At 42.9% G+C, this 65,288-nt stretch overlaps 3 protein-coding genes across 4 annotated transcripts; 2 read left to right on the top strand and 1 right to left on the bottom strand.

Moving 5' to 3' along the window:
• The first annotated feature begins 28,262 nt into the window (after positions 1–28,262).
• LECT2 (leukocyte cell derived chemotaxin 2) lies at positions 28,263–31,375 on the top strand. Its single transcript, XM_009464879.1, has 3 exons — positions 28,263–28,318; positions 30,531–30,676; positions 31,209–31,375. Exons 1-3 carry the CDS (start codon positions 28,263–28,265, stop codon positions 31,373–31,375), a joined length of 369 nt encoding a protein of 122 aa, XP_009463154.1.
• Positions 31,376–37,333: 5,958 nt separating this feature from the next.
• Positions 37,334–42,959, top strand: LOC104012493 (myeloid protein 1-like). Its single transcript, XM_009464873.2, has 7 exons — positions 37,334–38,249; positions 38,746–38,878; positions 39,733–39,884; positions 40,447–40,617; positions 41,392–41,509; positions 42,081–42,232; positions 42,669–42,959. Exons 1-7 carry the CDS (start codon positions 38,204–38,206, stop codon positions 42,857–42,859), a joined length of 963 nt encoding a protein of 320 aa, XP_009463148.1. The 5' UTR covers positions 37,334–38,203; the 3' UTR covers positions 42,860–42,959.
• A 1,591-nt stretch (positions 42,960–44,550) lies between these two features.
• On the bottom strand, positions 44,551–60,291 carry FBXL21 (Putative F-box/LRR-repeat protein 21). 2 transcript variants are annotated; one of them, XM_087753934.1, is made up of 8 exons: positions 60,143–60,291; positions 57,291–57,413; positions 56,386–56,481; positions 54,794–54,934; positions 51,823–52,274; positions 50,693–50,815; positions 49,822–49,993; positions 44,551–48,060 (listed from the first exon to the last, which is right to left on the bottom strand). In XM_087753934.1, exons 5-8 carry the CDS (start codon positions 52,192–52,194, stop codon positions 47,417–47,419), a joined length of 1,311 nt encoding a protein of 436 aa, XP_087610060.1. In that variant the 5' UTR covers positions 52,195–52,274; positions 54,794–54,934; positions 56,386–56,481; positions 57,291–57,413; positions 60,143–60,291; the 3' UTR covers positions 44,551–47,416. The 2 variants fall into 2 exon arrangements, with proteins under 2 accessions (XP_087610060.1, XP_087610059.1); XM_087753933.1 differs by lacking the exon at positions 57,291–57,413.
• Positions 60,292–65,288: the final 4,997 nt, after the last annotated feature.

Genomic DNA, 65,288 nt, shown 5'->3' with positions numbered 1-65,288 from the left:
AGTAATAATAAACACTTGGTATTTACAAAGATTTTTTTCCCCACAGTAAATAAATCTGATTAGTGTAAACAGCATTAACGCTTCTTGGATAAAATACACAAAACCATTCCTCAGTCGGGTTTCCTCTCCCCGGGGAGTGCCTCACTGCTGCCTCCATCTCGGTAGATAAATCATGAAGTCTTACCTGCAAAGGCTCATGACTCCAGCCTAAAAAACAAGAAATAAAGGTTTCAGGTCTTCCTGAGAAAAAGCTGAGGTTTTGAACCCTCTTAGGTATTGCCTAACCTGAGCCTTTCTCAGCTGCACCTCTGTAAAATGGAGGTATTTTATGAGTGCCTCCAGCACTCTCTTTAAAAGGGAGAAGTGATCTACACTCTCCCCAGAAAGGGGTGACTTGGTTCCCTGGCTCTGGGAAAAGATTTAAGGCTGTGAAGCCTCAACTGATGGATGTGCATTTTTCCAGGCCAGAGTTACACCCCGTGGCCCCAGAAGGGAACAAGCCTTAAAATTCACTCCTCCTCTACCAGCTATAGTAATTCATTGCCAGGGAAAGGCTTAAAGCTCCTAAAAAGTGAAATAAAAAGAGGAGGGAGATCACAACAAAGGCATTACCAACCGCCGAGTCCCCTGAAAACAGCAGCTGGTTTGCAATTTCTCTGTGAAGAAGAACAGCGAAGCTCCCATGTGGTGGCAGGGCCAAGCACCTGGACATAAGCTCCTGCCTTGTCTCCCCCGTGCTCGACGGCCATTTTGGGAATGGCAAGGTTCTTCTCATTCTCACAGCTGGTTTATAGACCTGAGCTCCTCTCCTGGGCACCCCCAAGGAGCAGGAACCCCAGATCCTCAGAAGAGCATCTTCCCCCAGGAGCACAGGGCTGCCTGTCCTGGGATGAGCTCACCAGGATCACCATGTTCCTGTTATGACCTTCCAAAACGAGGGCTGATGTCCTCAAGACACCAAAGCCTACACTGTAGTCAGCAGAAGTTTGTTGAACCCAGAATATTGGAAATTAATTTGGCAAAGATTTTTCCCAGTGAAGTGTTTTCCTGGAAACTAAGCAAACAGTGGGTGAGGAGGGACAAGCGGCTGCGAGGGGTCAGGGCTGAGCGTGGGGAGGGATGGGGCAGCCTCGCTGCCTTCCTGCGCCCAGCACGGGCACACACCCTGGGTCCCCTGAGTGCCATGCTGCTTTTCCTGCCCCAAAAAGCCTGGATTGGTTATGCTGGGGTATAGAGAGGAAGGCAAAGGCAGGATGGGAAAACACTCGGTGTGGAGGCAGGTGGGCAGAGCCGGTGCATTTGCCATTTGGGCAGCAGAGAGCTTAGGTGGAAAAGCATCTCCCGCAAACCCCACGGGCAAATTCACTGTTTTTATCTACCACTACTGGTTTCCTCTCTCCCCATCCCTCCCTCCTGGTCCTGCCGCCTCCTCGTTCTTCTCCAGTGCATCCTTATTCATTATTCCTCTCCAGCAGGACTCTCTGTACTGACTAAGCCCTCAATTAGCTTCTGTGAATCTGTTTGAGAGCGGTTCAACTGTTGCAAAGAAGTATTCAAATATACTAGGCTATCAGACTGTGACGAACCTATTTGTGAATGACCATTGCTTTGGTTTGCACTTGTTTTAACCTCTGCTTTCAGACAGATGTTTAGTTTGAAATGAAATCCATGTGCAGTGGACTCTCTGCGCACTCATACAAATACTCTAAAATCAATCATGTAGAAAATAGCACTTACACAAATAGACTCTTCTATACACATTTCAGAGTAAGCAATAAGCAGAAATAACAGCTGCTCCACCAAAAGGGAGGAATTGCAAGATGTACCCTAAGCGAAAATGAAGAAATCTTCAGCAATAATAAACATCTATTATTTAAAAAGCTTTTCCTGTATAAACAAATCTGAAGGCTGAAATTACTGAATCATTAAGAGAGTAAATATTTTTTACTTTGTTCTGTGAACTGCACAGAAAGGCCGGAAGGAGAGCTTGTAAAGAAAAACCACCTTTCCACCTCTCGCTCTAGTAATAGTTTTAGGATAAATTATCAACAGCATAGAATTAAAAGGGTTTTTGTATTTGCCTGCCATGTTAAATTTCTACTATCCTCATAATAGTATAAGCAATAATTCCCATAATAAAAAGTTATACTGACATTTGGTAAAACCCACGTCCCTGCAACAAGCTGAATCTCCATTTCATTTTGATCCCTGGTTAATGGTGATTTCAGGTTGGATTTTTTTCTTCCCAGACTAGCCTCCACTCTTGTTTTCACAGACTCTGAGCAAAAGCGCTGGAAACAGCTCTGAGCATGTTTGTTGTGCTTTTGTTTTAAACTCAGCAGAATTTATTCAGAAGAATAAATAGATGATCGTTCATTCATTTCACTCTCAGGGCATTTGTGAAATACCCGGTGGACAGATCACTGCTGTGGCTGGAGGTGCGGCCCTGTGCAGGACGCAGCAGGACCCAAGCGGATCCGGCACAAAAGGGGCTGAAACAAAGAAAAAAATGATCCAGACTGATGGAATCAGAATATCACAGAAAAATATTCCCTGGCAATAGTGGCACTGACGGCCAGCGGTTTGTGCCTGGCTTGGGTCGGGAGATTCAGTGGAGGGGTTGGTTAACTGGTGGGAAATGACATTAACCATGAGCCTGTTAATATATTGCTATAAAATACATCTCATCTCATCCCACACTCCCACTTTGTTATCTGTTTTCACTATCAGTACTAATATTGAGGGAAAATATTTCCCTTCTGTGTCTTTTTAGGTCTTTTTTGAACAACTTCTTTGCCCCAAATGCTCCTGCACTCGCCTTTTGGGTCTTCTTTCTACGTCCCATGTGTTAACGACGTGGCAGATGCTCCTTCATGCCATGCTCTTGCTTTCACACATCAGTCTTGTAAAGAGATCCCGATAAAGATCACATAATCCTCTTCGTTTCCCTTTGTAGACAGCTCCATTTGATGTGTCCAGAGCCTGCTGAAAAAGGAAGAGAACTAATCCCGCTTGCCTCCGCCGTACATGGTAGGGAATTCATGGGATTTATGTTTCAGCTCCGCTCAAAACTGTGTCCAAAAGGTCCTCTGTATGTGTAAAGTGTTATTATAATGTACAGTAACATCTAGGTCAGCAATTGGAATAGCGGCAGGCAGCATGAGCTGGCTTTGAACCCTCAGAAGAGCCTGTCTGTCCCTTTAGAGATGTGACATATGGTGGAAATGCAGAATGAAATAAAAATCAGAGTAGTGTTTGGGGAAGGAAGAGTGGGGAAGAACAGAAAGAAGCAAAAATGAAACATGCTTTGGGTATCAAATCTAGTGCGAGGGACCAGAGCTTTGTTAGCACCTGAGAAAGTGAAAGCCTCCTGCTTGCTGCTGTGGTGGCACAGCCAACTTATCCCTGTCAAAAGGCATGAAACTCTGCCAGTTCCTGAGTCTACAGCATCCACACAGGGCCTTCATTGCGAGCTACAGACAATTTGGGTACCCAGCAGTTCCCAGACCATGCATTTGCCTGGGAGGAGCCGCGATGCTCCGTGGCGAAGGCAGGGCAAGCCCAATTTTGACGCATCCCCCAAAAAGCTGCTTGAAGGAAATTGGGGACAGTTACTGTTTGTTTTCTCTCCTTTCTGATTAAGGGCGAAGTTACCACTGAATGTCTTGTTAGGTCTGGCCAAATTACTCTACTCTGAGCAACGCTAAACTGCCTCCCCACAAGCATTTAAGCAGGGTAGCTGCCCTGAGTTAGCTCGCGAGCTTTAAAAGGCGCCCCGTCATCCTGTCCTTAGGGGCCTCAGGGAGCGCAAGCCAAAAAGCCAATTACACACAATATTCTGCTTTCTTTTAATATATCACTGTGATGGAAGAAATACGTGCTTTATCTTTTCTGGTATAAACAAAACGATTCTCTTACCTCATCGTATAAGCTTGTAATTGTCTTCCCACATTAGATAGTTGGAGATAAATCTTTTTAAGAACGCCTCTCTGTTGCTGTCTCTCTCTCGTATGCCGACAGGCACACACACAAAATAAACCCATTGAAGCTCATGAGTAGTGCTATGGGGCCAAGCTGATATCCCCTCATCTGTTTCCTATTTTCCCCTCCTTCCCCCTGCCCCATATTGCAGATACACGATACAGTAAAATTATAGAGCAGGAAGTCACAAGAAGCAGCAATTCAACTTTCAGGGAATAATTCAGTGTCACTTAGTCATATTGTCCATATATGAAAAAGAAAAAAAGAGAGAGAGAAAACAGCTCCCACAAGGCATTTCTAGCTCTCACATGTTCTCATTTTATTCCTTATCCCGCAATTTATCTTCTTGTTTTCAGCAAGCCAGCAATGAAGTAGAAAAACCCTAAGAAATCTTAGTCTAAGATATCTTTCTGGGGAGTATTCATTTCCATGCATAGCTGCATAAGCCATGGAAAAGCCTGTGCCATCACTGGAGAGCAAACCACTTGATGAGCAGAGTCTACAGATCTTAAAATGGATAAAAGCAAGTTTTTTCTGGCCTGCTTCAACTGATTTAAAGGTCTGATAGACGCCCAATGTCAGTGCAGTAATCTGCTGAGGTTGGCTGTAGGCCATTTTGTAATGCAGGAAGAGAGCAAATGTTTGAGCATCCTGAGCCAAATTACAACAGACTGTTATTTTGGGATGCTAAGCTTTGAAATCTGAATTCATTTAGTTTATTATGATATATTGGAACTTCCTAAAAAAAAAAAAAAAAAAAAAAAAGAAAGATACTCATTAACTTCAGTTAAATAGAACAGGCAGAAGAAACCATTCCCTGCCAAAAAGATACACAAACTACATTATGTCAATAGGCCATCTCAGGCTGCTCCTGTTAGCCTATAGACTTTCGATGAAATTCAGCTCACTGAAAGCACGGCAAAACTCTGACTTCAAGACCAACCTCAAAACATCCCTCCGTAGCCCAGTACAATAATTTCTTCAGCAAGATTTAAGGAGCCATTTTCTTCTGTATCTTCTCTCTATCATAACAATATGCTACACCCAACATAACCCGGTGGTCATTACCTACTGATCACAGGGCCTCTGCACAATCATCTCTCAATACTTTTCATATGGTGTTAATGAAGCAAAGGAAAAGAGACATTAGAGCATGAAAAGTGCAAGCATGTTCCTTACTGTACATTTTCCAACACGCTATCCATATTTCTGAAGTAAATCCGAGGGTTTATACAAACCCTGTGGGCTCTTGCAGTTAGGACCATATTACAAATATTTAGAATCACAAAGTGCTGGGAAGTCAAGAAACTTTGGAGAACAGCAGAGTATTTCTCAAGGTTGCAATGCCTTGTTTGATTTACACCCTCATCAGCAGGAAGATGCTGCATCTAAGAGAAGAAAGAGAGAGAGCCAATAATAATAACAACAATAATAAAAAATCAGTAGCTGTTTCACGTAGCATTTGCACATCACTGATATCCCAGTTCTGCAAAGTTATACAAGTAGTGGGTGTTTTTTTCTGGTTACTCCATTCTTCAAACAGCCTCCTCAAGCACCAAGGTGAAGCAGGTACATAACAAAGCACAGGACAGAAAACCAAGTGATCAGTAATAAACTTTACGAAAACTAGGTCCTAATGAAGAAAAGTCTCCCTTTTTAATGAAGAAAGAACAAACTTCATTGACACTAGAGGGACATCTCACAACACACCCAGTCATCTCGTGCCAGGCCACCACCAAGGAGGCACAGCCCTCTCCCACCGTGCATCAGACCAAGTGCTCAGAGCCAGCAACCTCCCTCCTTCTGCGTGATCACAGACCTGACATCAGAGAGGGCCTGTACAGCTGGGTAGGAGGAAGCTGAGTAACCTCCCCTCTTGCTTCCAGTAACAGCTCGGACAGACATCTACTGGGAGGGGAAAGCTAGTGCCAAGCCAACCTTTAGATGGGGAGATGGACTAGATGACCGGAGCTGTCAGTGCGGATTAGATCTACTTACACACTCTTGGACCAGTTTCTGCTGGGTAAAGTTCGACATTACGGCTGACTTGCTCCAAAAAGGATGTTTCTCCCTCTCCCACACGCCAGCTCTTCTCCTGCCCCCATCAGCCCAGCATGGCGGTCACAGGCAGCTCCTTTCCCCCAGCACAGTGGGACCTACTTTGCACGTCCAGCTTCCTGCTGGATTTGTGGGCTGAACCAGCTCCCCAGCAGTAAGACCCTTTCTGGAGGCAGCAGGCAGGATGGGCAGGAGCAGGCACTGGAAGTGAGTGATACCAGCCATAGCAGGGACTCGTGAACGGGCTCTGCCTGTACCAGCTTTCCCGCACTGGCCACCTCCACACCCAGCCGCATGGGGCTGGACCGTGGTAGGTACAAGAGCAAAGCAATCCCACTTGACATGTCCTCCTGCCTAGCATCACTCCAGCAGCGGCAAAAGACCTTCTCAGGCTTTCCTTCAGCTTTGAAACTGCGGACTGAAGGTGATTATATACCTCATCAGCTCCTTCATGTCTGGATTTTACCTTTTCCTTTTGCTTCCTCATAGCTAGAAAACTCAGACAGAAGCTTCCCATTCACCACTGTCTGCTTTGGAGGGCTGTATGCCAAGCAGAGCTTCACCCAAGCCTGTGATTCTGGAGCATTTCTGTCTGCATACATGCGCACATATAAACACAAAAACCATACGGACACATACTTCTGTATTAGGTATTGCGAGTTCACTAGGAGGAATTATAGGGGACATATGGCTTAATTTAGTTGCAGTGGTTTTGTAGTTACAGCTGAGTAGATAACATGACAAGGCTAGTAATCATTTCTAAGAGGGATGATGTAGTGATATAATCTACAGCACTTGTAAAGGCTCCTTGATAAAGGGCCAGGCAGAGCTGGAACAGTTTGGATCCATTTCCTCACCGCTGCTGAGAACGAATGTTGCAATATGTGTTAGGAGGGTTGAATGGAAAATTATTGCCTTCATTATGTAAGTTCAATGTACAGACATATGTTCCTGGATAAACCACTTCTACAACTAGCCAGGTCCACGTAGCTTATTTTCCATAAAATATAAGGAGTAGAATTTTCTACAGGTTTCAGTCAAGTATCTGAAACAGGCATGCGCTGGTTTATGCAGCAAAGCATACGCACATTTCTGAGGTTCACATGCACGTAGGTTTATTGCTTTTTACAAGAGATGCAGGTGTGGGAACAGGTCTTGTAGAGGATGTTTGAACATGCACCAGGACTTTGGTATATCCAAAGCAGAGAGAAAGTGGAGACATGGATTTTTATAGGAGACATAGCACATTGTAAAGCAAGATATCTTGGGCCAAATCCCGTTCCTGTTGTTTGGGCAAACTGACTTCTTGATTTCAGTGGTGCTTCTCACTCAGGCAAGGTAAGCAGAAAGTCACCTTTGGGCATTTATGGGAAGAATCAGAGAAGTGTTTTCTTTAGTGTTGTACAACAGGACTTTGTATTAGCATTAGCCCCAAGTGCCTGGAAATCTGGAATTCAAATGAAGCAAAACCTCAATAGAAATAAAGAGCATCTTAAAACCAAAGTTGTTTCCACCACTACTTTTAAAAAGCAGAGTTGCCAGCTACTGAGAAAGTGAGTAAGTGATGCTCTGGCCTGGAAGGATTCCAGTAGGATTAGTCTGGCAGCTGTAGCACAATCAAGACAGACTAATTTCTTCATTATTAGTTTTTCATTCTTCTAAGTCTGCTTTTCACAATGGTTTGGCACCGTCCGCCCTCATCACTCTCCGACTCCGAAGCTGGCAAGCGGACCCATTTACTTTCTTTTTTATTATAGCGGAGGGATGGGCTAATTTACACCAGGAGTCCAGCGTGCCTGCGAAGCTCCTGCGGAGCCCTGGGAGAACCGGGAAGGCAACACTCCCTCGCTCCAGCTGCTGCAGGGGAGACATTTCGTCCATGAGCAGGAACAAATATTTATCAGACAGGCTTTCCAGTCATATGGTCCTAATCCTCGCAGCAATGTGAAACTCCCAGGATGAGGTCATGGTTGTTTAAACCCAAACTGTACTTTTTTTCTAGAGGCCAGATCAGGTAGGTAGGAGATGGAGCACTCTTCTCCCTGCCTGGGGCTCTCTGAGAGCAAACCCCAGGGTTCAAGGGACACAGTGATGTGCAAATACACACCCGCAAACATGCACAAAGACTTGCTTCAGAGCACAACAGGGCTGCCAGGGTGCAACATTAAATTTCCAGCACTGCCTACCTGTTGCTCTGAGTTTTCAGAACTTGTCAAAATCCAATTGTCAGACTCCCTGAAAGCTCCTTTAAACAAAAGACATTCTCAAAAGTGAAAAAAAAGAATAAGATAAAACATTTTTTTAAAGGTCATCAGAAGATTCTCCCAGCTGACTGCTGCTGGGAATACTTTTTTAGGTGGTTTGCATCTTTGGTTTGCTCTTTAGCCTTTCACTGGACTTTGATGATTTACACTTTAAACTGAAGAACCAGGGAATTCCCTGGCCATTTTCCTACAGGGACTGTTTGGATCAGGAATTATCCAAATTAGGAATTGTATCTGAATCCTGCAGAGCTAACAGACTGGCTCATGACTCCCGGACAGACCCTTATTATTTTAGCCCAGATGGTACTAAAAAAAGCCCATCTGAAAAACACGAGACACCCAACAGCATGTTTTAGGACTGCAAGTTAAACACACAGACCAGCTATATTCCTTCAGTTTTCTCCTCACATTAAGAGAGGCGTGCCATGCATATGATAATATTTCAAATATTGTGTGACATTAAGTAAAACAACTCAAAATATGTCACTCATCAGTACACAATGTATAGCAGCACTGTGTCTAGGGACAAGGTTATCTTGAGCAGGACTGAACCAATGGAAAGAGCACAACCAACGTATTCTGTGTTGCATTTACAGCTGGAAGGTTTCCCAAACCTTGGACAAGATGAAATTTGGGTCACTCCCAGAAAAACCTGACAGCCAAGTAATCAAGGAGGTTGGAAAGTCAGGTCGTGTCTCTTATTTTGAACCAGCCTTTGGCTCTGCAATTTCATGTAAGATTGAGTAATTTCTGAGTGTGACTAACTCAGAGCAGCCTGTTTACCTGCAGCCAAGCACTTCCAGAGAGCGGAGCTCGGGTCTCCCACAGTCCAGGTGAGCCCCAACCACCAAGCACCAGATTTGGCTTCGGAAAATGTGTCTCTTTCTCTGCACAGTCTTTTCCAGAAATCTTGGGGTTCATGTCACACCAAAAGAAAAACAACAATTAAACCCACCAGATTTCCATGTCTCTCCCCCACATCTGCAGCAGGACTCCCACGTTCATCTCTGATCAGCAATGGGGTCTAATTGGGTCATGCCATTGAGCACAAGGTTGCTGGGCCAAAGGCAGGCTCACAGGTTGAGCCTCAAACGTACTCAAAATCTGGATGAGAGTTTGCACCAGGTGGTGGTTTGGGGTTTAGTTAAAGCTCTGCTCACCACCTCCCCAGGATGAGCATCACTGAGCTCCAAATGCTCTGTCCAAGAGGGGAAGGTGGCGGGGCAGCCAGCACCGAGCCCCCGCTACGCTGCAGAAACCCGGACCCTGTGGGGCTGAGCACATTTTGCTTTCAGTGCATTATAGTCAGCTCTGATAAATAACAGCAGAAGGGAAAAGCAAGAGAAGGCGGTTGATGCTGCAGAGCTGGGTTGTTTACCCTCTTTCCTGAGCAGGTCCTTTATTTATTTCACACGTGGCAAGAATCAGCCCTTCGATCTTCAGTTTTCTTTTCTCCTTCTACCTCATTGCTTTTGAATCCATCAGCCAGGGATATTAGAGGTGTCACAGGAACCAGACCTTTCTGCTAAATCCCTTCCAGATGTGCAGAGCCACAAACATGTCAGTCATTGACAAGAGCCTAATGACAAGTTGCTCCCTGTTCGTTAGCGATGGCTACTGTTTCCTGGCAGAAAAGCTTTTTCTTCGCCTTCCAGAAAGCTCTGAAAGCAGTTCTTGCTTTCTTCTTCCTTCCCCAGGAACAAGGCTTCAGTCTGATGGCTCACGAGGAGCTCGCTGGCCCGAATGCCATCGAGAGCTGCTCTCAGCTCCCCCAGCACTGCCACTGGAAAACCAGGCACGAGGCACTTCATCGCGGAGGCATTTTAGGATCTGCTGAGAAGAAACAAGTGCCAGACCTGGATGCAGCCAGTGTGGTTTGACAAGCCCCAGGCTGTTAAGTTCTCCAAAAGCTTGGTAGAATTAGACAATGCTTTTTTTGTGTTGGCATTGCCAGCCCCAAGGAGCCAGGTATGAAGTCGAGCAGACACCAAGGTCAGGGTGGCTTTGGAAAAGCCAGGCAGGTAGGAGGGCTTTCTGGGAGCAGTTCAGGATAGGAGAGGGAAATCATCTGACTATTTCTTTCTCCTAAGCAAGGAGATTCAAGTGGTGATGTTCCTGTCTTGCTAAAGGAGAAGGCCAGGAGCTGTGTGTTAAGGGGCTCTCTCAAGAACACGATGCAACAGGATTTTGGCCCCAAGCCTCAAAGCCAGGTCTTCCTTTCTGCTTGCCCAAAGACAAGTCATGGTTTTCTCAACCTGTTGCAATACTCACATTAAATTTCACACCCTTCTTCAAGTGCATTTTGATCTATGTTGGATATGTCTTATACCCACAGCTCCTCACAAGCTCAGGAGGTACTTTTCCAGGCTAAAAGTAACCTCAGAAAAATCAATACTATCATTGTGGAGATTCCTGATGTTGGCATTTTCCCCTCCTTTCATCTCAGTTGATGCATAGAATTAAAAAGGTGCAGCTGGCCAGGAAAGGCTGTTTCTTCCATGGAAAGTGCCAGTCTCGTTGCTGGGATGGGCAGGCAGGATGGACTGATGCAACATCCTTTGCCGTGTTTGCAACCACACCACCGCAAGGAAATGATATTCAGCAGCTCATCCCACCTTGGCACAGAGGCTGCAGTGAGATGCCAAACCAAAACTTGTGCTGAAGTCTGAGAACTGCTCTTTTAATGTAGCTGCTTATTAACATGACCCTGGTTGGGAAGATTTCTTCCTTTTCCTTTGAATTACAAAAACCATTTCAAAACTCGATCCCCATGAAGGCTGGGCATTGTGTCAGCTTTAAGAAGCTGAAAATAGTGATGGGTTCTTTGCAGTGAGCAAAAAAACCCACTTGGAGTCTGTCATTTGGATTTATGAATGTAAAGTCTGCTCTTTTGACATAATCTTCTTGATTTAAGCTTGTGGTTTCTGCACACAGTTTCCATTAAAATTAATGTAAGTCATCTGGGCAAATCTCTCCCAGGTTGACAGGACGAAAGGTTCAACTCCTGGAGCTTTATTCCTCATTTATGGGTTTAATGCTGACCTGTGACAGGATCCAGCCCACAGCCTGGGTCAGAGCCTCCTGTCCGCAAGTCAGCGGGACCCTCTGTGATGGAGTACGAGGTGCCTGACCTGGACATCCAAAGCACTGGGGAAGGTTAGCAAACATCTCTGGAAACTGTGCTCCTGAGCACAGCCTCAGAACAAGCACCAGATATTTGCTAGATAAACCAGAAAGTCAGACCTTGCTCACCTCTTTATGCTGCAGAGCCCTTTGTTGAGATGTTCTGCCTGATGTGAAATCCACTTCAGCATCAACGTTGCTCCTGCAGCAATGTACCGTAAATGGGTGAAGCAGAAAACAGAGCAACTCAGAAAAATCCCAAACCAGGAGGTTTGTTTGCAAAACAATACAAATATACGCTGTGAAGGAACATACAGATACTCCTCAAAGACATTAGCACCTCATTAAGTCAAACCCACCAGTTTTGCAGAGGATTGCTCACATCAGACCCATTTGAAAAGCAGCAGGAGGCTGAATCCTTCCCAGATTCAGGTCATCCACTTAAGCCCACCACGGCCAGCGCAGGAGAGCATTTTTTGAGAAGCAGTCCTCCCAATTTCGCTAGATAAAACCACTAGAAGATGCAGCTCTGTTTGATGGTGAGCCCACCAGTGCTGACGCAGCTCATTGCCTCTCACACAGTTCCCGGTGATGATTTATTTCCTTTTTTCTGCTCTACAATCACATCCCTGAACCCAGGAAAGGAGCACTAGCTCTCTCCAAACCAAGACCTGTCTGTCCTTCCCAGCACTCATTAACACACATTTACTGGGCACTCAGAAGTAGGGTGCTTTGTGTTTTCCCTAAGGAAATTTGGAGAAACCCATCTCCCAAAGCCCTCTTTCTCCTTTCCCCCCCGGGAGGTAAGTTCATTTCTCCATCCCACAGCCCCCAGCCCTGCCCCACTGCTCCTCGGTCCCTTCCCTAGTGCCCTGGGGTGATGCCTCTCACGAAAATTTTTTCTTAAAGCAGATGGACATGAAGAAAGTCTCACCAAAACCCCACAAACCTGCAATATTGGGATCACCCTGTGCTAATGTGACAGTACTTCTCCTTTCCCTTGAGCCCTGTGCATCCCCAAGCCTGCACCCACCCAGACTTGCCACAAAACGCCTCCCAGTAGCTCCCTCCTGTACTCCTCAGGCTGCCGCCTCCTCCTATTTCTCCCACAGCTTGTCTCAGTGATGGAGAGCAAATATCTCAGAGCCGGACCACAACTCAATTTTCTCCTGAGTTGCAGGCAAGTATGGCAGAAAACACAAATGTAACCTTATTCCTCCCCGTGAAGGACAAAACCATGCAATTTTTTCCAGTAAGTGATACAGCTGATCCAGAAAACGCAGCACCCTCCAGGCATTGGCTCCAGTTTGGGGATCGAGGTGGGATGGAAGGACAGAAAACCAGAGTGAAAAATGAGATAGGTGAAACCAGGGAGCAGAGCTCTCTGCAAATGTTTTGCTTTGACACTTGTAACAGCGGTTATTCATTTTCCAGTAACTTTATACTGCTTTTAACCAAAATAGTCAGTGCAAAAAAATGGCATTATGAGCACTTGAGGATTTACATGAAGTGTTTATATCAGAGCACCTGTGTGTGGGGAGAGTCGTGTGGCGATTCCTCCATGGCCTGGGGACAACGTGCAAGCAGGGACTACTCATCACCAGGAGTAGCAGCCCTGGGGGAGGTCCTGGCCACAGCCCCCCAGATTTGCACCACATCTCAGCACGTGCCCGGGACTGAAAACAGGGCTAATAACCTCCACCAAGTAAATCTTTTGTATTCCTTGGTTGTAGCAGCAAGAACCTGATATGTGCATATATTCTGATTAATGGGTTAATGAACTCCATTACATAATTACCAATCATTATTTTTAAGAATGATTAATTAAATAATTGGTTTTTTCCTAACCATTGAAAGGCTCTAAGTAGCCTAAAGGAAGAAAGGGGGATGTGTGCCAATACTGATTTTACTAGGAGGATAAGTCCAATAGCATTTAAGTGATTGAATTTAAAATAAAAATTAGGAAAGGAAGCAGAGTCCCTACCTACCATGGGCTATTTATTTCTTGTTGCTCTGGCTTCCCCACTATCCTTCAGCTCTCTTGCCTTTTACATAGCATACACTGCACTATTGTCTCATAAAGGCCTTAGTTCAACAAATGAGAAACATATTGCAGAGTCTGACATAATTGTAGGCCATGATTCATCCGCATTCCGGTACCTACAGTAGACTCCTTGCTGCTGTCGAGGGCTGCTTCTCATTCCCAGCCGCTGGCGGAGGCGTGGAGGGGACCCGAGGCTGCGGCTCTGGGTATTACGTGTGGGAGGATGAAATCATCACGGTTAGCAGGAACGGTGAGAGGAGAGAGAGGGGGAAATATCACAACTGCTTATTGCCATGCAATATCTGGAATTAACATGTTACATCAAATTGTCACCTGCAAGCATAGGCCAAGCCTGTGCTCTCCACTATGAGCAGGTTCACCAGACTATAAACCTCAGTGTAATACCAACACTAACGAACCAGCAGCACCGTGAAATGGAGAAGCCTCACTGGTGCTTACCAATCCATACGCACTGATGGTAGCGGAGTACCTGGCACAAGCACTGCCTTAGACCCTTGAGCATCTTCACTGAGGTTTTTTCATTTTTTTCAGTTAGAATTTGACTTCCCCATTTTGTTTGCCCACTGGGAAAAGTCTGGCACTAACATTAGTCCCTAGTGCTATTGCCTCATGTTCTGCTTAGACTATAAAAAGCAGAAAAGGAGAAAGAAACAGTGCTTCCCATTTAAAGGAAAAAAGAAAAGAAAGGTATAGTGAGAAGTAAACTCAAAAGCATAGAAATTGTGAAATCTAGTCTAAGACACTCATCAAGAAAATTTCCTGCTAAGTCATAGCTCAGATTTCTCTTTATCTAGAAAAAACATTTCCTTTTCTTCCAAGGGCTATCACATTTTTCAGAATAAAAAGCAAATGAAGAGCCAAACATGAGGAAATTGAGCTAATGTTGTAAACCCTGTAAGCTCTTAAATAATTAGAGACCTTCGTTGGTATTACATGAAGATAAATGATTCCATATAGTCCAAAGCTGATCTGTACTCCTGCTAAGTACCTTAGTCTTGGGTAACTATAGGAACAAAGAAATATTTTAGATAAATCTCTCCATGAACTTTTCATATAGAAAAATAAAGTGCAGTTGGTTTTGAAGAAGATCAACAGAGTTACTGTTTTCTTCTTATTTTATTATGCAAGTATGCCATGTAAGAATTTGGGTGACAAATTGTTTGTGAAATGTAAGAAATACATTTGTTGGCTTTGGAGTAATAAGCAGGATTTTTGATTGGTGCTAATGTATTATTCTTTCATATGTATATATACACACACATATGCATGTATGTTTGCAACATGTTACCATAAATCATGTGAAAACGTAGAGCAGATGTTCTGTAGCAGGCAGGATGATCGTGCCTTGGTTGTGCTTTCATGGGAACCGCCCCACAGCAGGCTCAGCAGAACATGCCATATGCATATAGTAATGGGGCGACTTGAAAAGAATATTTGTACATAGGGCTAACCTAGTTTTTTTTAAACATGAGAGGTGACTTGTCTTCTTAGTCTGCTTTTAGATGAGTCAGACTGTATACAGATGGTTTCATTAGAAGAATATTTTCCAGTAATTGGTCATCTGTAATTGTCTGCACATCCAGAGGACAGGTTTTCTCAGCCATTTCCCCAGCTCATGCACAGGGATGCAGTGAGTCAAACCTTGGCCGCATTTGAAACACTGCTGGACCCAAAAGAGAAAAAGCCAGAACAGATTGAGTTAAAAATGACTGGTCAGAAAGAGGTTTACAAAAGCTCCTGAGGTTTACATCTTTGTTTCTGGTGCAGAACTGCACATCAGGTGGAAACTGGTCCTATTTATCCCCACTGGTCCTATTTATCGCCACTGCATCCAAGCCAAGGGATTTGTATACCTGCATCCTGAAAAAACAGCCTGAGGGAAGATCAAAATATCTGTTCTTCTGAATAAACTGCTTGAATTATGCTTGGTTGGCTGCCCATATTTCTAAGGACAATACAGTGACTGCAGCAGAGATGTATTACTTTGCCATCCGTGTTTCTCTATAGCAGAGCTTATAGGGACTGAAATCATAATTCTCTCTATATACGTATAGCAATTTATAAGGAACTAAGGATTAATACAGCAAAATCCTCAGCAGTACCAAATAAAATACAGAAACAAATGCACCTTTAAGCAGCATCAGAGAGAATACAGCACAAAATTTCAGAAACACCCCTATCTCTTATAATCCACATTTCTTAGATTTTGCTGGTGTAGAGTTAATCTGCCATTGCAGCTCCCACATTTGAAAAATGATCAAAACACCATAGCTGGACATTAGCAAGGAACTGGGAACAACAGGAGACCAACAGAGAAGTCAAATACAAAGATTTATGTATAGAAGGAGAGGTCCCAGCTGTGATGGGCAAAGGGGTCACACACCCTCAGCCCCTCTGCATGCCTATTTGGCCCTTGGTAGCATTTCCCACAACTTTTCCCCCATATTTGGGGGTCTTCCTTCAGAGCATGTGAATTTGGGGCTGCCAAGAGCACATTTCTGTGAGAGAGAGGTGGCGAGGGACACCTCTCCAGAGTGGTGCCCACGGTGCAAGGAGAGGCCATCTCGGTGAGGCGGGACCTCAAGCAAAATGTGGGAGACATTGCAATGCCCCTGCAAATATTTTCCATGTCTCAGAGCAGACAGTCAGCAATGAATGAAAAATTAGAAATTTCACATGTGTACGTGGTTTGTTTTGTTTTTTTTTAAAAAAAAAAGAAACAAACCACCAGTTTCTATGCCGTGCTTGCCAAGGGGCAGCTCTAATTCATCTCCTTGGCCATCTCTGTTGAGTTTTCCTCTCTACAATTTGCTAAACAGCCGGATTTCCATGGTTACCACAGCTCACTACTGATACGCCTCAAACATACTGTACATTTTTGCTGGGGAAACACAGACACAAAGTTGTTCCTGCAAGACAGCCCGGAGCAGCAGGCTGTAGCCAAGCCCTGCACCGGCCACTGCTGGGCTCTGCCGGGAGCACAAAGGTGATGGCAGGGACTAACCGAGGTGAGGGGTGATGGGAAAGATGATGCTTCATCCTTGCTTCTCCTTGCTCTGGGGAAGAGACATCACATAGCCACCCCACACAGCTTTAAATGTTTGGCAAGGGCCACAGGATCGTGCCGCGGGAGCCCCTGGATCCTCTCTTCTGGCCTTACCACCTCTACATGCACCAGCACCTCTGGCTAAGGAATCAGCATGGCTTGGTGTGGCCAACTCCCAAATCTTTTCCCCATTTCGTTTTTGGCACACGTGCATAAACATGCACACACATATTGGATCAGTGGTGGGTTCATAGGAGAGAATTGCTATGTTAAATTCAGCTTTTTAAAAAAAAAACAAACCAACAAAAAACAATGCAATAATTTCCACCAAGAGATCATACATTTTCCTACTTTTGATGTCTAATAAGCTAATTTCAATCAAGAGGTTGTATAATTTCCTGCTTTTGAAGTTTAATGAGTAAATTGCATGGAAACCTCCATAAAGCACAGAACTCATTAATAAATGTATAGTCCCTTTGTCCAAGACTTCCAACTTTAAATCAAACGCACAACAACCAGATGTTTTTCACATTACTGCATTTCAAGATTTTACTGGAAGTGATCTCATCATACATACTTAATGTAGGTGTCCAACTGTGCATGTTATTCGTATCACGAATCAGACCTTGAAGCTTTAGGACACTGTGTGGCAAACAACGATTGTTTTAAGTGGATAAAATTTATGCTAAGCTTGCCACAGGGATATGAAGGAGACCAAATTGGATACAATATGCTGATTTTGATGAGTGTCAGAAGTGAGGAAATTATATCATTCAAACATTTGAACTTATTGTTAGGAAACACTGAGCCACTGTTTCTGGGAAAGATATTGAATTTAGCCAATCTAGTAAATCAAAGACTTTTCCCTTTTTCTTTGAAGTAGGAAATTAACTGCAAATGCAAAAGATTGAGACCAGGACAGAGAGAGAGCTGAAACGAGATGTACATCTTTCAAAGAGAATGAAAATGAAGGCTCACTTGCAGGGAGGGGTGGAATAACATTTCAGTAGGAAAACATTGCTTCATCATTTTTGAAGAAAATATATACAGTTAAGTTAGGATTTGAACCTTTTGCTAGGAAGCATGGCGAGCCAGTGGAACGAGGCTTCCTTCCCTGAAGGGATGGAGACAGCAGGATGTAAATCAGTCGGCACACTTGCACACCACGGCTTCTGCTTGCTTTGATCATTAGGGAAATACCCACTATGGACTCCAACCTATGAGTACTAATTAGTCACCTATTAATTACCAGCAAGAGCTGGCTGAAGGTTATTCAGGACTGCTTATCATCAGAGCTGAGCAGTGGGCAACCTTTTGCCAGAGGCAAGCTCACACGTCTGGTTCATTGCAGAAGAGCCCTAGCAACTCCCCTCCTCTTCCCCCCATATCTGAAAAAGATTGAGTTTCCTCAAGACTGTAAGAAATCCTACAGGTAGGTTTCTCAGGGGCCTTCATACTCCTTTTGGTTCCTTCTATCAGAAACACCATCGAGCTCAAATCATGCAGAGCATCCCAGGGAGCATTTGCTGAAACAGAGTTCCTGAGGCACTCACCCACCATGGCTCCACTCTGAACAAAGGGGCCATGGGAGGCAAGGAAGAAGGAAAACAAGTGTTTAATTTGTGAAATGGGTGAAATTATTTCGTCTTGCCCTCCTCATCAATTTATCCCAACCTGCTTTGATGCCATCTTCCTACAGAGATCAGGTTCCTCCACACTGCTCTGCCACAGCTTTCTGGGACATCCTCAACAGCAAAGGGAGGGCTCACAGCCTTTCTACAGAGAAATGACCAAAAATTAAAATACTGCCACTTCCTATTGGTCAGCTTTGACTCATGGCACAAATAATGGGGAAGCAGGAATACTGACCAGCATCTGGCTGGTTTCCTCTTTCGGAGATGTGGGAAGTTCACCCAATGTCTCAGCCCATTCATTGGGAAGGAAAGGAGGAAGCAGAAATGACTCATTTTCTCTTTCTACCAGGAGAACAGCGTCAAGGAGCTGAATTTGTGCCTGTTACTTGCAGCCAGATCATCTGAGCCCAACACATCTGAGCAGGTTCAGTGGAAGTCATCTGAGCCCTGGCGTAACAACAAGGATCATGTTGGCACATATAAACACAAAGAAGTGTCACATTCAAATGAGGGAATTTTCTCCTTTTAGAGAAATAATAGGCTTTTCAAACACACTAGCAAGCCCTTTAGTGATGTCTAGAGACAGCTTAAAATAAATAGATAAATCACACAGCCACAAGCAGGAGAGCATGTGGTCCCAGGCTGTACCCAGACCTGAGGTCCTTGGCATGGCCTTAAGATGTCAGTGGGTGCAGCGGGTCTGAATATGGGAGGTGAATTGCTCAGTGGAGTTCCTGCAGGAATTAGATCACTTTTTGGCCCTCATTAGATTAATGCACACGGCTGTTAGAGCAGCCAAGGCAATGAGGGGTGCTCTGCCTGGGTGCAGACAGCACACAGCATTGCCAAGGTCTTGGCTCTCCCTTCCTTTGCAAGAGGAATAAATTTGGCTCATTGCTCACAACACACTCACCGATATCCCGTCAATAATCTTTGCAAGATCTGTAGCTCACTATGAAGAGAATATAGACTTGAATTAGGAGGCTGAATCCAATTAGGCTGCACTGAGTTGCAATGTTCCAGGTCTTAAAGAGACCATGAAAGCCCGATGCCATTTGAGATGTACAGTTTACATGCTGGATGTTTGCAAAGAGCAGAGTTTGCAAACTCTCAGATCGTTTTTGCAGCAGTCCTCATTATCCCCATGCCAATTTCTGTCAATCATAACTGGCACTATAAAATAAATAAATGCCCATACTGCTAAAAAGGGGTTGGGAACCTTCTGGAGACTTGGCACTCGTGTTGCACTGCTCGCCAGTGGGTGAACTCAGCACAAAAGCCCACTGCTATGAGAATAACAAGGCCTTCATCAACTCAGCCTTCAGCATCAAGTTCTGGTCTGTAATCTAGTGAAATTATCCTTTGCCACTTCTTACCGGGTGCTGGTGTACAAAGGCAGCAGTGTGTCTGGGCAAGCACGCCGCAAGGCTGCCCAACTCACACACCAGTACTGCTCCTGCCCAAGCAGGGGCAAAATGCCTGCTGGCTTTTTGCAGGACCAGTGTTTGGTTTTTCTTCTTTGTTACTGTTGTTGATTTTTTAAAAAAAAGCTGTCAAAACAGACTTTGCTGGCCAAAGCAACTGCTTGATCCCTGGCAATTCTCCGGTGCTGTTTGGCTGATCCTTGGTGGCAGAGAAATTATCCATGACGGGTTGATATAAGGATCATAACGAAGCAACTTATGAACCCAGTCCTACAAAGGAGTGCTTCATAATTGTGGTATCAAGTTCCTCTTTCCCAACTGCGCATATTGCATGGGCAGTTTTTAAAGCCTGTTATTCCAGGGGAAAAAGCTCATGTCAGTCCATACAGACACTGGAAGGAGCAGCCGTTGAGCACTGGGAGATGTTTCGTACTTGATTGGAAGAGGAGCTAATTTTGCGCAGTATTTGCATTTTGAAAGCAAGATTATAAAGATTGAAATGATCTGCCAGGTAATGCTCTCCTGTGGCATCTGTAACACTGAGAACTCGTAACACAGGGAAAGCAATATCCTGCCCTTGCTACAAACACTGGGAACAGCACACCCCAAAAAGCATTACAAACTTTTAACAACTCCAACACAACTTGATACATAAAGGCTTCATAAAAGCATATAAAATTAAATATAAAAGGACACTTATAAACTTCCCGTGTGTTGCCTATTGACAAATGTTTCACATAGTTGAATATCTGCTATACTTTTCTCTAAAATTAAGCAGATATTGTTTTCGAGATGGGCATTAAATAATTTCAGTTTTTAGACAGCAAAAGGGCCCTGCAGCCTCTTTTTCCCTTTTTTTTTTTTTAAAAAAAAAACAAACCAAACAAACAACAAAAAAAAAACAAACAAAAGTGAGGGATGAAGGCCCCCTTTCCCCGGACACCAGCCGTGCCGACGCGAAAAGCCACTGCACCCTCTGCCGGAGACCGCCGAGAGGAGTCCTTCAGACAAGCTGCAGACATTATGTGCTCTCCTGCACGCAAGAAATTAATTTTTCCTGATGATGTCTTTCCAATTGTACAGCACAGATGAAACCACAACATGGCTCAAAGTAGCCCTCACCCCAGTTAGAGATGACCAGTGCTGCAAACTGTGCCCTGGGTACCAGGAATGATAAATCCGGCAGCAGCCATGATTAGGAGTGGGTGGGCAGCTGACAAGTTTGCTTCCAGCAATAATTAAAATGAAGCATCTTTTAGCCTAAATATCATTGAGAGTGTCTCAGGGGACAGCCTTGCAGCAGCATCCAGGAGCAAACAGGGGAGATGCATCCAGTGCTCCTGGGCTGGGCACGACAGGGTCAGAAACACCAGAGAGGGGCCAAGCACCCTTCGCTGCTCGAGGAGCACCCACCAGCCAACCAAAACGGCCCAGGGCATCCTCTCCTTTGCACCAGGTTTTGGGGATCGACAGCCCTGTGTGAGCTGGATTCACCCCACAGATCCTAGTGGGACATGCTTCTGAGGGGCAATGGGGCCAAACTGAGAGGCATCATCCAGCTCCTGAGCTGGATAACCATGGCCTGAGATAAAATGCTCTGGGCTTTCCATAACAAACCATTAGTCTGTGAGGTTTTCCAGAACCACGTCTCCCCCATTTCACATTATGAGCAACTAAACCAAAGCTGTGTGTCCAAGAAGGACCTTGCAAACAAGTAGGAATTTCTTATCATCAGAGCTGCAGGAGCATGCAGACTGCCTGCAGACACTTGATTGTTTCTTAAAAGGAAAAAAAAGCTTCCCTAGCCCTCTTTGCATCAAAGCAACAAAGCCTAGCGAGGTTTTAATTAACCCTCATGCGCCAACAGAAGGAAATGCATAGCAGGAAAGACTGTTTTCTGAGAGAAGCCATACAGAAAAGTTATCAGCAACCCAAGTGATAAAATGCAAGGGCAGGGAATGAACTGTGGATTTAATGGTGCAAGAAGAAGTTATTTACAAACCCTCTCTTAATGGTGCAGCACAGTTATCTGACCTGAAGTACGCATTCAGCAGCAGGGAGCTGATACTGCTGGGAGCGGCATTCAAGGTATTGCAAAACAGCTACATCATATGCAAATGCAGCAAGGGGGACCCTGGGTGTGCTCATGTCCTCGAGCCTGAGGTTAGTTGCCCAGTAGAAAGAGCTACTGCTGGATACTCATTGGCATTGTTTAAATTAAATGGGATGATTTTTCTAGTTTAAACTAGAATTAATTTGCATGACTTCAACAGCCCACTCTGGCTTCAGTGTTTCTGGCTCCAGGGTGGGATGTCTCCTCAATCAGGAGCCTGGGCTCATTTTCTGGCTTGTCAATGTAACCACATCACTTCTTTCCATGGCTCCCTCTCTGTCACATCAAAGATGCCAATTCATCTCCATCTCAAGGCTCCTCACAGCACATCCCCACACGGGCCATCTCCCACATGCTATCAAGCCATCAGCACCAACCTCCAATCTGCCAACACCACTCCCCTCCGCTGCCAACGGCAAACTCTCCAGCCGGTCCCCTGCCCTGTCCCCTGCTTGGCTGCATGCAGAAGACCTCTTCTCCATCACCCAACAACCCTCCTCAGATGTCCCCCGGAAGTTTGCTCCTCCATGACACCTATGAAAAAGCAAGCTAAGCCCTTCGCCCATGGTGCTGGCCAACGTGTTCTCCTGTCTGCTTTCACCCTCCTGCGGGTCCAGCCCACCAGACTGTTCATCCTGTACACAGATCTCCTTCAGGGGGCTTCCACACAGCCCTGAGCACAAGGGACCAGGGCAGTGTGATGGGGACCATCAGCCATGACCATGGAGCAATAAATCATCAAACACACAAACAGGATAACAAATACCACACAAACTTCCAGCTTCTGGCTTTTTTCTTTGCCGGGTGAGCGACAGTTTAACGATGCCTTCCTATTATTACCAAGAGACTTGTGTTAAATGCAAACAAATCAAAACTCTTGAGCCAGCTCTGCTGCACAGCTGGATTCATGAGCCACGAACAGCCTTGGCCAAGGCACTGCCTAGGGAAGCAGCTCCTTTGCTGCTTGCCTCCACTCTGGCAAAAGCAGGTATGTGCAATGGAAGTACGTAAGAGAAATGATATTTAGACAGATATCTACATTTTAGCAGCACCAGACTTTTCTCCTTTGAATGCTAATGCAAGCCGGTCTTCTTTCTCCGTATCTTTTACTCCAGGCCCAATCCTCTTCCATGGAAAGGCTTGGGCAGAGGAAGGCAGAGAGGCTTCATCTCATAACAAACATTTAAGCAAATGGTTAATTTTCCTGAATCAGGACCATAGACTTTAGGAGGGATTACTTGACCTAGAGTCAGCAACTTTTTCCACCAACACTAAAAATACCCTTGAATGAGCTGTGGAAATATGATAGCTTAAACACTTAGCAGTACTTTAGGCTAGACAGTGGTTTATAATTATATGGTTTCCGTTCAGAGACCTGCCAAGGGCCCATTCTCACACAGTCTTTATTTTTGAGAGGGCAGGGCTCTGCCAGCCCAAAGGTAAGGGGGATAGGCGGTATCTGCCTTTGCCTATCAGCAAAACCAGTCTCAACTCCTGCACCACATTTTCTGTCTGCAGCTTTTTAAAGTCCAACAACAGTTCCTCTTAAAGTGTAAAAGAAAATCTGCTGAACTTGAAAGAGCAGCAATCACCGCAACGGCTGTATCACTTATTTTTACAGTAATCACCAGGTCAGCATTTAATGTCAGATAAAGGGCACGTCCCCAGAGGGGGCAGGGGACTCATTCTGCACTACGCACCCCTGCCTCAGCACATGGGCATGGGAGGGATTGCAAATGCAAAGCAGAAAAAGAAAGAAAAAAGGATCATGGGGCATCTGAGCAGCCAGTGGCTGCACACACCAGTTCATCCCAGTCCCAGTGGGCAGATGCTGGTGAGCATCCCCATAAACCCCAGCACTAGGGCTGGGCTTCCCTTAATCAGAGAAGGAGCAGTACAGGCAGCAAATATATACACACATGAACATTTTGTCTCAATCTATATATGCAGATATAAAGATCCAGGGAGATAAGGAAGGCTGCTCAGCAGGACTGTGTTTGCCTGCTTTCCATCAGAGGGCAGTGGCAGCCCAACCATTTTTACCATCCCCTGCACAGTCCAGTTCATCTCATGAACATCTTCATGCTCTGGAGGATGAGTGCTGCTCTTCCCTGTTTCTCAGGTGTCCGAAGCCAAGACCTGGCTGGGACCAGGTTTCCACAGGCTTCTCCTGCATGAGCCCAGCTGTGCCAAGATGAACTCTTGCTCAATAGGTTTTTTGGAAGGAAAAAAATACCAAAATACTCCCAAACCCAGCAACAGGACAAGAGCAGAGACAAGGGTGCTGATGGAGAATACACAGAGGGTGACCATTACCCTGGGACACAAGGGGCATTTTTGGGGCTGATGCACTGCAGAGGGGAGGAAGGGACATGGGGCTGTGCAGCTCGTCCCATTGCACCCTGCCACACTGATGAGGACACGGGACCCCAAAGAAAATTCTTTCTGCAAGAGCCGACAGGCAGCTGCATACAGTTAACGGCAGGGTTTAAAGCTAACAATGGACTAAATTAAATACTGGGTTCAAAGCCTGACAAACTGCACCTCGCCTGGACTCAGAGGGGCATCTCAGGGGACAGCCCGGAGGCAGCTCTCCGGCGGCTAGGGAAGCGCTGGAGAGACAAGTGCGTTTTTATGATTGCACACAGCATCTTCAGTTGCTCACATTAACTAATAAAAAACCACTATGTGTTTCTACAGATTGAAGCAAGGCTTTTTGAGGAACCACAAAACCCTTCTTTTCCACAGGCTGAATGTTTCTAAACTAGTTCCTGTGAAACTCTGCAATAAAGTCTCTCTCTAAATTACACTCATTAGTCAAATTGGGTTTCATTACCATCCTTTCCCTCAGTGCCCATTACACCAGCTGGATGCTGCATTTCAGGAATCCATTACATGCTAACAACAAAAATGTTGCCTCTTAAAAAAATAAATAATAATTAAAAAAAAGACTTTCTGGTGAAAAAGTAGTTCCTATTTCTTTAAAGGTCCAAGATGTTATCAGCGAAGGGGAGGAAGATGAAACAGCTGCTTTTGGACACCAGAGTGCTCTTTACAATGCCCTGTTCTTCCAATTTTTTCTTTTATAAGCATAATTAACAGATGCAATAAGTTGTTATCCACATAGACAGCTTTTTGACTAATTCAGGCCCTCTTTTATGCACTTGGCAGTCTTTAGGAAACTTGGACAACACAACCCAGCACAGCAAGAGTAAAGTGTGCTGGCATATGGGATCACAGCTTGTCACCTCCTTGAGCAGCTCATATGTGGCATTTGCCACCATCAAAAAAAAAGAGAAGAAAAAGAAGACATTGATAACAGACATCTCTAGTACCATGCCTTGGGGCTTACTTCCTTAGAAATTAAACTAGAATCTTGCAAAATCTGGATATTTCAAAAACCTGACATTTAGATAACCAAACTGCCCTCCCTCCTTTGCTGCAATCTACCCATACCCAGGGATTTCACTCTATTTTAATCTGAAGGTCTTTTAAGTGTATTTAGGTATTTCAGGTTGTACTAAGTGATGAACAGCAGAAAATGAGAAGGTTCCTGCCTGTTGGGTTTATATGTTGGGTAATTCCAGTAAAACAAAAACCAGAGCAGGCTGTGAGCTTCAGCACACCCGTGTTACCAAAAGCTCAAAATTGAAGGGGCGGGAGGAAGGAACAGAGGGCATTTTTAGCGTATTAGTTGGGCTGAGAATTCACAGCCTTTAGAGAATTGCCAACAAACTCAGTCATGCCTTGTACTTGGTAAAACAGAAAGGAAACTATTACAGCTATTTGCATCCCTTCCATAACAGAGGAAAAAAAACCCCTCATATTGCTAAGTGACAGGCTTAGTCAAACACTTCCTCTTTAATGAAAACTTTATTAGATCCCAGCATGGTTACAATTTTAGAAATTGCTTTTAGTGAGTTTGATGGGTTTTGGAGCTAGGCTTTAATGTCATTGTCTTTTAAATTTGATCTTATTCGAACTACATTTAATTTGATTGCGCTGTGGTGATTGCTTTCATATGAGCATTTTACTATTTTGCTACTTATTTGCTCCTTTGCGAGCAAGGCACCCACCTCCCCTGGTGTTACCCCCAAACACGGCACAGTGGGTATTCAGAAACCACAGGGTGCCCCGCAAAGCCACAGCGTTTGGGGTTTTTTTTTCCTCTCCAGACATACATGCTACCTAGGCTCTGCAGCTACTGCTAAAGAGGATTGCCTTTCCTACACACACATTTTAACCTCTGTTTCTCAGTGGCTCCCAGCACCATGTGAAAGGAGGAAAAGCCCTGTCCCGCCTCACTTACCTCCCACATGGTTTCCCCATCTCCTCCCCAAGGAGCCCTTCATTGCCTGCACCCCACAGGCTCTGCCCTTGGTTTTGCTCCCTCTGTCCTGCTTTAACTCTTTCACACGCCTGCCATGAATGCAAAATTAAGTAACTGGCAATCGCTGCCACCTTTCTGCAACCGGTTTTTCTGCAAAGAAAAAAAAAAAACAACTTTGGCTGCAGCTGGCAACAAGCAAAATGTGAAGAAATTGGTAAGTTATGTGCATTGCTTCAGTCCTTGGAATGTTGTTCAGACACAGAATAAGGCTGTAACCCCCATGAAACGCAGTGTGGTGGGTGCAAAGAAGGCGAGCAAAGCATCCGCTGCTCTTGCACAGTTCGCACAAAATCCACATTAATCACTCTTTACCTCCCTCATCTTTATATCAGGGTATACTGTAAAATGTCAGCAAATAATTTAGTCTTTAACATGTTTAATTCACCAATTTGCTCTGTAAAAACTTTTCAACCCAGTTAGCAAAATCAAAACAAAGTCAAAAAATGTCATGGAGGGGTGCAGGGAGTCAAGCCTCGCAGACCTTAGCAGCCTTCCCATCCTCCGCACACCAGCGGCAGGCAGGCAGTAGTTTATTAAAACACCCTGGAGAAACCAATATCCAGCCTGGGAATACAGATATCCAAAATGCTCTTAACCCATATTTCCCAGTGTGACACAAGAGCAGATGTGCATTTTCTACAGTCTCTATGGCCATGTATATTGGTGACACTGCTAATTTAGGACATGAAATTGTTATGGCTGCTCGCATGAGTCAAGGGAATATCAGAGACAGCATGGGCCAATGACCAAGAGACCTTACTGTTGTTTTTAAAAAATGCCCTTGAAGCTGGTGGGTTTTCATGTTATGTCTCGCCATGGTACCTTCCCCTCTGCTGCACTAAAGTGAGCCTGCAACTTGAAACTGAGAAAGTATCTGGCCTTCAGGATATTTATTATTAACAGAATTAGGAAAAAAAAGCTCATTTTCTGAGCTTCTGAGGAAATGCACAGAATTACTTCACTCATTCTTTTCTCCTCTTTGGTCTCAATTGGTAGGTCTCTAACAAAATTAGTAATTAACAAAATGAATTTAAGATAATGCAATTTTATCTGGATTGGTTTAGCTGAGCCCTGGACATGAGAAGCATTACACAGAGAGCTAGGTACTGTTCTTTTTTTTCCTACATATTCTGTCTAAACATATTGTTTCAAAATGTTACTGTCAAATAGATTTTTCCCCTCTCTACACATAACATTTGATGAGCAGGAAAACAGTAAACCAGGAGCGTTTCTTCTGGAGACAAAAATCACGCAGGGATTCAAATGGGAGTGCGGGGTGGGGGAAGGCGATGGTGGGTTTAAAACCCCTTGTGTAGCAGGACTGGCACAACACTCCTCCTCATCTTGCTTGTTTGCAGTAGGTTGTCTGGGGCTGAAACGTCTCACATGGTCTCCACCAGGCTATGAAGCCCACCCCAGCCAGGCTTCAGCTGGGTTCAGGTGTTGGCTCTGTCCAGGCCAAGCTGTTACCCCGTCACTGTTACTGTATGGCAGACATAAGTGATGTAGTTGGATGACACTTCACTGGGAGAAGAGGAAAGGAGAAGGCAGCATATGTATCTTGAAGACATCCTGATGGGTTCACCTTCTTTTCCTATGAAATACAACTTCTGTTCAGTGGCGTCCATCAGCAGCTGATGTTTCCACCACTGGCAAAGATGAGTTTGAATCCTGTGGAGCAGAACTGCTCTTGGTTCGGTTTTGGGCTGTAAGGCCAGTCTTCACCTATCTAGTGCCACGGAAGAGAGACAGCAAGGGCACAGCATCCCAGCTGAGAGCCCTGACCCAAAGCTGTATCTAACCTGGGCTTCTGGTTTTTATTGCACAGGGAAACAAAACGGTCAGTGGCTCCCAGTGGCACAGACTGGGTAGCCAAAGAGCCGAGAAAACAAACAACTTCCAGCTCCTGGCTGTAAACCAGGGCATTGCATTCCCTCCCTTCCCAGAAACAACACTCGAGGTGGCCTTGTCCATGTTCCAGTGTTCTCTTCTTCTTCAATTTCCTGTAATTTTGCTCAGCCGCAATATTATAGGGTTTCTAGTATTTTCTGTTTGGGCACAGTGAAGATTGTAAACATGTGTCTCTCCCACTGTTAATGCTGAAGGTTCACCATCAGCAACATAGTAATATCTGGGATGCATTAATGGAAGCCAGCTAATAAAAATGGAGTGCAAGGGTCTCATTTCACAGTTCGCCAAATCAGACTTTTCCAGCATGAGGTTGGGTGTGATGTGTGGCACAGAGCTGCATCCACCTGGCTGAACTTCTTTCCATGAAGCAACAGTCATGGTGGGAGGGCAAGGTATCCATCTGCCCAGATATTTTCTTAACTTCATTTGAACTCTTTTCCTTTTCTCCACCCAAGTTATCTTGCTAAACTTCAGGATTGTGCAACAGGCAGGAATGAAGAGAAATAGTTACAAATTGTCCTTAAAATTTGGGTTTAATATTCATGGCTTTGTTGTAAACAAAAGCAAACAAAACCACTTACCTGCTATTGTTAAATAGGTTGGAGCCTCTACACCGCCAATTAGCCAGGCTGGTGGTACACCTCGAGGGCTGCTGTCAGTTCGTACTGTTGGCCTGAATCTGCAAGCAAAAGAACTGAGGCCACATACATTTTCTGACTGGCTGGAAAAATTTGGATACAGCCTCTGTTGGGATGTATAAATAGAAAGCAAAGTATTTTAGACCTTTCACTTTGAAAGTAGAGCTCTCAAGGCACATGAAAATGCAGAGTCGCAGCAGTCATCCTTGCAGTTGCGATCTCCAGTGGTGAGTTAGCTGAATTTTGTTAAACATTGCTCATTGTAACCTACCTTCTTTTTCTTTCTCTTTTTTTTCTTTTTTCTTTTTTTAATGAAGTGTATCTGTAAGGATTTAGGAACTGATTTGTTGTCTGCCATTATTTGCTTTTGAAAATAACCCCTCTCGCATTGCACAGAAACCTCCACAGAAAAATCTTTTCTAGATGTGGTAAAGAGTTTTGGCAAAATTCAAAATTTTGTTGGAGTAATAAAGTTGATTGAATAAGAAAGAATCAGCTGAGGCATATCAATTACTAACAGCATGCATGTTTTCTTAAAAGCCTTTTACTTAAAGATCAGCCCGCTGAGCATAGAGTGTTCCCAGAGATGTTTCTGTGTTTAATGTCATCACCTTTGATTTCACAAAGAATACACAATTCATTAAAATAAATGAAGACTACCTAGAACAAAGGACTGTTTTGCTAGAGGAAGACATTAGAGATTTCCTGCACCCTTTTAGCACCAGACCTTCAGTGCCAGCACATCGTTTCCCGTTTGCGTGCACTCCCAGAGCGCAACGGGGACGGTGCCTGCTGAGCTGTTCACACACGCAAATAAACCTCAACTCCTTGCGTCTTGCTAGACCAACCCCATTCTTGGTAGAGCATCCCATGGGAAAACCTAGTGGTTTTGGTGGGGGGAGCAGGGCTGGTAGAGGCTCATAGAAGGTACCAAGTCGGGGGTTGCCTTTCCCCCCTTCTCCCCCATAAATGTCTTCCCTCTCTCAGACATTGCCGGGGCCGTAGGATCAGCGTAGGTTTGACTGTGGGTGACGATAGCTGGAGCCTGGAATAAAAAATATGAGGATGTTACCCTGCTGGCTGCTACTTTGAAAGAGTAATATAGAAACACTGGGAGATAGAAAATGCAATTAGTAAAAGCTAAGTGACAGCTTTTATTTTTGACTGGATCCCACATTAGGGAATAGGAGTGGACCTGGTGGGTCACGCTCAGCCCTGTTTTTTACAGTCACAGTTCAGTATCCCTAGATCCCAGGTGGCTCAGGTTAGCTTCCAGGCAGAGACAGCCCGTAGCTCCAGCCCCACGCCTGCCATGTGAATGCAGCACGGCTGCCTTGGGGCAATGGGAGAGGAGTGGGTCACTCCATGATGTCCCCTCCAGATCTATTTGTTCTGCATTTTTGCTTTGAAGTCACTGCTTTAAGTACCCTCAAACATCATTTGACAAAGCATTAAAAAAACCCGCTGTTTCATTGCATCCCTAAAATTAACCTGCATTAAAAGATGAACAACTTTCTAGTTCTCTGAAGCATGATGCATGGTTCCAGCAAAGTCCAAAGGGGCTTTGCTATAGATTAAACAACACAGGCTGGGAAATCCCCTTCCTAGTTTGTGGTTTTCATCTTCTGTTCTCTTGTCTTCTTTTGTAGCTGCTGCAGCACAATAGGCAAAAATCTGCTCAAGTCAACCTGCAAATAAAATCAGAGGCTGCAACTCCCAGGGCTGCAGTGGATGCAAAGACCCCAGGTCCTGGGCTGGGATAACAGGAGATTGCTGTGCTTAAAACTTTCTTAAAAATAAGCATGAAAAAATGGGCGAGAGGAGGGTTTCTAGCTGGCAAGGTGCTCCGCTGCAGGCTAACCTGCCTTGCTCTTCTTCTTCAGAGGAGGGAAGAAGCGCGGGGGAGTGGACGTGGTGTGCGAGGATGGCTCAGTGGCGCACGCACCCTTCACGGGGAAGATCGACAAACAAGCCAGGCCCTACAGAGACGGCAATGCCATTGACAACAGAGTCCAGCTTTCAGGATCAGGTACCAGAGCTGAAAGATGTGCGTCTTGCAAAGCCTGATTGCAAAATGCTCTGATTCGTTTATAGAGCTTTAAACTGAGCCAAAAATCATGAACACAACCTTAACTGCAGTGTGCTTGCATGTGAATCCATGCAAAAACTGTAAAATTGAAATCCAGGTTCTGCTAATGCAGGAAAATTGAAAGGATTGAAAGGATTACAGCATTTCACCTCTATTAAAAAAGTCAGAGGATGAAGCTGGTCCCTTTGCACATTTTGGATAATTAAAGGAACAGCCTCTGACTTGCTCATGCAGTTTTACCCACCTTAATCCCCTTCCCCACCCTCCTCCATGTTCATTCATTTCTTTTCATATTCTCCCTTCTTCGTGCTGTAGGAGCACCACAGCATTTTCTGTAACTTTTTCTGCTGCTGAATCTCTTATCATTTTATTGTCTTTTGTATTTTGCTACTGAACATTATGACTTTGCCAGGCTTTTAAGCCATTTAACAGGAGCAACAGTTTCCTCCTCTTCTCTCTCCCCTCTTAACAGGATTCTGCATTAAGATGTTTTACATCAAACCCATCGACTACAGCGGCCCCATCGAGAAAGGAGAGAAAATTGGCATCCTACTGTCCATGCAAAGGGTCTACCAAGGAATTACATCCCATGTCCATATCCAGAACTATGACTTAACAGATTCTACTCCCAACCTGTAAATGGGCAGCTGCACATCAGGGGCAAAGCCTTCAGCCCCCCACCTGTGTATTCATTAAATTGCTTGGGCTTAGGTAGTCACTCCAGTAAAGTGGAAGCCACTGAGCCTCAAACAGTTGTTCTACCTAAAAAGTATCCATGAACAAAATGCTGGTGGTTATCTGAACATAAACAGAGTCAGGTATAACTCATGCTTTAAAGCTGTTACCGTGTCTTGCACATCACTGCACTCGTAGGCGAAGGTTGAAGCAGTGGGGAATGGATGAGTGGCTGGGAGGTGGTGGATCCTCGATGCTCAGCAGCACTGCAGGGAGCCGTGCTGCAGCTCACTCATCTTGGACTTCTCTGCTCGCTTTGCAGCCAAACACGAAGATTTCTTCAATAAGCCAGAAATTTCACTTGTGCTTGCATATGGAAAATCACATTATTAAAGGGCTGCTTCACTACAAATGGATTTGACTTTCTTTGGTGCTCTCACAGAGTTTGGGCTGGGTTCTGCTTTTTTAATGCAGTTGGGGAGAAAAAAAACCTGTATAAAGCTGAAACCCAAATCTTTCCTGGGGCCCATCACCAAAAACATAAAACAACATTAGTGAAGTAACTCATTCCTTTTCCCCAGACTCCTGCTTCAGGATTGCCTTGGCACGTCCAGGTTTCTTTTAGTCCAAGTGAGGCATTTCTTTCCATTAGTAAATCAGCTGAGGACTTTTCTGGGACAACGAGCTCTTGTTACCAGGGCAGGGCTTTTCAGGCCAAGGCTACCAACGTGCTACTGGGAGTCTCAAGTGCTAAAGTGCTCTACCAGCGCTGCAGGCTCATGTATTTACTAACGCGACTGCGGCCTCAGATAAGCAGGGAAGCTGCTTCAGTGGGAACTGTGTATGTCCTGACAGCAGATTTGTTTTTTCTAAGAAACTACAGAAAGATATTTGCTACATCTGTGAAAAGTACTTAACCTGCTGTGTCCCATTCACCTTCCCCAGGAACCACTTTAACTTTGTTGTGAATGGAACATCAGCACATCCATATACATGTACATATACACATCCATATACATATACATCCATATATAGCCCAAACCTGCAGGTGCAGATAGCAACCAGATATTGACGGCGAGTCAATATAACTGAGTTTTCTGTGAAAATAATTTTTCCTTATACTGAAAGCAGAAACATTTCAGCAAAAGTCCCTGGGGTTTTCCAGTTTTGACTTTTTTTTTTTTATTTTTGTCATGAAGTTGGCTGCCCGTGGAAAAGAAACATTTGCACCTAAGTTTCACTTGGTTAAAATCCCAGTTTTTAACTCAGTTATCAACTTCTCACATTTGAAAAGGGAAGGTCCCAATCAAGCCCCCACTTCTCTGTGCAAAGCCTAATGGAAGACTGAGCTGACCTTGCTGACTGAGCAGGGCACTGAGCATCCAGCCTTAATACACTACTGCTAAATTAACATCTTCACTTGATTTTAGTCCTTGTATGGGAAAGAAAACATGCTGCAACACTGTTTTTCCCCAGCAAAGACAGGTAAGCTCTTCCCTGGCTCACGCTTGTCTCCTTCCCCCTCCCTCAGCTGTCCCATGCCTCAGGAACCTGTTAATAGGGACAGAAGATCCCATCACCTCCTTTCTAAAGCACAGCACACAGGTATCACCAGGGCCCTGGGAAGAACATGAATGCCAAAACAGCGCTGAGAGGCCCCAGCCTGCCTTCTCCCTGCCCTCGGCACAGCATCTCACCCTCCTGCAGTCCAAAGAGACCTCGCGGCTGTGCCCACTCCCAGGGACTGGTGGTCTCCCCAGCTTGTGATGGAGCTGCTCCCAACTCAGCAGCTTCACTCCTCTACAAGTAACATTTTCACCTGTACATTAATGACAACAGCTCAGCACTTTTCTGGTCTGTCCCCACAGACTGGTTTCACAAACTTTTTCCAGGAGCTATTATTTAATCTGAGTTTTTCCAGCAGCACAGCGAGGTGCAGTGCTTCGGTACAGGGATGCGGGATGCTCCAGCAGATGCCTGAGAAGGCAAATGCTAAAAATTCCTCTTTTAGCTGGGGCTGTCACCCAGAGAAGAAAAAGTAAATACCACTTTCTATTTGAGGTTACAGAGCAGCTGGGGCAAACGGTATAAGTAAATCCAGCTTTATCTTCTCAATCTAGTAAAAAAAATAACTGGCTGTAGAAGGGAAAGTACAATTTGTAGCTGACTCTGGGAAGGAAATAAAATGGTAAAATACACAGTTCTAGAAATATTCAAGGGGAGGGGAAAGGGTGCTGGGGGAAGTAACGGGGGCAACTAGGCTTTTCAGGAAAGAGCTGGCAAAGTCAGGCCATGCAAAATTGCTTTTTTTTCTGCACCAGTTCTGCAGGGAGCCTTTTCCTTGCTATCCCTTTCATTTTATAAGTTTGTACCACAAGGTGCCAGAGAGAGAGGGATAAGCTGGGATTCCAAACTTTGAAAGTCCTGACTGCCTAAGGCTGCAACCCAAACCTGCACTATTCCCTTCTATTTCCCCAAGCATTAAAGGACTTTTGGAGGATTCAGCCAGAGCTTTGTCCTCCCCACAGGACAGGACATCCGCAGCAAAAAGATTTTCTTTTGTGTCCCTCCATCCTCCCCATTAAAACCTGCCTAACTCAGGCTTAGCAAGTATATAAAAAAGGCAAAATAAATTCGAGATGGAGTCTTCAATCAGAACTGTGCCCCAGCACAACTTCAGCTTCACCGTCAGCTCCTACTTAGCAAAGAAGAAAGGCAACGTACTCAGATCTCCTACAGCCTGCTATCTACTTAAAATGACCTGCCCACCCATGCCTTTTGGATGATCAGTTAGCGCGACCTGCTGATGTTCCAGCGATACTACAATATAAGCTGTGTACACGAAGCTTAATTAATCGGTGTGGCAAAATTCCTCTTATCTCAGCCTCGTCAAGTGATCAGAAGCCTGAATAAAACGTGAGTGCAAGTTGGTTTATGTTGCGCCCGTTTGATTTTTCACCATGAAAGCCTGTGCTGCTAATTGCACAAGTAAATTCTTCTACAGTTAATATTTAAATCATAATTTGATTTTTAATGATTAGCACAAAGAATATTATTTATTTTCCAGAGAAACAGCTTTTGAGATTCTTTAATAACATATTGTACGCTGATCAGCCAGGAGGCGAGTGCTCAGCATTGACTTGTTCCCACACTGAACACACCGGGCTAGCCAAGAAGGACAAAGCCAATCATTCTCTAAAATACAGCTAGGAAGAGGATTTACCTTGCCAATTGCCTGCTAGCAAGCCTAGCAAACCTACAGTTACGATACTGTAGCATCACCGAGAAATAAGATGTGCAGCTCTCATTTATCCAGTTCACTGAGGCTGCAGCCCCACAGAGGTTGCAAAGAGGAAGGGATTTCTGGACCAAATCATCAGTTTTTGGATGTTGGCTGAATCCCACCAAGCTGAAACATGTAAAGGAAAGGATGGAGAAACCAGCCTCACTTGTGGGCACCAAACGGAGTATGGCAGCACAGCTGGAAGGGAACCACAGGCCTTGGCTGAGGGGTTGGATTTGCCCTGGCTCAGGGTTCGGCCCTGGCTTTTGCTGATGTTTCTTCTCAAAGAGTCCACTACAGTTGTCCAGGTGCGTCTCACAGTTTTCTGGCTTTTTTCCTCCAAAAACCTTATTCCATCATTTAACCTTTTTTTCTGTAACAGATAATGTTAGGATAGTTAATACATTAAGAGGGACTAGTCTAATGTTTGCAAGGTTTATGGACACACACATGGCAGGTACCATCTATCCAAAAGCCCTGGTAACTGGCAGTGGACCCTCCTGAAACACTACATAATTTACACAGCAGAGTCATAGTATCTTTGACAAGGCTGAATAGCAAAATAGGGATTTCTCCTGGACAGCATCAGGCTTAACTCATTCACTGCCTGTTGATACCAGCCCAAACACTTGGCATTTGCCTGCTGCACTCTTGCTGAGTCCATAAGAAGACCTCAAAGGGACTTATACAGCCAGGGAAGTTACTACTGACATAAAAGGGGCAAAATGGGGAACTCACACCATTCATGCAAGAAAAGGAAGTCAGCATTTCCCAAGCCAGCCCACCTGCTCTCAGCGTGCTCCTCGTAGCGCTGCACGCTGGCTCCTCTCCATCTCCTTGCCCACTCCCCGCCGCAGAGAAGGAAATGGGGCAACTGCAGCTCCCAGGGGCTGTGCAACACCGGCTGGTTGTTCCATATCCTTCTGTTAGTGTGTGCTAAGCAGTCAATTCATGTCTTTCACAACTGCACCTACCAACTGTTATATTAACGTCTCCGTTGCCCAACACAGGAATCCCACCAACTTTGGTTCAGAGCTTCCTCATGCCCAAGGTGAGAGGTCTGCACCTTCCAGCTCACCCAGGAAAGATGGGGAACCCACTGAGAAATCTCAGCTGCAATATCATACACTTGAAAACTGTTTTATTAAGAATAATTTACCAGAAGTGCATTAGATAGATATATTATTGTAGCAAATGACATTTTGACATGTTTCAGAAAGAACAGAGCAAGATACAATGCTGTTAAGATCTCTTATGGAGAAAATAGAAAAAATGTACACAGCTACAAGCAATTTGGAGTCAGCTCTGTAACACAAATGAGATGGAAAAAAATTGCAAAGAACTGGTAGCTTAGAGTGATTTTACAAAATACCAGACTGCTAAACAGGACTCAGAGAAAAGCTGCTTCAGTGTCTGTGCACCTATAACACAACTGTAATTCTCTCCTCATGCCTACCAGCTTGGCTGGCTTTACACCCAGCCTTTCCTTCGCAAGACTTTGTAGAGTGGATTGAGGTGCTGCAATTCCTTCCTTGGTAAAATTAGGAGCATGTGAATTCACAAAAGTCTATAAAAATTGTTAGCTTTTAAAGGCAGGTCTACCGCAGATAAAATTTATATAATGAGATATTTAAAGTGCTACTAGTGCAAACTGGCAGTGAGGAATAAATCAGAAATAAAATCTGCTTGAGAGAGATCATTATTGCAGAAACCCCACTGGAGACCCCTCAACTGAGAATGGCCAGGCACCACCCAAATAAAGTCTTTATTTTTAAATGGTTTCATTTCCAGTAGGGAAAAAAGCTTACAGCAGCTAGTATCAAGCTAGCCAAGCTCAGAAATACTTTACTACCTCTATGCTATGAAATCTTCATTGAAGGATGCCACGGATACCACCTGCCTTGCTGATTCTCTCTGCTAAGGAGAGCTGAGGGGGTTTGCAGAGAGCTTGCACCAAGTGAAGGAGAATAAGCCTGGAAAGCTGGAAAGAATATTACACAAGATCTCTCAGCTTGTAGTGACAAAGGCTGTTTCTGGCAAGGGTTACACAAACCAATACACCCCATCTTTCAGTTCAGGGGTGAGCAGCATCCCCAAATCCTGAATACCCACTGAGCCCTCTTACCAGCACTTTGTATCATTTGTAAGCCTAGAATCCATTATATTAAGCAAAGTACAGCCAAAAGCCCCATCAAAACTAGACTGAGGGAACATAACATTTATATAAACATTTGTTTGGTGTCTACGAGTGTGAAAAACAGCAGTTCTTGCTGGCAGGTTGGGGAGAAAGCAGCAGGGGTAAAATCAGCAAAGCCACTTGTAATAACCCCAGGGAGGGTTAAAAGATGGCTTGGGGCTTAAATATTGGCTGTAAAAAAAGCTTGGAACCACAAGCGAAAAATTTGTCTCCAGCTGCTTGTTCTGTGGAGATTTTCAGAAAACACAACGTACAGATGTTCTTCGCAAACTAGAAGTGGGGCAGAGAGACATCTGTTTCTCCTCCGAATAAAACCTGCAGGACGTCCAGAGGTTTCTGTAACTTGGAATATCAGATAGTTTATGTGAAAGCACCATGACTCATTTAAATTTCATATTAACTAAGACATGTCCGTAAAGAAAATCTAATGCTTTTCTGTAAGTAGTGCAGAAAAATCAAACTGAAGGATCAAAAGAGACGCTCAGGAGCCTGCTGAATAGTACAATAGCTGAAATCAAGCAGATACTAAATTTTAAAACCTAGAAATTTTTAACTCCGTGTCAGTTATGCCATGCAACTTGGGTTTGCAACTGTTTGTTTCAGAACTTGAAGATGTTTTAATAAGAATTTAGTTGTCAAAAACTAGGGTTTCAGTGAAAAGACTTCATGAATTTAAGTCCAGGCTGGGTGATAATTTCAGCTGAATAGGAAAAAAGACATGTTTCCATGCAAAAGCATCTGTATTTCTTACCCTAAGTGAATACTCATGGAACACCAAACATTACGCCTTCATGTGTTCTCTGTCGCTCTGTCAGAAAGCTCTAATGGGCACATACACCTGGGGAGGAGGCACTGGAATGAGCAGCAAAGGACAAACTTTGCGTGGTGGTTACATCCACCGTGGAGTTTTGCCCATCTTTTCCCTCCAACTCAATCGTCTGGACCATATTCTTGGTTCCTACCATTTTTGGCCTAAGTGTGGCCTTGCTTCAGGAGGGGGAAGAAAAGGTGTTAAGAAACGGTTCAACCAGAGCTTCCTGAAATGTGGGATTGTTCGTTTCCATCTGTTACTGTGTGCTAAGAGACCAATTATTTTATCCGTCTTTCCCAACCAGCTCTAACAACTGTTAGAGTTTGTAGACATCCTCAGTGCCTAATATGGCAACAACATCTGCCCGGAGCTGTAACGCTTTGCTCAAGACTGATTGGCCAAGGCAACAGACTTGGGCTTTCAAAAACACATAAATACCCCAGGCAGCTACTGCTCAATGTCTTTGATTTGATCGAAGAACACCGGTGAAACAGCCACAAAATGACAGCTCTCACTCTGGTTGCTCTGGTCAGCGTGGCGTCCGCTGGTGAGTTGACATTGCTATACTACAGTTGGTCTTGACTGGTTTCAGGCAGACGCTAACGAATTACTGAAATTTGCTCAAACATAAATAATGCCAAGTTTTTTCAATCTAGTTTTATGAAGGATTATGGTAATGTGCACAGTTATGACTATTATAAAATATGGAATTAGGTTTGCATTTAGAGTCATATATTAAAGCATTTAGAGGTTTCATGAAGAGAGTGAAAGTAGTTTGACTTATTTCACAAACTAATATTAAAAATATTTATCTATAGCTTTGCTTTTAGTGTATATACCTTAAAATAAGACCTCAAGAAAAAGGGACCTAATGTATATAGCAGGTTGTACAATATTCTTTTACCTACAGCTTCTGAAATTATAAACTCCCTTGAGCTCATGTCTTCTGCTTTAAACACCCTATTTTGCACCTGAACACTTTCTGTTGTACTGTACTAAGAACATGGTGGAATTTTCCCTGTTTTCCTCTTTTGCATGTGAAGTTTTTGCCAAGCAGTTGGACGCACACCCGCCCCAACAACAACACAGGCACTGGGCACAGATCTGCAGTGGGAATCCCATCAACAAAATCCGGGGCTGCGATAGATACGGCTGCGGCCATTTTGGTGCCGACAGGTAACACAGCGTGGCGTCGGGAGTCTGGAGCAGTGGGGTTCACTGTTGCTTTCCTAAATGAAATGTTCACACAGGAGAAAGAGTAGAGTTTAACCAGAGCTGACACTTAGAATGAGAGAAGACTGTTGTCTGCAGGATCTCTTACTCATTTTTTGGGATGTTATTGGCAATCTCCAAGTGCAGTAATACCACCACTACTAACTGATGCATGGGTGAAGCAGCGAGACCATTACACGAATAAGCAGCCAGAGTAAAGGAAACAAAGTATTTCAAGGATTTGTGTCATTTATTCTTGTTGCTTATAGACCAGATATTTAACTAACATTCAGCAATAGCTTACAGGAAGCTAAGTAGGTTAATTTACACAAGCTAAAGGTCTGCCAGCATCATTGTCTTTAAGTAGGCACCTCATAACAGACCAGGTTATACTTCCCTGAAAAATGCTTTTATATGTAGAATGACTCCTGCCTTCCCTGCCTTTTCCTGTCATCTCCTCTCCTCAGGTGCTGTAAGAAGTGTTCAACCTCATCATGCAACTTCCAAATTTCTAAATTAGAAAATGCCGAACATAAGATTCTATTTTACACTGGCACAGGTGTATTTTGGGGTAGAACAGGGGTACTTTTCTATAACAGCTTGAAATATCCCATGAACTTGGTAAAATTAAAAATACACTTACAATTTGAAATCCCATCCCCCTTTAAAGAAGATCAGAGTAATACGAACATTTTGCAATAATAAAAGATTTCTTTCCAATTTCATTGCAGATTCAGATATCACACTGTGTTAACTGATCTATCTATACATAATGTTAAGCCTGACAGACCTCTCTAATCACGTATTTATGTTTTCAGGCACAGTGGCAAAGGAAAGCATGTGGGCGTGGATGTCATCTGTGCCGACGGAGCGACAGTGTACGCTCCTTTCAGCGGCCAGCTCTCTGGACCCATTCGATTCTTTCATAATGGAAACGCCATCGATGATGGAGTCCAAATCAGGGGATCAGGCAAGTAACAACAGCAGATGCATTGTGAGGCACACACAAGCAATCATTTTATTTACTGGAGTAAGGTTTCTGTGGCTCTTCAATTCAAGCAAAGCGTTGATTAATCTTATACCCTCTCTCGTTCCTACATTGAAGCACAACTAGACTGCTGCTAAGAAATATCAGAAATCGGCACCAGTAGGATGTAGTCCTTTTCCTATGGTTTTCTTGGAGAGAAGGGAAGAAGGGAGTTGAAAAACAGGTAGCAGAAAAACAACCACCCCAAATCAAAAAAAAAAAAAAAAAGGGGGGGGGGGGGGAAACAGTAAAAATAAACTATCAGAAACATGCACTCAATTTTGCTGAGAGGATGTTTTCCTGTCCCTATTTTCCAACTCCCTCTTTTCCTCTTTTCCGTAGCAATCCAAGTAATTGTGATTTCAGGATTGTTGGTACCTTGACTACATTTCTGCTTCATCATTACAGTCTCCAGTAAGAGGCTAGCACGGCACGTTTCTTGCTCATCCCAAGAACAGATGCAGCTGACGTTTCCTGACCTCGCTTCCTCTCCCGTCTCTTCCAGGTTACTGTGTAAAGCTTGTCTGTATTCACCCCATCAGATACCACGGCCAAATCCAGAGAGGGCAACAACTCGGGAGAATGCTGCCAATGCAAAGAGTATATCCTGGCATTATCTCTCACATCCATGTTGAGAACTGTGACCACTCTGATCCTACTGATCTACTTAGGCCTGGTAAAAAGAAAAAAAAAAAAACAAAACCAACCCCCCCTCCCCCCGAATAAGTAGTATAATGAATTAAAATTAAGTTATTAATTAATTTCAAATAAGGGCAACAATATCAAAGAGCAATAGTCCCCTCTATCTTAGGTTTTCTGACAGCAACATCTGCAAGACAGAAGATATGCATTATAAATACAGCAAAACAGGACTGTAGACAGCGTTACAGGAAGAATATATCACCTTATCGAGTTGTATTTCTTGCCCCCCATGACACAGCAGCATCAAGTCTCAGTAATAAACTGAGTCAGACATCTCTTCTGGTTGTAGCCTTTTAACTACTAGCAATGTTTTCAGTATTGCATCTTGGCAGACTTTAGGATGATTCTTTCTAAATGCAAATACTACATTGGTAGCAGTGGAGAAGAGGACTTGAGGAGCCCAGTCCCATCAGCCTAGGCATAGAGTAAGAAACAAAATAGTCTTTTCCTATCCCTCAGATTACACCCTAGGAACCACAATACTCTTTTTGAATTTTTGTCTTTAAAGCATGCTCCTTATATGAGGTAACCCTAATCTAGAAACATTATAATCCAGTCTTAGGTGTACATTCTATTTACATTTCCTAAAGGATCACAATTTTGTGGAGGAAACATCCAACTACATGTGTGGGATGTAATTCCAGTATGTTCCTACCTAACTAAAATTAAAACATAGTAGTAGTTACAAACATGCAATACTTAGAACCTAATAGTTAACTTTGATATGCTGTGTTTCTGTATTTCAAAGCTGTTCCACCATTCCCACAACAACAAGAAAGACACTGGGCAACAGTGTGTGCCGGCAATCCTACAAATGAGATAAGAGGCTGTGATAGATATGGCTGCGGATACTACGGAGCTCCAAGGTACTATAAGTGGAACACGTGGGGTTTTGTTGCTGCTCCACTGAAATAGAGTTGAACCCTGTTTAAGCCATTTAAGAATTACAGCTTTGAAGGTTTAGGTTGGATGTGAGGCAACATTTTCACTACAGGGGTAATGCGGCACCAGAACAGGTTGCCCACATTGTTCATAAAACCTCTGTGCTTGGAGGTTTTCATGACTCAGACTAAGCCGTGCTGGACCTGACCTGGTGTTGGGAACAGTCTTGACTCAAGTGGAAGGTTGGACTTGATGTCCTCCACAGGTACGGGCCAACCAACATTTCTGTGACTCTACAGTTCTATTTAAAGGCTTGGAAAAAAAGGCATTTTTTTCTCCAATTTGCAAAACTGGAACTCTAACAGATCATCAACCCTATATGGCGTTACATCATCTACACCAAAAAACTTTTATAGATTCTTCAGCCAGTCAACCATGTCAACACCGTCTCAGTACAAACAACCCATTTCCAGATCTTGCAGCATGCTAATGGATCTATTTCTATATAATGTTAGGCCTGACAAGGGACTTCTCTAATTACGTATTTGTTTTCAGACGCAACGGAAAAGGAAGGCACAAGGGAGTGGATGTCATCTGTGCTGACGGAGCAACAGTGTACGCTCCCTTTTCTGGCCAGCTCTCTGGACCCATTAAATTCTTCCACAACGGAAATGCCATTGATGATGGAATCCAAATCAGTGGATCAGGTAAATAGCTGTTTTTCATTTAATATTGCTTTGTCTTGAGGTCATATAGGATGTATTGCCTTGCAGCTAGCCAAGTGGTTACGGTACGTGTTTTGAAACACTGCATCTTCTATCCATTTACATGCAGAACTTTTTGCTCCTATGTTAGAACGCAAATAATCGAGTTCTGTAGAATTGTCTTTGAGCTCTTCTCTTTACGAAGGCAGGAATTCTCACCTTCTCCCTGCCTCCCATCTTCCCTCTTCCACCAAGCCAACAACTCCAACCACTATCTCTATTTTTTATGACCAATGTCTTTGCTATTTTGGTATTTCCACTATTGCTCTCTCAGTGGAAAGGACAAGATAGAAAATGCTAATATTTCTCAAACAGTTAGTACTGAAGAACGAATGCTTCATCAGTCATCTGATGTTTTCCCTCCTCTTGTTTTCGCCAGGCTTCTGTGTAAAACTACTCTGCATCCATCCCATCAGATACAGCGGTCCAATTTCTAAGGGACAAATCCTTGGGAAAATGTTGCCAATGCAAAGAGTATTTCCTGGGATCACATCTCATATTCATGTTGAGAACTGCGATCACTCAGATCCTACTAGCAATCTGGAAAGGGGGAAAGGGCAAAGAGTGTGAAATGGAAATGTAGTAAATTCCAAATAAATTCATCTCAGCATCCAAAAGTTGTTTTTTATCATGTGGACAGCCTATCTCAGTGAAGGAAGGAAAAAATGTATTTTACAGAATAAAAAAGTTATACAATATGCACAACAAGTTTCTATTACTACTGATTGAATAATTTGGGCCTTACATAATATTGCAAGGTGCTAACATCAATATACACTCCAGATACTGGTTAGGTACTGTTTTTTAAGTATCTAATTGTTGCAAACATTATATCTTAGGCTAATTGACGAACTTTACTTTAGATTTTGAAAGCACCTGAACTGAGGAAAAGTAGAAGGAAATTTATTGAAACACTCCACAAGGCATAAAAAATGCAGTTTGGAGTTGTCATGCCAGAACACACAGAGTGTCTCTATTGGATGCCAAAAGGGACTCCAATAGGAGTCCTCCACAAGGAAAATAGATTTGCATTTTTGTTGGAATTTCCATTTGCAAGAGAATCGGGAAATTAGCAATGACTAATTATAAGCTTTCTCAATGAGCCTGAAAAGTCAGAGAGCCTGAAAAGTAGCTCACCCCCTCACGTGGCAGAAAAAGCGCACTACTGTTCGCTTCTCACTGTAACTTGGACTTTTTAGTGACCCTACAGATCTCCTTAACGTATCAGGTGTAAATTCTGTACTTCATTTTGAGGGGTTTAGTTACTCTAACAAATTGTATCATTGCATTATATGCTTTAGAGATGGGGTTTTATAAAGCCTTTGCAGGGCAGTGAGAGAGACAAAACTTGCCTTAGCTAGGAGAAGACAGAGCTCTGAAGTACAGGCTACTCAGGGGACAGTAGGAAGTGAAGGCAGCAGGCAGCTATCTACAGGTTCTGGCCAAGTGCAATACCTCCACTGCAGTCATTCAGGATGACCTACTGAAGAACAAGAAGAACTAATGCTGCTTTACACAGGACAGTGTTCGGACACTCCTCCCCAAAGCACACTGCCTATACCTTAGCACCAACACAACACTAAACGGATCTACCACTAAAACTATAAAATTCAACATCAACATGTCAGAAGTTACTTTTCAACTAAAATTAGCTTCCCACACTACCAGTGAAGAATCAATATTTCATATTGAGACTAATGTACCAATTTTATTGGGATTTTGTTATAAACTCCAAGTATCTATTGGTATTACTTGTCAAGATCAGTTAGCAGAGCAAATGCACAAAAAAATCATTGCATCAAAATTCACAACATTAACAAGCGCAGGCCCATTTTTCTAGAAGCTTGGAGCTGGAGCAAGCTAACATTCATGGCTTCACAGAAAAGCTGCTTTAGTAAGAGGGACAGAGAAGGGGACAATATTCAAAGAAGCATTTTAACAGTTTCCTCCTGAACTGTATTTCTGTATATAGCCGCTAGTGTTTGACACTTCATTAATGCCATTACGTTGGCTGGAGAGACATGAAGGACTCTAGGACTTACCGACCACCTACGGGATTTGCCCACATTCCATTTTATGGTTTCAGCACTTCCAAAATCCTCGAGTTTGAGGCATGAACATGAAATGACGACTAATTCAATATAATCCAGGAGTTAAACATTTCAACTGCTTCTCCCCAGGTTTGTCAAGTATATGGTTTCTAAGAGGACAGAACCCCGTCTAACAGGAAGACGTGGTACAACAGACAGATAAGAGTCTAGTATCAGTGCATGTATGAGATCACTTTATTACATTTACATTTAAAGCAAACCACAGATCTTAAACCAAACACCGTTTAGAAATATTTCAGTCTTTTGTTTAGAAGACAATTATAATCCCCTTGATTATGGAAGCAAGTGCTTGGGTAAGAGGTGCTAGTAACCAGAGTCAGATGCTTCTTAACTGTGCAACAGGCGATAATGCATTACTGACTCAGACAGGCATTATGTGTTACCTCAAATCCTTTAGCTTGCAACTGGGAACAAATCTGCCCAAGACAACAGTGATTTAACCCTTTAGCCGTTATTTTTGCAGTAAAGAAGTATAAGTGTGGAAGAAGCTGACATTTTATCTGACATAATCTGTTTATCTGTGACTACCAGCAAATCAAGTGTAGACTTCTCATTATACACAGGAAGACAGAACAACTACAGCATGAAAATAATTACAGCAAAATTTATATACAATGCATTTCAGTTTACAGCGTGCAAAACGTCAACACAAAAACACATATTCTAATTGACATCAACTCACCATTCCTTTTCCCTTTAAAGAAAACAAAGGCATAAAATAAATCTTCTTCCTCAAAAACCAATTAATACCAACAAGTATTAAACAGTCCTGAATTAAAAATTTCAGGATCACCTCCAGCAATCCTGACTCTAGAAATCAGGGCTTACAGCACAGCTCTGTGAGATACAGACAAGATTACTACAGGCCATTTTGGCCTCTAACTGGCAATTTTTTTTTTTCTTAAGTGCTCCAAACCCTTAATTCCAGCCAGAAAGTGATCGAAGACAACTGTATTCCATTTGATCCTTCCTTCTCACTAGCCACATTTATGAGATCCTTCTTATCTCTTAATAATGAAAGCACGGAACAGCATTCAGACATCAATCTCTATAATCAAAGACTTGAACTCTCTCAAACCCAGAAGCTATTCCTTACACTCTGGCATTTTCCAAAGTGCTTTGTCATTCACCCAAGCAATCAATCTAGATCCAAACTTTTCAATTCATTCATTTTAACAAGGTCTCTTTCCCATCCATTTAATGCATAAGACAGAAAAACAACATACTGTACAATGCAGTCTCTACAGTTCAGCTAATCTGACAAAATTATTTAAAGTGCAATTTAAAACTGGAATTTTTTTTGGTAAGCGTAAGTTTATTTACCAGAACATTTTAATATACTGGCATAAGTTTAAGCTAGATTATATCTGAGTAACCTGGACTACTCTATTAATGTACAAGGTTTTACATTTATAACATGAATATTTTGAAAAACAGCTGCATAAAACATCATAACAAATAATATGGTTTTCCTGAACTCCAAGTTGTATCCAGCTTCCCATAAAGTTAGATTTGCTAAAGGGAAAATTTCTCTAGTCTTTTGCTGACTACATCGGTGTGGTGGTACACCCCCTCCTTTTTCCTCTGGACCACTTTATGATCACGGGACTCCTGTCAAGGCTTGGCCTTTGAGAAATGAGTCCAGCGGTTAAGTGCCCCTTGGCCGTGCTGGGCACTCTTGCACGGCTGAGCTGGGGAACAAGAATGCCTTGACTGCATCTGGCATCATCAGTCACCCGCCCGACAGCTTGGGAACATATCGCTGGCGATCGTAACTCAGGTGGATGGGTACGGGAGGATCGTACCCGTCTTGCCGATATTGATGAGAACTCAGCAATTACCAACCAGAGTTGTGGCCAGAATGGAAATTCACTGATGCCTGAAGTCAATCATCTCACAACCCTATAAACAGCGGTACCAAGGGAGACCTTTTGAGCTCTCCTGGACTGCAGCGGGCTGCGCCAGAATCTCCCTCCGAGTGGGACGCCTCTCAGAGCTGCAAACTCCTAAGTTTGCGTACAGAGGCCTGGCGACAAGACCTGGGCTGATCTCTGGCGCCTTTCCCTCCTTGAGCTCAACTTTTGCCAGTTGAGACAATCATTTAAGTGAGTATTTCACTGAACTCGAGGGGACTTTTTACCAGGTAGCTTTATCTGCGCATATTGCATTTCACTGAACCCAAGAAAGTTTTAATAGGTACCCTTATTAGGCCTACTGTGTGAATCGATTCAAATATTGTAGTAAACCCCATTTAATCACTTTTGTAGATGCTAGATCAACCAATGATTAATTACTGTTAAATTCCTGTGATTTTCTCCTTACTGTGAACAAACCTTAAACTGCTGCTAATCATATATAATCCTTAGACATAAACCGTTGACCAAGTCTGAGACTAGGACTGGATCCAGCCACATCTAGGCTCCTCTCTGAGAAGGAGCTTAGAAGCAAGGGGGTCCATTCTGAACCTTGTGACTCAAGGGGAGGGCCTCCTTTACCGCCCCTGTATTTTCTTTTATCTCAACTTTCCCTTTTCTCTCTCTCTCTATTCCATTCATTTAATAAGTAATAGAGTGAACCTTGCCATCAAACTTTGTTAAATCACCCTTTTATAAATTTCTATTAAAAACACTTTTACAAATATCTTTGACAGTGATTATTTAAGCGACCTAACCACTCACTCATGACAATTGGAAAGACTAAACGAAGACATGAAAAAAAAAAAATCTTTAATGTGACTGGAACATTTAAACTGAAGCTCAGAGAAGCCCAAGTTCACTGAAGTTTGAAGCACCTGTAAACCACAGACATACTTTCAGAAGTGTTAAGTACACTTAATCTATTTTCTATTTCAATATAACACTAACATTCTAGAATGTTTTGCCATTACACTACTAGAGGTTCTCAGGGTAGAAAAACTCAAATCTGGAAATAAGTGTTCATATTTCATTTTTAAATTCTTTATTTGCATAGAAAGCAACACCCTGATTCTACCATTTTATCCACAAACGTATAGAATTTACCATGTTGGCATCATATCTGGAAACCACATTCTTCCAAGGTGTTTGGAGACTTCCAGATGAAGTCGATCTAAGCTATAATCATTATCTGGAATCAGTACCTCCTCCATTATAGAAAGCTGGGTAAGCCTGCCTCCACACATCTTTACAAATTCAATAAAACCTCTACAAGTTACTTCACATTCACCAAGTCCCATTGCTGTTAAGTTCTTACAGCGCTCTGCAATCCGAATAAGTTCGTCGTCCAAAGGTTGAAGTCCATTAGCACATACAACCAACTCAATTAACCTTGGGCAATTCATGCCAATACGACCTAACATTGCTTTGCTTACTGCACGACCAAAGTAAACGTGTGTAACAGGGGTTTCCTCTCTAAAGAAAGCATCAAATTCTTCTTCATATAAGAAGAAATACATCACAATGTTGACTTTGGGGGAGTGTTTAACAAGAGCATCCCAGCTTTGCTTTTTAATAGTGTGAAACTCAACTTGTCCAGGATTTTCACTCACAACGTCTATGCGAAGGTGCTCAAGATCAACATGTTTTTCACTTGAAAGAGCCAGCAGCAGTTCGTCACTTAATATGTAGTAGTTCAAAGCCAGCTCCTTAAGTCCATGACACTGGTCAGCAACACAAAGAATTCCTGAGGAACAAAAAAAAAAAAAAAAAATTTACTCTGTAAAATGAAAAGTGAATATAAGCACAATTGTTTGCTGCAAAGCTCAAGCAAGTACTAATTCTATTGGCTTGAGTATTCATGTCTATATCCAAAAACCATGAAATATGATACAGTTCTAGATACCCACATCCTTTTATGGGTTTTGGCCATAAACACTTATCAGTAAAAAAAGCAAGTCTAACTAGCTGCATTCATCTTGGATCTGAATATCTTCCTTCCTCTTTGCCCTTCCCTGCGCAGAATTTCCTCAGCTTTGAGGAGGCAACTGAAATCAGGTAAGATCCAGTTGAAGTTGCCACTGTTGCGTTCCCTAATACTCCTTCCTTCAGCATTCATCTAAGCAGTCTATTTAAGTGACCACCAGCAGCCTAGTTTAAGAGCTATGCTAAAACAGACGCTTCCCTGAATTAAGGCATAAACAACATAACTGCTCTTAATCTGCTGGAATACAAAGTACGCAGATTAAGTCACCTTTTGTAGACTCTGGATAAGAATATAGGAAAGAGACCAGACCAGGATTCCCTTTCCTTAGCACCAGGGTTTCAGGAGAAAGGTAAGTGAGAAGGCACCCGAAAGCCCTCTGAACTTTCTGGCAAGCCTGTATTTTGAAGGGAGCGTACACTTCACCAACCAATGCTAAAACGAGCAAGTTCATACTACCAGATCTGGACACACGAGGGCACTACAGAAACCGAAAGACTCAGTGTCTTACACTACTAGTTTTTGAAATTTGTATATACTCCATGTTTTTTTAATATAACTTTGAAGTATTAACACTTTTGCTCAGTAAGTTAAACTCACAGCACCTTGCGAAACAGTTACTGACAACTGCTTTCATCTCCTTTATCCCACCAACCAGTAGCTGATTCATGGGTCAGGGATTTTGCATGTGTGTTCCCGCAGAGTGCCACTTAGTTAAGTTTACAGAGTTGCACACGTTAAGCAGCACACATTTGGCTACCTTTACACAGAACTGGCAATGAGCATCAAGTCCTTGGATCGTGTGTTAAAGGCTTGCACTAATTTTGGAGGCTTTTCTTCCTCAACACCTATCACCAGAGGTACTGAAGCAGCTGAGAAGAATGTGCAAAACACCAAACCAACCCCAGGATTCCAGAAGATGCAGTCAAGCGAGGAGCACCTCCACCTTCATTAATCCAACTCATTCAGTAACACAAAGACATTATTTAGCTGGGGTTGTTTACTTTGGAGAAGAGGTGGCTCAGGGAAGACCTTATCGCTCTCTACAACTACCTGAAAGGAGGATGTAGTGAGGTGGGGGTCAGTCTCTTCTCCCAGGTAGCAAGCAACAGGATGAGAGGAAATGGCCTCAAGTTATGCCAGGGGAGATTTAGATTAGATGTTAGGAAAAAAATTCTTCACAGAAAGAATGGTTATGCATTAGAACAGACTGCCCAGGGAAGTGGTGCCATCACAGTCTCTGGAAGTGTTCAAAAAACATGTGGATGTGACGCTTAGGGACATGGTTTAGAGGCTGACCAGGCAGTTAGGTTAACAATTGGACTCAATCTCAGAGGTCTTTTCCAACCTTAATGATTCTATGATTCTTCCCCTTCCAAAGCCAAGACTAGGTCAATAAAAGGCCTCTGCTAAGAGACTCAGAAAAGCACTAGAAGTTTTATCAATAACTTGTTTCAAACTAGTCTTGACTATAGTTTTACGATACTTTACTACTACATTTTTTCATATATATTCACTACTCACCAGCAGGTGATACGTGAGGACAGCTGCTCATTTTTAGCAGTTTTAGAGTATCACTATTGTTAGCAACAAGAACCTTCAAGGAAGGGTCATCAAGTGGTGTGTCATCTATCTTGATTGACGATAATGACTTGGAGTTTACAAAAACTACTGTCAGTGCTGAAGCAAAATGAGCCTATTTGGAGAAATTGAAGGAGGGGAAAAAATCTTATGAAAAGATAGGCAGAACTTCAGCATCTAAATCTCAGGTTTTACATGCACAGAAAGTACAAAAATATCAATTCTTAGGCATCCCCTTTCTTGTGTAACAAAGAAAGGCTTATTTGAACATAGGAAATCTTTGTTTAAAAATACACTGCTGCATGTGACAAAAAATAACTTTACATTCAGTAGTTAACTTATCCACTCTGATTTATCTTTTCACTGTAATAAAACAGGGATACGTGGACATAGTGATGAGCCAGAAGTATCTAGAATTTATCTGCAGAAAAAAGGAAATGGCATTTATTTTCCAGAAATTAACTCTGCTGTGACCTATGGAGTCAAAGAAAAAAAAAAAATCTCCCAAATAATTTAACAATATGTTGCAGCACATGATCACTGTATCTTTTAATCTAGAAATAAGGAAACTCAAGTCTTCTAAATGATTCCCCATCTCTACACCACAAAGTATCAACACTACTAAATGTAGTGAATGGAATCAACGTTTAACTATTTTCCTAATGCTAATGGATGCCACAAATTTAAGAAGATATGCCAATAAATATAGACCATTTCATAAAAATTACCATCAACTGAATAACAACACAATAAGAAAGCTAAAGTGGTTTAAGAGTGAATTAAATCACTCTAGTTACAGTTTGTAGAACATTACCTTAGAGACATTCATGAAGCTTGGTTTTGCTGTGGAAATCAAACCCAGTGTCTTGATAGAACAGTTCACCAACTGAGAAAGGATGTCACAGGCTGCTTCCGCTGACTCAGTACTACTATCAACCTATAAAAGCAATTTAAAAATCATGAAGCCATTCTTTATTATTATTTAGAAAACAGCATCATGGATACCCAAGAGTGGAAGGTCCACATCCACTTTACTGTACTGCACCAGACTGCATTTACCAAAAGGACAAAACGCAACATTAATTAGAAATTTCAAGACAAGAAAAGAGTTCAGGAAAGTTATTATTAGAAAATTTTTCTGAGTATGATCACTGGGTATTTCCGATATGAACAGAGAGCTTAAACCTAAGACTTGTTTTCAAATAACCTCATTCCTTCCGAAACAACTGTAACAAATTACATTATAATGCCAATTCACTATAATCAGTTACATGAAGTACAGAAGTTACAAGTATTTAATAACTGATTATCCATGAACTGCTGTGCAACCAAATCATGATATCTCCAAACGTAAAACGGCTACCAGTGCTGAGAAAAAGAAGCTTCTGATTTTCATCTTAGCTTTAACATCAATCCTTTCTTCTGCTTTTCCTTCACAGCTTAGAACTATGAAATCCTCCAAGGAGAAGCGTCTGCCAAAAGCAAACAGAGCACCTGTAATTCCAACTATCATCTTCTCAGATAAACAGAGTAAACTGTATCAAGTATTCAAATGACAGAAGTCCACCTTTATGCAATCCTGACATTACAAACATAGCCTTCATTTAAATCAAGTTTACTGTTATGCGCAATAACCTGCTGCGTACTCAGATTGCCACTAACACCAATTTACAGAAGGTATGTATTCTGCATATTCTGAAAACATATCATTCAATCTTCAGCACCGTATTGCATTAACATTACATCTTTCTTTACTTTGTAGAGATTAGAGCGTAGACATTGGAAGGAGACAGCGTGCATGTGTGGAAATAAATTGTTGCGGAGGTTGCATTTTTAAACATAAAGACTTCCCAGGTACAGCACTTGAGCCAACTGACATAGAGAAGCTGCATACATTATGCACAGTGCCGTGACAAAACAAGCCTCCATTCATCCAAGACTTACCTTGAAGCTGACGTACTGCAGATGATCAGCGTGCCTCTTGATAATCTGCTGAATAAGATCAGGATGCGTAGACTTTAAATAAGAAGTAGCTGGCTGGCTAAGTTCAAATTCAAATTTCCTCCAGAGGTCTGGGATGTGAAAAACTTCATTCCACCTTCGACAAACAGAAGATGCCCTGGCTCGATCTACTAAAGGCAGAAACTGAAAAATACGCAGAATAACGTGGTGCGGAAGGCTTCCCCAGTCCATGGAGGTGTGCAAGTCAGATTCACCAAACACTGAGCCATATAAACAAGTTTTCTGTTTTTTGCTTTTCTGCGATGTTTGAGGAGCTTCATTTTCAACCACAGCTTTCTCCCTAGCTCTCTTCATCGTGAAAGTTTCAGGTACTGGAACAATCCAATGTATTCAAACTGCACAGTTTCCTGAAAGGTCTCACATACAGTAGGTCCCTAGAAAAATACAGACAATTAGAGGAGGAAGGGAGAGAAGGTAATGAAAACACAGTAAGAGATAACAAGTTAGTAAAATTTAAATATAGCACGTTACTATGAAAAAAGGTATGCCCGTATGCCAATATCCAGTGAACAGACGTTAGCAAGGACCTTCTTTTTTGATACCTTTTATTTTGTACAACTTGGATTTGAATCTGGAGAGCTTGGGTTTGTTAATTTAGCAAGTGTAGCTTCATGTGTTAGTACTTCCTAGTATATAAAGCACTTTGTAGAACAAAGAAGTATTTAACAGCAATTTAGTTTACCAGTAGCCAATTGTCTAAGTTTAAGCTCAGCAGACAAACTACAGAATCTACTCATGATTTCTAGAAGAATTTTATCAACCAGAGAACTCAATTCATAAACCCCCTTTTAAACACTGATGAACTTGGAGCAGACTCATTCAGAGGAGTCAGATTGAAAAGTTTTGCCCACCTCCCCCATTGCTTTGCTTTGTTGGCTTTTTGTTTGGGTTTTTTTAAATCATGACAGGCAGAGGAAGAAATGTTTGTACAACTAACAACAAAAAACTTCAGAGGTCACTTATCAAAACAGGGCAAAGTAAGTGAGGTTCATATGCCATTTTTCAGCAGGAGAGAAGGACAGGGACCCTGGAATACAGCAAACTGCATGACTACTTCGCTGAGGAACATTTGCCACATGAGCCAAAGTTCAGAAAAGAGCAGCATAAGGAAAAGCTCTGCTTTCACATGCTGAAGCAGTGCAATCTACTCAAGTCCGTTCTAGACTGAATTCTGTTATTCAGTCAATTCTCAACAACTGTCTTAACTGTTTCAAGCACCACTTCATTTTACAGTGGGAGGAGGCCCCTTCTCAAATGTCCTACTAGATGTTCAGCCAGACCTTCTCTCTTCCCAACCAGTCTGAAGCTAAAATTTTCAAAGCAACCAGGCATTCTTCAAGAATGAACAGTACACGTTATCTATTTTTACTGAACAATCTTCCACAGCAACCCTCACAGCATGTTTTATCTGCTCCCCCCCCCCATCTTCATTAGGTGGGGGGAGAAAACAAAATCCAGAAATAGCTGCCAAAATATAGACTGTCCTATCAAAAACTTATCCAACATTTTCCCCAACTTATAAAACCCGATGTGTATGGCTGATGAGGTGTCTGACATGCAAGGGTAACTCCATTTTTATGAAAAGCAAGCACGTGCATTCTTTGAGAAGCAGGAAAGAACAACCTAGCCAATTAATCAAGAGCTGTTCGTATGACCAGCTTCACTACTGTTTGTTCTCCAAACAAATCATCCCAACCACCAAGGAATTTATTCTAGCAGTCTTCAGAAATTTTCACTTAGTCTCTTTAAAGTCCCATTTGTGATAGCGATAGGTGATATATGCAGAAGGATAAGCTAGTAACACTCTTTAAATTATATTTAATAACAGCTTTTCTTCCCTGAATAGACAGGTGCCTTGCACGTGCAAAGGCAGCAAGTCAAAGAGAATGAAGAACAATATGCTCCAAAACAGAGCAGTATTTCTAAACAATACATTAGTGTTACTAATGTAATGAAGATGCAAGCTCAGCATGAATAAACATTTTGCTACAAGACCATTTTCTTAAATTATCATCGACATGACCACGTTTTATGACTTTTGAGTGCTTTAAGTTACACAATGAATGGGCATTCCAAAGCATTATGTGGGGATGTAGTAATTAACCATTACACAACTCTCTCTTCCAGTTGCTCATAACCTTGCTAAATTTAGCTTGAGTCAAATACTTGCCTTTCCCCCCCCCCCCCCCTCCTCAGGAAGAATTACAAATTTAGCTGTTTCCTAAAACTAAAGTCCAGAACAAAATATAAAATAAAACAAATGCTGTTGTCTGAGAAGCTTCTCTATGCTTTTGCTATTCTCACGCAAATCTGCAACACCTCAGTAAAATATAAGTTTCTGAAAAAAATTTTCACTTTCTTATTTGAAACTTGAGCTTCATGGGTGCTGTCTTGGCTCCCACAAAGAAGTTTTGGCATCTGAGAACTACCAGAAAGGACACCATTTCCCTAAACCACAGGCCAGGCTATAGACCAGATGCAAGACATCCAGTCCAGATGTATGAAGATGTGACAAGGTATGCATGGCATACATAGTACCTACACTCGCACTGATGGAACGTGGCCATAACTTGTTCTTGTTGCTACATCCCTTTAAAACTGATAAATCTAGAATTTCTATTTTTAGTATTCTATATTGTAGTACTTTAAATCTAGCAAAATTACATTATATTACTCACTGTGGAATGCAAAGCCAGAAAAAGGTTTCATTGGTTATATATCACAAAGTTTTTACCAAACATGAAGCCCTAATATTTACTGTGAAAATGCAAATGCTTATTTCGTTCTGAATACTTAAACTAGGAACAGTATGTATTTTAAAAGACAACTAAATTATAGCTCCATGGGATATAACCCAGGTAGTATATAATGAGAGGTTTACATGCATACATACCTGCAAAGAATGTGGAAGTTCCTGTCAAGTTACCAGCACCTTTCTAGTATATGAACATCCATCCCACTGTTGAGTCATCCCGTATGTGTGCATGGATTCCTTAACCAGAAGGCAGGGACTGGTCCCAGAAGATGAACTGCCCTGTGAAGCCACCAACCAAAGAAAAACTGTTCTGCAATGTCTGGGAGACCCACTGGAGGGGCTAAACTCAGTTTTGGAACAAAGACCGAGATGAATAGCACACTCCGCACTCCAGGGTAGATGTGGAAACAGAACAACGGAATGCGTCAAGTAAATTAGTTTTACCAAACGTTACCTGAAAACCATCGTTTAGCTAACGGGCAGGCGTAATTGTTGGCACAAATCTGGTTTTTGCATTATCTACAATTTTAGTCACATCAGTACTATTACGCAAAACAGATACACCTCTGGATTCTTGAATAATACTTAAAGATATTACAAACCTGGATAAGAAACATTAATTTTTTCAGCTTACTGTATACCAAAACCACAGGAATCAAAATAGTTAAAGATACGACTTCTAATATTTTAAAATTTAAGGACTCTCGGCTTTAAACATTACTCACTTTTACTCCAAAAGTATACTTACTGCATCGTGATAATCTTGACAGTAAACAAACTATTTTGGCTAATTAAACTCTATCTGGGAAAAAAAGATACCAGTGACGTATGAATATGCTCCCATATACGAATATGAAAAAACTAACCTGTATCTTAATATGAAAGAGTATCTTGGTCTGCTATAAGAAAGTACACCCAAAACCTCCAAATTCAGTCACCCATTTTACATTATTTGAAGATGGTTTAATGGAAAGCTATAGGAACGGCAACACACATCTTACTAAATCATGAAACATTTGAAATGAAAAAGTAAGTTTAAAAACTGAAGAGGTTTACAAAGTATTGTGTTCAACCAGCAGTAACATCTTTAGAAACCTTCCAACACTGAACTTTTTTTTTTTTTTCTTTAAAGGATGGGAGACACGAGGCTTTAGATTCTCCCAGGCCATATCATCATCTTTTGACTAACTAACCAGTTAATATCAGCTTTATAAGTTTTTATAACTTGTAAAGTTTAACATAGGTGTAGTACATGTGTTAATTATGAATACAATGCAAGAAGCTGCCCCTATGTCCTAAGCAAAATCAAACTCAAGTACTGAAATCTGTGCAAGTTATGTTGCTGCTCAGCTCACACATCAGAAAATTTAAGAGCTGCACAGTTATGCTTGTCTATAATTAGAAAGTTGATACATATTAGTAACTCTGTTCGTAGATGGCATCTGAAGAAGTTTCTAATTTATGGTGGCCTTGTATTGCATGCAGTCTACAAGTAGTAGATGTTCTGTCAAGCGAGCAGACTGTCCCTTTGCTAACAGTGTATGGCACAAAAAATTAATTTGCAAAAGTGCTGTCAGTTTCTAACACATAAAAGATAGGTTTATAATGACACATATAAACAGTACATATAAGTAACATTGTAATTCAGAGTGCAAAACAATTTAAAGATTCAATACAGAAGCGTATTAAGTTTATAAACCACACAACATATTCTGAAGTGGCTTTCTTACCTAAAGAATGCTTCCAAGTTACAACAGGCAATAAATGAATGAACTGAGGCAGCTGCAGCCATGGGGCACTCACAAGCATCTGTCTGCTTTCCCCTCCTGTCCAGATAAAATGCCACAAAAACCCTTTATTAGTTTAAAAAAAAAAAAATCCTTGTATTACATCCCATGCAAAAATTCTAGGAAAATACACTGACACCAATTCATATGTTTTCTTGCTTTACTGAAGGAGCTTGAGGGCGTCACCCTAACACAAGGTAGCTTATCCCACATTGCAAATACTGTGTCGTTGACAGAAATGTGAGGTCAGATTAAGTATAAAACTCATGGGAAACATATGTTGCAACTGCATTTACATTGTACTGATAAACACTACAATGTAAACAGTAAGTTATTCAATATTTGCATTATCATTACCATTAGCAGTGTATTTTGGTAAACAACACTGTCTATAACTATTAAGGTAATCTAAGGGTCATGGAAAACAGAAAAATACCAAAATGTTTTTTTCCTGCCTTTTTCCCTTCACTAGCAAGGCTGTCTATGGGCCTAGGGAACTACGTGACAGATGATCAAAGCACAGACATCACATGGCACAGCTTCCTACCACCAAACATGCAGCAGCCTTAAGTCACCAACGCGGTACAGCCCTGGGCACGCAGTCACACGGCAAGGAGCAAGACAGGAGCTGCAGCCCATCGACACCAACCCACCCAGCCTGCAGCCTCCTCCCTGTTTATGGGCTCCCAGAAAGCAGGTGACAGTCTGTACAACCTGGCGGCTGTATCACAACCTACTTTTAATACTACATTACAGATAAGCTTGTGTTTCAGTGTCATCCATCATAAATAATAATTCAAAGTTTTACCCCCCAGAATATCACTAAGTTTACTTTCATAAAAACACACCAAATAACTGAAATCCTCCTCACGATAAACTTTATATCCTTATCGGGCCGGGAGGGAAGGTCTACTCTTCCATCTGTTCTAAACTCAGGATTTCAGTATTCTTCCCAACACTTCCCAGTGTGGCTGCAAGCAAAGTAATTGTTAATAGTAATATAACACCTGAAAATTAAAAAAAAACGATAGTAACATCCTTTCATAGTATGAAATGTGTCAAATACATTTCTTTTAATGTTGTCAATAAAGACCAGCTACAACGTTCAGCAAGCTTCTGAATTTCACAAATATTTGAACTGGTTGCCTACAACAGCTGAATACTTCCTCCTAACCACAGACTACCTCCTGATGAAATGAGCTTCTCTTTCACAGACCTGTCCTAGAATCCCTCACTGCAAAGGAAGTTTATACTTCTACATTGCAGATAAAAGTAGCAAAATTTCAGACACTACATAAAAAAAAAGTTACTGAAAGTTCTTGTTAACAACAACAAAATTAATCAGATGTGTCCCAGGCCACAAGAACTATCCAAAACAGCTTAAACCATGTCAGCTCATCTAAGCAGAAGTGTTTATAATAAAAAATAACTAGTTATCAGAGATGCAATCAAATACAAGCTTGTTATGTAAATAACAGTGAATTGTCAGTCTAAGGCAGAGTTATCCAAATTATTATCAAAGATAAACAGCAGCAACACAGTGGTTGAAATGAAACACACTGATAAATTACAAGGTTTATCAAATCTATTCATATCCCCACTTGTGTAGAGCAAAGTATCAAATATTGGTGCACTACCCTATACAGCTGTTTTCCTCTATAAACTCTTTGACCTCAATGTCCTGTGATCAAGTATTTTGCACAGCTGCATGTTATCCTACTCAAACAAACTCAAATCCACAAAAACCAACAGGGATCCAGAAAAATGCAATTTAAATAACTGTTTTTGCAGCTTATCCTGGTAACAGAACCACAAACTTCTGCTAAAATTAAGACGTTAAAATCTCTCCCATAACCTGGGGTCTCAGCAAAGGATTTTGAGAAGTGGTCAGCAGCAGCTCAGTTATGCTAGCAGCTGTTCACTACTTCCCATGCTACAATGACAGTTGCAAAAAAGAGGTTTTATTACTATAACCCAACATAGCACAGATTCAAGCCACAAAGAAATAACTGCTTCCTCTGACTTGCAGATTCCCCTTTCACTTCTCAACACCAGGACTCAGCAGGAATTAATAGAACACCATAAAATCAGATTTCTAATAGAGACAGTAAAAACAAACAAAACAAAACAAAAAAAACCAAACACACAAATCCAGCAGAAATGAAGTTCCTGAGAAATAAAAAATCTTTTCAAATAACTAAGCTGGGAAATCCCCTGGGACAAAGCAGGCATCATGATAATCAAGCTTTAACTTTCTAACACTTGGGAAATTAATGTTTATAGACCTGCCTTCAACAGCTGGAATACTTGTCACATTAATCATAGCGTCTTTAAGAAATCACAGTTCAGTGATAGTATCAAGGTCACCCACTCACAACATTACGGAATTCAGCATCTGTCTGGGGAACGAGAGCGGCAGACACTGTACACAAGAAAGGCAGTGCTGGAAAGCTGTTGCCACTGCTGATGCAGCCTCAAATTCAATTGCTGCCTATGTTTCAAACTGTAGACCAAAAATGCATTTTAAGCTTAAGTCTCAGAAAATCTACTCCTTCAGTGTGATGTGCTGAAAGATTAAGCTTTTCCTTCATTTAGAACACAGCAATCTTTTAATGGTTGGTATTTTTTGCTTCTGAATAGGATTATTTTTTTTTAAAATCAATCCTCATTTTTCGCAAAACTGAGCCTCTGAGCCTCTCTCTGAAGGGATTTATCACATTTTTAATATGTTTATGACAAAACCTCAGAGACCTAAAAATAACAGCATTCAGCTGAACATCTTAATGTTTGCATTAATTTTAACTGAAGAAATACAACCGCGCTGCCACTTTTACTGTTATTTAGGTAACAGAATTCAGCTATTTGTGTTCTACTGATGCATTATTTTTAGAAAAAAAGCCGCCCCCACTTGAATAGCTTTTAGACCATGAACAACACCCAAGACTTCCCTTGTTTTACTAAAGGACACATCTGAAGCTCCACAGCTCTCTTGAGGGCTTACCCAAACATTACACGGCAGGAAAAAAACAACAACAACAACAACAAAAAAAACCCACATTCTTTCTACAGGTTTTCTAGAAGTGTTTCTACCCGACTTTAACAAGCCATTTAAGCTTTTGACATTGGGAAAAACCCTCCTCTTCCAGCCGACGGCTCCCGGGCACCCCCAGCGCCCCGCTGCCAGCGCGGACGCCGGCTGGGTCGGATGCCCCCGCCAGGCCGCTCTCCAGCGCGGAGCCGGCCGGGCGACTCACGGGCGGGGACGAACCCGGCGGCAGAGCACATCCAGCCCTTCCTGCGCACAGAGCTTTGGAGCTCCTGCTTCACCTGAACCCCCAGCATAAGGCGGCTGTGAGTGAACGCAGCCCGGGGCAGGCTGTTACCTCCCCCGGAGCTGTCCCCCGCAGCTCTCCTTGAGCGGAGGGGAGGGAGAGCGGCCGGGTCCCCGACCCTCCCCTCAGGCCGAGGGCGGGGGCTTATGAACGCCGCACGTACGCGGGAGCCCTGCGGAGGTCAGGCCTCCTCACGGCTCCGGAGGCATTAACGTCTCCAGGCGCGCTGCACGTCCGCCCGCCCGGCCCCGCACCGCACCGCGCCGCACCGCACGGCCGTCCCAGGCCGCCACCGGGGACCCCGCGGCCTCCCCCCGCCCAGCCGCCGCGCAAGGGCCGCGGTCCCTCCACGCCGCCCCGCCGCTCACCGCCGCCTCCGCGCGGCTCCCTCGCAGTGGCAGGGCCAAGGCCAGCCGCAGAGCAGGGGGGAGGCGCCGCCAAGAGCCCCGAAGCCTCCCGGCCCGCCGAGCGCCCTTGGCCACGCCGCCGCCCGCGGAGGGGAGGAGCCGGCCGTGGCCGGGCCCCAGCGCGCCGGCGCCGTGCGAGGCCCCGTCCCAGCGCCCCCGGGAGGCGGTGGCGGCACGTGACGGCGGGCGCCATTTCGCGCCCATCCTGGCCTCGCCTCGCCTCGCCTCGCCCCGCGGCTAAAATGGGGAGGGCGGGCGGAGGGGTGGCGGTTGCGGCGCCGGGCGTGCTCCGCTGCCAGGCAGGGAGGGATCCCGCCCCTGGTCGGCTGCCCTCTGCTCTCCCTCCCCAGAGCAGCAGGGGAGGTTGCTCCTCCTGAGAGCCTTGGTGCAGGCTCTGTCTCCCAGGCATTTTCTGCACCATGTATTTTGCATCATTTCCTGACGTGATGCACCTGTAACCCCATACTTTCCTTAGGCTGGGGCAGTCCTACGCTTCAGAAGCTGCTCCATGGGCCTCTTCAGGCGGCCATTTGCTCCAGGCACAGCTTTGCCCTGTGCCTCCTGTTGAGAGCTAGGCCTCGGGGGAAGCAGGGTTGCGGCACTACAGTGAGGTACCTCCGTCCTTTCGGCCTGGGGGCTCAGAGCAGATGGAGGAGCAGCACCCTCTGCAGCCTTGCATTTCTGCCCCCCGCAAGGGAAGCCTCAGCCAGTCTAGCCTGGTCAGTCCCCAGCTGAATGCTTACGCTTCAAAAGAAGATGGAGTACAATCAGCTTTTGCTGATTTTTAGCTGTCTGGCCAAAAAAGGACCCCGTTAGGCACAAGGTTTTCCCCACTTGCTGTGCATATCCTCGCTGCCTGCCTCCTCAAAACACGCTGCCAGGGACAGAGGGCTGGGCACTGCATCGTATGTCCAAAGTGGAGATGCCAAAAGTACACCTCTAATTTACTACCTAAAGCATAATAAAAAAAAATTGCAGATTTTATTTATGCAGACATACTACATAACAGGTCATGACTGGTCAGTGTTTCTTTATGATTGTAGCTATATCAGAACAATTCAGTTTTTATTACCAACTGCTGCAAAACACTCGCAACCACAGATTTCCTGGCCCTTGCATATAGCAATAATTAACCAATAACAAGTCTTTATAGCATCATTTTTTGAAGAGATAATACTAAACGTGAAGCATTTCAGTTGTAGATTATATCTGCCCTATGTAAAAGCAAAACTGGCAAAATTCAACCGGGTATTTGTGTGAAATCAAAATATGGTGTCTTCACGCGGATCTGAAAAACTAGAAAATGAGCATGTTGAAGGGCTAATGAAACAAACTGAAAGGAATATTTATCATACGGTGACTGTGACGTCTTCAAAGTACACAATTTATTCAAATAGAATGACAAGAAACATTTAAAAATCAGTTTAGAAAATCTGCCAAAAACATACTCTTACCTATATGATTCTCGACTGTTTTATTCAGTCCCTAAAGGAAGCAGGAGGTTAAGTTCCAGGTAATTTTTTTCAAGTCTTTTATTCCTGGTATATGTTTTTAAACAGATTTTTCAGTAAATACTGCTACAAAAAGCACCTTTAACTTAGGAGGTGCTATCTGTAGACAGTAATAGAGGATAGATTGTAAACGGAGATTAATGGAGATTTGCAGCTAGTATCTAAATCCACCAGTCATGGGTTTCTTTGGTGCATTGCCAATAACCTTTGGGCTGCTGTACAGGAACAGGTTCAAATGCACTTGAGAAAGAGTCATATAGACTAATCTCTGAGGCTTTCTGTATAGAAGAGTTTCTTCTTTTGATCTAGTCTAGCAGAGACATATTGTATACCTAACTTGAAAAGAATAGAATAGCGTAGAAGAATTCTATGCATTTTATAGCTGTACTCATTATTGCTCTAAAATGCTTGCAGGTATATATGAATAAAAAAAAAAATCAGCCATGGATTTGTCAGTACTGGAAGGAAATAAGCACAAACATGGGCACACACCAGGAGCCTCTATCTTCTGCTCATCTTCCAGGTATCAAGTAGGTGCCTGGCACAGAGCTGCTGCTTGTGTCTCCAGATCCTCCATCTCATACGCAAGATGCAAAGAGCTGAAGGCAAACTGCACTGCTGGATATATGCCCTCGTTATCTAACGCATTACTATGGGCTGCTCGCATCATCATCACTCAAAGTCAAGCTTAGCCTTCCTCCTGTGGTTGTCTCTCCTGGCGACAGATTTACAGAAAGAGATATTCTACTCGCATCTCATGTTCATGATAGTTACAGGAATGTTTTCCACACAGGTTTCATAATACATTCTTTCTGTACTTTGATCAGCAGTGACATTCACATTTTTTATCATTGGGCTTTGAAGTAGCAATCAAGAAAAACAATTCTAGTAAACCCCTGAGTTAATTAATATAAGAAAGCTTTCAGGAAATCAAAAGTTTCCTGAGACTGAAGAAAGAACATGTGTCAATTCAGAATCAGTACACCATGCACTTGAAAGATTTATAAGAACTGTGTGAAAAGTTAAAGACAAGTCTCTTGAGATTATTGGCCATTTCTTAGTTTTTAACAGAAGGACTCCAGGAAAAGAGAGAGTTGGGAAAAAAAAAAAAAGAAGAAAAAGTGAAGGATGTTTCTTGTCAGATCAAGTAGGAAACCATGCAGTATATTGTGCTGTACAACAATAGTTCATACAGAGTTCTCACGAAAAGAAATCACTACGATACGCTAACTTCAACTGAATTTCATAGCAGGACTTCCACATTTTAATGCAAGCCCTGCTTCGTTTTCATCATGACCACGATTCTGACAAATCCACATAACCAGAGCACTCATAGTTGCGTGCTTGCTATCTTGAACTCTTGGAAGATAACGTGATGCAGGGCTTTGGCTGAAGTTTCCCACAGGCACCATCGTTGCCATGCTGAATGATATGCAGTCAGTCTAGCTTTTCTCTGAAAGCAGTTGCATTTGTATCAGTGTGCTAAGCAAAATAAGTACCATGTTGTAGCTACTGCTTTTAAAAGCTTAATTTTAGAAAGAACCACGTATTCCACCAACAGTATTGAAAACACAGTGACATACTGTCATTCTTTATTTAAAACCCAAATACTCAAACTTTGTGATCAAACATTGCAGCTCTAACAATTTAAAACTTAACAGAGCAGACTAGAGTAGCAACTGACGATCATGCCCAGAAGGTAGGTTAGTATGTCATGTGTGCTGGAGGCTCATGAGCTGCTCTGCTAGACACCAGCTGCTGCGCAGGCAGGCAACAAGGAACAACCTGTCTTAGGCATAGAGATCACCCAAGTTCTTTTGTGTAAGTTTCATTAATCCACACTGAATCCAAAATAAAATTAGTGAAAATAATAGCTTATTTACACACTTGTTTACAAATGCCTTCCTTTATAAGAAAGAGTTAAAGCATGGGTTTACATGGACAAATCTTTGAGATGATATTAAACTTTTAGGAATGCAATAACAGTCTAATATTATCTCTCCAGGCATAAGTGTGTATCACTAAATGGAGTAACTCCAAGTACATTGTAATCCTATCATTTTGTTTGATGGTGTGAGTATATAAAACGGTATATTACAATTGCTTTATATATATGCAGACCTATATCTTTCAGACAAAATTGATAATAGGTACAGTTAACAGTGCCCATTAAACTGAAAAACCAGTATAAGAAAATTATTGATACAGATGCTTTTTGTACTTTCTATGGAAAGAGCCACCACAAAGGCACATAATTAGTTTTTAACTTGTCTAAAAATAAATTATGTGGAGCAGAGATGCTCTATTCCTTTGGGATACTATAGGCATGCTATTAAAATCCCATTAGACCAATGTATTTTAATCCTAAACTTAAAAAAAAAAATAATTGAGTCATCTCTAAGTAGCAGAAACCAGGTTTTCTACCATTAACTTTTTGAGTAAGTTTTTCATCAGGGCACCACAAGGCCTGGCTGGGAGCCAGGGGGTTCTGCAGCCAGCTGGGCAGCAGCCTCACCAACCAGCTCAGCAAGCCAGATCTGGAGATGGCAGCCAGGTTCAACCAAGAGTCCACATCAATGAGCAAGTCCCTGGTGATGAGGCAGGTCCACAGTCAAGCCAGGTTGGGGTCCCTGGCCAGGCATGGGGCAGCAGTGGCTGCAGGCCAGCACTCCTCCAGCATTGCTCAGGGAGGGATTAAAGGGCCAGGGCTGAACTTAAATGGGCCCTGGGACATGGGTGTGGGTGAGGCCCCAGGTGAGGCTGCTCAAGGCCGTTAATACTGATTAGGGTATTAATGTATTAGGGGCCTGACACTTTCAATAGGTAACTGCCCACTAATACATAAAACACAGGTTATCTGATCCTCTGATTGAATATTATCTGAGCAGCGTTAAAAATAAATTGCCAGCTAATTCAACTTCTGTTTACTGGTGTTGATATATAGATTGTCATTTTTGGGAAAAGAAAAAAAAAAAAAGAGATTCTCTGATTCAGATTTTTTATGTCATTAGCTATTTGGTAAATACCACAGCGTGGCTGACTTGAGTAATGAAATCCTCAGAAATGGCTGTATCCACTTGCATTCTCATAAATGTCTTTGGGTTGAGCACACAATACATTGTCTTTAAGGTGTTGTCTGTAATAACTGCGGTTCTGATTACCCGCTTCAATAAATAGATGCCCTTCAGACTGAAGAAAACGCCAACCTTAGAGAACTAAGCCTGTCCAAAGTAGGCAGCTGAAGATTTGATTTGATCAGAAAAACAGCTGATAATAGAAATAACTGATATTAAGTTAGCAGCTGAAGTAGCAGCAAACATTTTGAGTTTTAATACTACGAAAATGTTTGTAGTTTTATAGCTAGTAAATGCTCAGAGAGGCTGCCCACAGAGACTGCAGAATCCTCTTTGGAAGATTTCCAAGCAGGCAAGCAAAATTTTGGTCTAGGATGGTCTGGATATATAAAACTCCACTTCAGAGCAGAGGGAGGGATTCAGTGACCACTTAAGTTCCCCTTCAATCCTATGCTTTAATCATTCATGCTCTCTTTAGGTCCTTATCTGCTTCTTCTGCTACTGACAAGTGCCCATTTTTTT

The sequence above is a fragment of the Nipponia nippon genome, unplaced genomic scaffold (assembly GCF_047370975.1).
Source record: "Nipponia nippon isolate SJK-2023a ecotype South Korea unplaced genomic scaffold, ASM4737097v1 scaffold_17, whole genome shotgun sequence".
Classification (NCBI taxonomy): domain Eukaryota; kingdom Metazoa; phylum Chordata; class Aves; order Pelecaniformes; family Threskiornithidae; genus Nipponia; species Nipponia nippon.
The sequence above is the reverse complement of the archived record's forward strand: the minus strand, read 5'-3'. Positions and strand labels throughout refer to the sequence as shown.

Excerpts from the sequence above, each read along its gene's own strand:
- LECT2 (XM_009464879.1), top strand. The coding sequence starts at position 28,263 with ATGGAGTGCAAGGGTCTCATTTCACAGTTCGCCAAATCAGACTTTTCC. Across the intron at positions 28,319-30,530 it reads TCAGACTTTTCCAGCATGAG|AGGAGGGAAGAAGCGCGGGG; the intron begins GTTGGGTGTGAT and ends CTTCTTCTTCAG. Across the intron at positions 30,677-31,208 it reads AGTCCAGCTTTCAGGATCAG|GATTCTGCATTAAGATGTTT; the intron begins GTACCAGAGCTG and ends CCCTCTTAACAG.
- LOC104012493 (XM_009464873.2), top strand. The coding sequence starts at position 38,204 with ATGACAGCTCTCACTCTGGTTGCTCTGGTCAGCGTGGCGTCCGCTG. Across the intron at positions 39,885-40,446 it reads AGTCCAAATCAGGGGATCAG|GTTACTGTGTAAAGCTTGTC; the intron begins GCAAGTAACAAC and ends CGTCTCTTCCAG. Across the intron at positions 40,618-41,391 it reads TACTGATCTACTTAGGCCTG|CTGTTCCACCATTCCCACAA; the intron begins GTAAAAAGAAAA and ends TGTATTTCAAAG.
- FBXL21 (XM_087753934.1), bottom strand. The coding sequence starts at position 52,194 with ATGAAGAGAGCTAGGGAGAAAGCTGTGGTTGAAAATGAAGCTCCTCAA. Across the intron at positions 50,816-51,822 it reads TGCAGTACGTCAGCTTCAAG|GTTGATAGTAGTACTGAGTC; the intron begins GTAAGTCTTGGA and ends TTGCTTTTATAG. Across the intron at positions 48,061-49,821 it reads TCCTCACGTATCACCTGCTG|GAATTCTTTGTGTTGCTGAC; the intron begins GTGAGTAGTGAA and ends TTTGTTCCTCAG.